This window comes from Glandiceps talaboti, chromosome 18 (genome assembly GCF_964340395.1).
Source record: "Glandiceps talaboti chromosome 18, keGlaTala1.1, whole genome shotgun sequence".
Lineage (NCBI taxonomy): Eukaryota > Metazoa > Hemichordata > Enteropneusta > Spengelidae > Glandiceps > Glandiceps talaboti.
Genome location: NC_135566.1, coordinates 15,320,760 through 15,372,994, shown reverse-complemented (window position 1 = coordinate 15,372,994; position 52,235 = coordinate 15,320,760). Strand labels below are relative to the sequence as shown.

General features: G+C 35.0%; 4 protein-coding genes across 5 annotated transcripts; 2 read left to right on the top strand and 2 right to left on the bottom strand.

Moving 5' to 3' along the window:
• Positions 1-325: 325 nt before the first annotated feature.
• LOC144449736 (beta-glucuronidase-like) lies at positions 326-7,386 on the bottom strand. Its single transcript, XM_078140313.1, has 12 exons — positions 7,159-7,386; positions 6,439-6,621; positions 5,818-5,993; positions 5,421-5,563; positions 5,048-5,244; positions 4,459-4,599; positions 3,698-3,873; positions 3,100-3,249; positions 2,587-2,683; positions 1,965-2,141; positions 1,322-1,457; positions 326-453 (listed from the first exon to the last, which is right to left on the bottom strand). The coding sequence occupies exons 1-12, from the start codon at positions 7,384-7,386 to the stop codon at positions 326-328; spliced, it is 1,932 nt and encodes a 643-aa protein (XP_077996439.1).
• Positions 7,387-7,697: 311 nt separating this feature from the next.
• Positions 7,698-21,167, top strand: LOC144449052 (pescadillo homolog). The gene is made up of 14 exons (XM_078139464.1): positions 7,698-7,758; positions 8,556-8,635; positions 9,165-9,318; positions 10,029-10,138; positions 10,973-11,141; positions 12,055-12,144; positions 12,633-12,749; positions 13,737-13,901; positions 14,573-14,706; positions 15,197-15,322; positions 15,827-16,011; positions 16,388-16,575; positions 17,070-17,246; positions 20,574-21,167. Exons 1-14 carry the CDS (start codon positions 7,738-7,740, stop codon positions 20,649-20,651), a joined length of 1,794 nt encoding a protein of 597 aa, XP_077995590.1. The 5' UTR covers positions 7,698-7,737; the 3' UTR covers positions 20,652-21,167.
• Positions 21,168-23,296: 2,129 nt separating this feature from the next.
• Positions 23,297-40,512, bottom strand: LOC144448797 (phosphatidylserine decarboxylase proenzyme, mitochondrial-like). Of its 2 annotated transcripts, none has more exons than XM_078139092.1 (6): positions 40,232-40,512; positions 33,454-33,690; positions 27,519-27,680; positions 26,931-27,075; positions 26,441-26,601; positions 23,297-25,795 (listed from the first exon to the last, which is right to left on the bottom strand). In XM_078139092.1, exons 1-6 carry the CDS (start codon positions 40,358-40,360, stop codon positions 25,568-25,570), a joined length of 1,062 nt encoding a protein of 353 aa, XP_077995218.1. In that variant the 5' UTR covers positions 40,361-40,512; the 3' UTR covers positions 23,297-25,567. The 2 variants fall into 2 exon arrangements, with proteins under 2 accessions (XP_077995218.1, XP_077995217.1); XM_078139091.1 differs by lacking the exon at positions 40,232-40,512 and adding an exon at positions 33,860-34,155.
• Positions 40,513-48,328: 7,816 nt separating this feature from the next.
• LOC144449384 (D-dopachrome decarboxylase-like) lies at positions 48,329-50,712 on the top strand. Its single transcript, XM_078139913.1, has 3 exons — positions 48,329-48,531; positions 48,771-48,946; positions 49,601-50,712. The coding sequence occupies exons 1-3, from the start codon at positions 48,424-48,426 to the stop codon at positions 49,659-49,661; spliced, it is 345 nt and encodes a 114-aa protein (XP_077996039.1). The 5' UTR covers positions 48,329-48,423; the 3' UTR covers positions 49,662-50,712.
• The last annotated feature ends 1,523 nt before the right edge of the window (positions 50,713-52,235 follow it).

Below are 52,235 nucleotides of genomic sequence, written 5' to 3'. Positions count from 1 at the left end.
AATAATTTTGAAGAATGTTCATCATGTGGGTGCCAGGATCAATCATACAGTTGAAATTCATAAAAATCAAGCTAAGGAGTTCAGGTATTGATTAAACATAGGACGAATATATGGTTGGACCCACTAACATAACCAAATTTTTATTACTGACTTTGAAGTTAGAATCATCTACTGACTATGTCCTACAGATATTGCCTTTATCTGATTTTTAATTTACATTATAAAACTTTTTATGAAAATATTTCTGCATCTTTTTTCACGACCAGAAATTTCACTAAAAAAGTCTGTCATCTTGTTGATTCTCATCATCGACAATGTGACCTTATCATGGATAATATTTGGTTGTTGAGTTGATGATAGTTTGGTAGTGATCTCGGAGTCTGTAGGCGGCCATCTTGGGTTGTCGTTGTCGGGTGAAAACTCCTTTTCTGTTGCCAACCACTCTATCAGTTGCTGAAATGTACATTCAATTAAAAAATTAACAAATATATATTGACATGCTGTTGTAAGAAGAGTTGCAAGATTGTAAACAAAGTGTTTTTTTCAAAAGACCTTCACTTGTTTTAGGTATTGTATTAGGGTGACCCTATTTTTTTCTTATGTTTCTCATTAAACAAATGATCCAAATTTTCAGCTCCGACATTAAAATAATTTTTTTTTTGTATATTCTACCCTACCACCCTACTATTTTGCTAGAGAGTGCCCTCTCTGGCAAGGTTAAGCAAGTGTCTGGCCTGTCAACATCATCTGCAGGCATGGTGGTGATGAGGACACTTGTTCAAAAACAAAGCATTCTTTCACAGTGGAAGTTATTAAAGTGGAGGTGGGGGGGGGGGGGGGGCTGAGAACATGCCAATTGTGTAGAGAAGCTGGGAAAGGGTTTGTTACCAGGAATCCAATAAAAAGAAGATAGAGAGGAGGAAAAGGAAAGGCAGAGAAACATGAAGAAGGTGATTTTACATTTTTACTTTTTTTTTTTTTTTAAATCAACCGACCGACCCATAATTGCTATGAAAAAGTAATGAGAAACATAAAAAATAGGGTCACACTTAGATATAGCAAATTTCATTGATGCTGTTTAGAAGAAGTTGCACCTGCTAGAGAATGTTTATTTGGTAAAAGCTGAGTATGTATCCCATGAAATGTGGTAAAGTCCTACCTTGGTTGTCAGGGAGCACCATAGGAGTTATCATTACATTAAAATACAGACATATCTATTGCCATGGCAATCAGTACTTCAGAAAATTTGTTTGGAGACATGTTGGTATCACAAAATGCTAATCATATATTACAGTTATTATTTTTTTGTATTAAAACTTACATGGTGCAGTCATAAAGTCTGCAAAGTTCCAAATCATTTCTCCAACCAGGAATTCTTTCCTCAGCTTATCAAAGACTTTAAAATGTTGTTCAAGAACTTCAACTTGGTAGTCTTCAGAGAAAGCCACAGAAGGATCCTGGGAAGAGAATGAGAAACAGCCCCTTTAATAGTTATACACAAATACAAATTTATCATCAAGTGAATGAAGTCAAGAACATGAAAAGTAAATACTAGACATAACTACTATTAAAGAGGGCACAAGCTGAGTTCATACATGTTTACGTGTAGTTTTTACTGCATAGTTAAAAGGCATTCACATTATTGTACCTCCTGAAGCACACTTAACCACCACTTGCAATTCACTGAACTCAAACCTGGTATTAAGATATAACTCATAAACGATACGGTGATGTAAATTATGTTACCAAAGTAATAGCGACAAAGTAACAGTGATATACAAAAAATGACTTGAATTTGACAATTGACCTTGGAGGTCAAAGGTCACGATCAAGCTTACACCTCATGATATATAATTAGTAATATCAGCTTGATGGAGGATGGTGGTATCAATTGCTCTTTCAATAAGAAATATAAGAATTGTAAGAAGGGAAAAGTTTTCGGTGTCTGTTTTTAAAATCTTTACCTCATGTACTCCAATAACACTACCAGCACCATACTCTGTCTGCATGATTGGTTTATTTCTGGTTTTAAACCACTCTCTTAGGTTGTGTTCTAACTGGAGTTCAATGACCTCTGGGTGACCTGTGTCAGTATACCATCCATAGTAACTGTTGATGCAGACTACATCACAAAACTGGGTCTGAAAGATCAAAGAGACAAGATTTCACCCTAGTGCGCAGAACATGTCTAGATCATTTTTTGTTCACAAAAAGTGGTGATTCACAGTTTCATATTTGGTCCTTGGGGAAAAGTAATGTCTTTAATTAAAGTGGCCATATGAATGGGAAATGAGTATTTATTTTGGATTTTTAATCAACGAAATAACTTTAGTATGTTGTTCTACTTGATAAACCTGTGTGAAATAACCAGTACCAGATTTAAACTGAATGCCTCCTGTACAGGTAAAACTGTAAATTTTTGGTCTTACACACATTGTTGGAAAGCAAAATTCTGAGCTATAGGTATTATACATGATGTACCCCTTAATTATAAATGACAATAAGATTATATGATTTCGAGTGATAACATAAATTTTCTCAAAAAAAAACAAAACAAAAAAACAAATGTAGCAAAAAAATACTTACTGCTTCATCAAAGATTCGTTCCAAGTCCATACCACCATTGAATACAAATGTCACTGGTCTGGTAGGATCTAGTTCTTTGGTGTGACCAATAACACTCCTGGTTTGTAGAAGAAATTATGGAAACTTAATTACTTATGTATTTACATACATACATACATACATACATACATACATACATACATACATACATACATACATACATCCATCCATCCATCCATCCATCCATCCATCCATACATACATACATACATACATACATACATACATACATACATACATACATACCTACATCCATCCATCCATCCATCCATCCATCCATCCATCCATCCATACATACATACATACATACATACATACATACATACATACATACATACATACATACATACATACATACATACATACATACGTAAATACGTACTTAATAGTGACTGACTTACTTATATTTACTTACTTATACTTACTATTTACTTACTTACTATTTACTTACTTACATACTTACATACTTACTTACTTGAAATAATCTCTGGCCTGTGGAAACTCTGAAGATGGTTCATTGGCCACAGACCACATGATAACCGCTGGTCTGTTTTTATCTCTTCTAACTAACTCTTCCATAACTTCCAGATGGTGAACAAGTGACTTGTTAGCAAAATTTATTGGACTATCAAGAAGAAACAAGAATGGAAAATTTTGTAGTTTACAAAAACAATTGTTTTTTCAAGCCATTTTTATTCTGTAATACTACTGGTAGTTTAAAAAAGAAACACAGAAGAGTAAGTGTAGCTTATCTGGCCTTCTAAAACTGATGGAAACAGTTCATGATCAACATCAACATAGTTTTATATACCACCATAGACCCTCCACCCTGGGTGGAGGGTCTATGATACCACAGTCAAAGTACTGGCAACAAAAAAATATCTCTGTGGCCTCCAGAGGGCGCACATCAAATTTCTTCAAAGACCATTCAGTCGCTACCGAGTGACACAGGCTACCAAAGTTGTCATGGTCCTTTTCTGACTATGAAAAGTAATCTTGGAAGTTTACTATAATTTCGCTGAACACATAAACCTAAAAAAAGAGTGAGTGAAAATATCTGAGGAGATACTTACTTTTGAATTCCAACACCTGGACATTCATCAATGACAACTATTCCCTGTCTGTCAGCCATATCCAGGATTTCATCAGCATACGGATAATGACTGGTGCGGAAACAGTTAGCACCCAACCATTTCATCAAACTAAAATCTTTAGTTATCAATGGCAAGTCTACTCCTTTACCACGGATCTACTGACACAAAGAAAAATTCAATGTTTTTCAGTCTTTCAAAGGTGTCTAATTTTTACAAATTTGTGAAACTTCTTTTTTAGACTTACACAAAAATCTTCACATATTAGGCACTTCTCTTATAATCTTTCCTGTCTTTGAGCTTAGTTTTAATACAAATTATCCTTCTTGGTGTTTTCATTTTAAAACTGAACTTGCTGCAATGGGAACATTTTTTGGAAAATGTTTTGTTAGGTACACTGAGTGCGTAACTTACTCATAATATTGTATGACGTGCATCACTGCCTGTGGATAAACATATTTTTGTAGCTGTATACACAATAAATAAAATCAAAATTGATGTTTGGGTCTGCAACCAAGAATCAACATCCCCAAAGACGATCATGATGTCTTTTTCGAAGTAACTGACTAATTCTTACTCAATATATCTTCGGCGAAATCATGCAGCTAGTGCAGTTGCAGCTAGCGCAGGTTTAAAACATTTGCACTTTGAACATGTGGAACAATTGTGTTTGATGTCCAGTATCTGTAGTGATTTTGACTCTGAAATAATGAAACTAAATCTTTTTGTTATTTTGTACTTACATCAGCATCTTCATGTTTGGCCACTCCATGACAGTAGAATGGTTTGTCATTAATTAACAGTTGAGTGTTGGTAGTTTTCACAGTTCTGATACCAATAGGTAAACGATAGATATCACTTCCACTACCAGATGTGATGGAAACCTGCAAAGCATACACAAAACATTTAGATGTAAGTAACAAAAAACCATTATCGTAATTATGGGCATTGTAAGTCACATCGTTGTTGACTTTGAATATCATCATCATTGTCATAACCATCAACATTATCACTGACGCTGTCATCATCATCGCCAATGTTGTCGGTGCCATCATGATAGTCAACACAGTCATTGTCATCATCCTCATCGTCACCACTGCAGCTGCCGCTGCCACCATCGCCGTCATCGTCATCGTTGTCATCGGTGTCATTGTCGTCGTCGTTGTCGTCGTCGTCATCATCGTTGTCGTCGTCGTCATCATCATCATCATCACCATCATCATCACCACCACCACCACCACCACCACCATCATCATCATCATCACCACACCACACCATTACCACCAGAGAAAAGAAATAAATATAGGTCCCTCCATAAAAAGTTCAACTTACCTTAAGTGTATATAGATATGCAGAATCATTACTCATAGTGTAAGGCCACCAGAAATGTGCATTAGACACTGACAGTAGACCTTGAAGTTTGTCTTTCTGACTGGACACATTGTTACCATCTTTATCATAGAGATCAACCTGTGATGAAACATTGGTTTGCCCACCACCACCAACCACAACCTGGTAGTTCACAAGGCCTGAAGCAAAGTCAGAAATAATTCAGAATCAACAGAAATCTAAGTATTCATTCAAAATATTGAAAAAATAAATTTAAAAAACTTATTACATTATCCTTGTATGTTTACTCTGAAGCATGTGTACACTCTGTCTTCATTGACTGATAAGTATCAGTTTGTAATCAAGTACATTGTACCTGTTGTTGTTGAGATGTCTGTTACCATGGTGATATCATCAATGTATACCGATGGTGTAGTGTATAGTTTTACTGGTCGGTGTATTCCAGCATAGTTAAAGAAATCCATTTGAAGATTCTGTACAAAATAACCAGGTGGATATCTAGAAAACAAAATTAGAATATTAACACAATAACCAGGTGGATATTTGGAGATAAAATTACAATATTAACAACATAACCAGGTGGATGTTATCTAGAAGACAACATTTGAATATTAACAAAGTAACCAGGTGGATGTCGCCACCACAAAATTATTATTTTATTAACAAAACAAGCTCTTTGTTGTACTAAATTTGTTAGTTTGGACGTTAAAAGACGAGGAACTGCACTATAGACTATAAATTTGCACGCTTACTTGTTTTTATCTGTTTTATATTCAATAGTACCAGGTGGTAGTGTATGTGGTGATAAGGTGTTATTGACAGCTGCTGTGATTCTATTACTTTCACCATACAATAGTTTAGCACTGATTTCAACCTCAAATGGTAAATGACCTCCATCATGGATCATGACCTCTTCACCATTCAACCACTGTCGGCAAATAAATATATTATATGTTGACAGTAACAATTTCTTCTCATAATCAAACTGTTGAGGATCAAGATTTATTCTGAATGTCCATTGACATCTTGTTAGTATTTCCATTGGTACTAGTAGTCTAAATGGTTTCATGTTACTGATACTTGTACTACTGAACAAATGAACAAGCTAGATCATCACGGCTTGGATGTGGGAAATGTCTCTCTGATCATTGGGATGAGAATAGCTTCAAAATTTGTTGTTGTCTAAATGATCCCCCAAACAGAAATTCTCTTTTGTTTGGACACATCCTAGGACACATCTAATCTCCCTATATATAAGTTTATCAGTGTTCCCCCACCCCACCTTGCACAATTTATTTTCTGAAATTTAAAGGGTTAAAAAAGATGCTTCAAATACACTCACGTATTTGACAAACAAAATTCTACCAACTTACCACCGTAGTATAGTAATGAGCACTTTCAAATCTCAGTACAACTCTCTGCTTTAGATTCTGCCAGGAAAATGGAGGATAAAACTGTCTGTCGTACCAAACCCAACCAACAAAATCACGTAATGATTTATCTTGTGTGACATCATTGTAGCTGGAAGGTACTGGCATGTCAATCACAGCACCAGACTGATGGAAAACAAAAAAATATAATTTCAATGCATTTTGTATGCAAAGTTTTAATTTGAAAATATGAATGTACAAAAGAAATTTATTTTTTTTCAGATATATTTGTCAAAGCCTTTAGAAAGTTGGCAATAAACTTATTTACTGGGTAAAAAATATTCCTATCTGTTTGTTAAAAAGTTACATACTGCTCTTGAACTGTTAATGAACTAGCTAGATTTTGCATTTGCTCTCTCTTTCTCTCTTTTCAATAATAATACTGTCTACACAGTCCCAGCTTAATATGCCTTTGAGAAGGAAAACGGACAACAAACAAACAAACAAACAAACAAACAAACAAACAAACAAACATACAAACATACATACATACATACATACATACATACATACATACATACATACATACATACATACATACATACATACATACATACATACATACATACATACATACATACATACGTACGTACGTACGTACGTACGTACGTACGTACGTACATACATACATACATACAACTCAATTAAATAGCTATATTTTACCTGTGCTAATGGTCGTTTGTACCACTGCTGCTCAAATCCAGCATTTCGATTGGGTGATTTATCTGCTCTGAAATTCCAAATTCCGCTTAAATCTTTGGTCTCTCTTGATTCTGTGTCTCTTGGGAACAGCATTCCACCTTTAATGACACCATTGCACAATTGTAGAAGGCACAAACTGAGTAAAATCACACATTTGGGAGAAATTAAACTTTTTGAGGACACCGCCATGGTTCTTATTGGCCTTTGAGCTGAAAGTTTTAAAGGTCATTGTTCACTTTTGGAGTATACCATTTAGGAAAATAATGCGAGCGCGTAGTTAATTGGCGAGGGAATATTAAATTGTGATATCTGCTTTGGAATATTACTAGACAAATGTGACCATTTAAATGAATGTAATACGGATTTCAAACTCTGTGGTATACTTTCCCATTACGATTGCCCTCATAACTTTCGGTAGTGAATAACCTTAGCACCCCTTCTTTTAGCGTTTACAAATAATAGTTTCTTCCGAAGTGACGACACCCTTCATGTACTGAAAACGAGGCCACGTCCACATGTGTTTGTCGCAGATGTGAAAGCATGGGTAAAGAGAAGAAAAAGGTAAAATAAGATATTTAGTAATGTGTCAGTCGGTAAATACTAATCTTTAGATGAAATGTATAGGCTAGAACGCAGTCAATTCATACGTATGTGCAGTGAGACATTAATCTCCGAGCTTTCTTCGTGATCGAGATCGCACCATGCCATTCTTCATTGAGTGCCAACCGGTAACCCAACCGTAAATGTAACACGGGCTATCATAGCCATACCTAGAATAACAGATAGACGTTTATTAATCTTGAACAACTAGACAAATGTGAACAATCTATAACTGTTAAATGCTAGAAACACCCATTGACAATAGCATTTTAATGAATGAATGTATGTATGTATGTATGTATGTATGTATGGATGTATGTATGTATGTATGTATGTATGTATGTATGTATGTGTGTGTATGTATGTATGTATGTATGTATGTATGTATGTATGTATGTATGTATGTATGTATGTATGTATGTGTACTGTATGTATGTGTGCACTGTATGTATCATTGTATGAATGAATGTATGTATGTATGTATGTATGTATGTATGTATGTATGTATGTATGCATGTATGTATGTAGGTATGTATGTATGTATGTATGTATGTATGTATGTATGTGTGTATGTATGTATGTATGTAGGTATGTATGTATGTATGTGTGTATGTATGTATGTAGGTATGTATGTATGTATGTATGTAGGTATGTATGTATGTATGTATGTAGGTATGTATGTATGTATGTATGAATGCATGTATGAATGTACTATATGTACTGTATGTGATGTATTTTCCTCTCTCTTGTCTCAACAGTTTACAAGTGGTGCGGCCACTTCATTTATAACCAGGAACCAATCTATCAGAAAACTTCAACTTTCCTTAGCTGACTTCAGGTAAGTTTTTACAGTGTATCTAGATTGGCAGTTTGAATCTAGAGTTATTATGAGTAGTCTTAAAGTTATCATGCCTGGAGTCAATACTGTCCTTTTATAGAATAGCTGAGCATGAACTCCACTCTAGGCATTTTGTTTTACTTTAATATATACATCTGCATCATTGATTCTTGATGAAACTTCCCTTGTATACACACACACACACACACACACACACACACACACACACACATTTGAGATCCAGTTGGTATAGACATAACTCTTGAAGTGCAGTTAATATTATGAATATGTGGATATCACTACATTTTGTTTATATCACTTTGTCTGAATACATTTACGGAACACTGCATCTGAGAAAAAACAATACTTACCTAAGGCTATATGTGTAATGTATTTTATTATTTGTGTATCCAACATAATTATTGATTATTTGTGTATCCAGCATAATTAGTGAGGTTGGGTAATGGTTATAACTTTTATATAAATGTACATCACCCTAACTCAGACTTTTCTTACAAATTAATTGCAGGAGATTATGTATTCTAAAAGGTATCTATCCAGTTGAACCAAGACATCGTAAAAAGGCCAACAAGGGCAGTACAGCTAGTCGTACATTCTACAGAGTCAAAGACATACAATTCTTGGCACATGAACCTATCATACAGAAATTCAGAGATTTTAAGGTAAGTACATAACACTGGTAACATTGGATATGTACTTAGGGACGATCACACCATATCTCATAAGCTCAATGACCAATGGGGGGGGGGGGGGCAGGTTCTGACATCAATGCGATTGCTGAACTTCATTTTTTGCACTTCTTACCTTACCAACACAAATTTAGAAAACATTCACACCTTCAAGTTATCAACTGTGACGATGAGTTACTATTGAGATGTTGATAAGTTGATTAATTACTGCTAATTTCATAGATCATACTGGGTGACCACTACGATTTTCATGATTTACATCATATATAAAGTGTCAATGTACACTAATAAATGTTCATTTAATGGGGTGGGGGTTGGGGGGGAGAGTTTTGGCCTAAACAAACTATGAAGTTCTTTTATTGAGCTTGTGTGACATTGTGCGTTCCTCCCTTTAGTTTAAGCAGTTGATACAAGCAGCACACCTTATATGAATCTTGTTGTATGTGATGTCAATAGAAAGAGTAAGAACTGGATGATGTTTCCGTGCCACTACATGGGATATAAGATAAAACCTTTACAACCAGATATGGGTTTTGCAGACTTCAGTAGTACTGCTTACCTCCTAAACTCAGGCCCTTCCACTGTACAACCTCAGTCCATAAAACCCATATCTGGCTGTAAAAATATTACTCCTTGTAGTTCTTACCAGTAAACTTGAGTCATATGTGATTGTGCTTTTACAGGTTTTTATTCGGAAACTTTCAAAAGCTTTTGGAAAAGAAGAATATGGGGCTGCAGACAGACTGAGAAGAAACAAACCAGTGTACAGACTAGATCATATTGTGAAAGAGAGGTAAGGATTACAGTCAACTGAGTAAATGTACAACCAGTGACATGCAAGCATTAACAAGAGAAAGTGGTGACAAAGAGGGAACGTATTTGATTAATGACATTTGGAAGTATAGAGACTTGTATAACACTTCTGGTATGATACAAACAGTTTTATGGCCTCTTTACGTGAAATGCCAAGAGAACTGAACTTTGTTTGTGAATGTGAACTATTATGTAAAAAGGCCATGTTCTAAAATGATGTAATGCAAGTGTACTTCCACCATACTATATCAAGTGTTATTAACTCCAATTCAGTTGTTTACATTCCCAGTTTGTAACAAGTTCTGGTTGTTACTGCTTGCCTGTTGTTGGTTATAGCTATTCATCTCATTCCATATCTTCAATAAGGTAGAAGACCAGCTGTACATCTATCCCAAAGTAACATGCAGAGTTTGATTTGATGTTCTTTGTTGTTCCTTATATATACCGTCTCTGAAAATTGAATTTTTTGTGGTAGGGGTGGGGGGTGAGGGGTGGATTACGGTATAGTAAAAATGTGGGGAGGAGAGGGGAGCTGTGACAGAGTCACTTTTGATAGGTGAACTTTATTTTTACATTTATATTCAAAGTATGACACACTGTTTTTGTCTAGTAGTACCTCTCAGTAACAGAAGGGGAAAAACATTAAGATTATCATAGATTTCCATACCTTTGACTATAATTTTATTGACAACCTAGAATTCCCCTACTTACAACAAAATACTGGTACCTGAAAAAGAACAGGGTTGAAACTACTGGAGTGTAACATTTGGAAAGACTGTAAACTTGATCTCCATGTTTGATTGTTTTTTAACAGGTATCCAACGTTTATAGATGCTTTACGAGACTTGGACGATCCATTGACAATGTGTTTCCTGTTTTCAACATTTCCATCAGGAAGAGTTGATGTAGAGTTGATAGACAGATGCCGAAGACTTACTGTAGAATTTATGCATTATATCATTGCAGCAAAGGCTCTCAGAAAGGTGGGTGTATGATTTACCAAGTGGACGTTGAACCTAGTTTTACTGTGCTGCCAATGGTATACGTGCCCTCTAATGATAGCCAAATGTTATTGTTGTGAGTCAAAATGAGAAAAAACTGTCATTTCTTACGGTCACCACACAGAAAGAGATAGGGAAACACCAAAATTTTGAGTCGTTGCTAAAAATTGTGGGCATCAGTGGCACATCAAATTGGTTTAGAGTGCACACTGCAAAAGGCAGTGCTGCACTAGCCTATAATTCAGTCGTGTGGGAATTTTGAGCCTTCGCTTTTCCCCTGCCATGCCTGACATTTCGCAAGCGGCTGTTTATTGAAACCTAAAATTAGATTATGATTTCCTGCAGTGATGATTAAATATGGTAATTATGTTTACATCATATAGCTCAACCCTCTAAGTTGGTTCTAATCACATGGTGATGCTAATCACGTCATGTCACAGTGGCGAAAATTTAAAACCCAATAAGAATTGGCACTTGACTTCTGGCCGAAGCTACACTGAAGTAAACATCCACTAGTGAAATGACACACGATTGGATTCTGGGATAGTGTTGCACTCAGAATATTTAATTGTGAAAAACAAAATGTCTGACAGAGCTAAAGACATATTTTGTCCTGAAATAAAAAGAATGATTTGTATGTAATCCTGTAGCTTCACTGATGAAATAACACTAATCCTAGTTTGTGTGATTGCAATATTTTGAGATTTTAACTCTATAAAGCTCAATATGGTCTATTCAGGCTATGATTATGGAGACTTTCTAGACTTATGAGCTTATCTGGAGTACCGTATTAGTTTCGTCATTGAGTAGCCATACGTGTAAAGTGTATGTTTTATTGACCGTTTGGATACATGGGTATGTTGTCATTGACTGTTATCATATTTGTTGTCATCAGGTGTTTATATCAATTAAAGGCATATACTACCAAGCTGAGGTACAGGGCCAAACACTGACATGGATAACACCACATCGGTTTGGTTATGAAGTAAGTTTTTTGTGTGTGTCTTCTAGAGATTTGTCTGTGATTATATACACATGTACATGAGCACATGTACAGTATAACAGCTATTTCAAAACTTTATCATTGCAATGATGACTCCTATTGCTAGCTATAGTATCGGTTGTGATAATAATATAATAATAAAATCATTTATATATAACACCATATATCCATGACAATGCTCATAGTCACTTCACAGAAGAAGAAAAAATGAAAAATAAATATTGTAATCATGTTTGTCTGCCAGAGAATCATTGTTGCTTGCCTGTGGCTGGCTATGACTATTACTGCAGTGACAGGTTGTCCACCAGGAAGGCAGTTTTGCCCTTCTGCAACTGGTACTGGTCACTCATGTATGGCACTTTTCTGCTCTGTTACCTTGTCTAGGAAGATCACTGAAAATATATGTTGAATTACAACTGTAGAACACACTCTTAGCTCTTAACTATTGACATTGTTGTTTCCATTCACAGAATCCAGGCGATGTTGACTTCAAGGTCATGGGTACATTTGTTAGATTTTATGTCACATTATTGGGATTCATAAATTTTAGATTATATCATACTCTGAATCTCCACTACCCTCCAAAGGTGAGTATTAAACACAGCATTGTACAACAATATGAACCTGTTGCTAGTTTGAGTCTACATATGCACTGTCACCACCTGTATATTGGTACAACAACTGACAGGCAAGCATTGACAAACAGAACTTGCTACACACAGGGATTAATAACACTTGACACAGCATGTTGAAAGTACAGAGACTTGTATTCAAGTTCATTTCATGGTTTGATAAGAACAGTTGTATGACTTCGATGCATGTACATGAATTGCCAGGGGAACTGGAAATTTGTTTGTAACTGAAATTGAACTTATATGGAAAGTGGGCATAAAACATTGACAGAGTCTTGTGTTTGTAACTCAATACATTGCAAAAAAGTTTAAAAATTTGTAAAAAGTTTGTTATTGTACAATTTTAAGATTGTACACATCTATTTAATCTTTTACCATTACTGGGACAAGCCATTAGCCAAGCAAGTGGACTTGTTATCAAAGAGTACCAATATTTACACATGTGATGATGGGCTCTTATATAACACAAGTAAACAGCTGTAAAACCTCTATTCGGCCATCTGCATGGACTGCAATTGAGGCAAACCTTATCTCCGTCTTATATCAGTTGTTATCAATTTATTAGGCTATTATAAGTAACACTACAAACAGCTTTAGAGATGCAAACAACTTTTATGACACCCGTTTTCATCAGGCAAGCCCGTGGGTTTGTTGCACTTGGACCGCTAATGGTTTGTGACTGTCATGCAATTTATTGAGTTACAAACAAGGACTTGGCATAGTTTCACATTGATATTTCAAGTAGGAAGCCATGATAAAATTGTTTTATAAATTAAAAATCCAAAATAAATGCCCAGTCCTCATCAATATGGCACTTTAAAATTAAAATTTAAAATACTCATTTCTATTTTAAAGATAAAAGTCTTGAAATAGAATGCCAATCTCTCACATAGACCAGTTAGTTTTATTAGCGTTAGTGATGTCATATATCTGTTGTTATAGTTGGCATTAGCAGAAGGTGCAGGGAGGACAGATGAAGACAAGTCATATTGCCTAGAAACAGAAGATACGGAAGAGAGATTATCTGCTTTGTCACAGTCCTTGGCAACAGTTGCTAAGGATGCTGGAGATGAAGAAGTGATAGGAGATGAATTTCCAGCTGGAGGGGTAAGTTTGAAAGTAGTATCCATTTATAACAGGGGAGGGGAAAAGTCAGTCGTGAGATTTTATATTTGATGTATGTAGAGGCAACACCAGATATATTTTTTTGGTTAAATGGCAATGCCACCCAATATTTGAACGTTCTGAATTTCAGATACATAGGTTTGCTTTTTCATTGAGGTGTTGGATAGTAGTTTCAAGTTTGAGGTTTGTGAATTTATTTTTCATCAAAGTATTTTTATGTCACCATTTTAGTTTTTTGTATTTTTTATGAGTGTTTGATACGGCTCTGATCACTGTCTCTGTGGATATAAGCCGCTATATAAATTTCTATTATTATTATCATTATTATATCGAACATACTGTTAGTATGTTGAATATTGCTGTGAAAAAAACCATAATCCACATAGTGATCAAATTTACAGGTTAAGGGATGATTGCACAATATCACACAACCTCAAATAAACAACTTTGTATAGGCTAAGTTATCAATATTTGGTTAGAAAATGAAGTTCAGCAATCGCATTGACACTAGACCCCTTTACCCGAAATGAAAGAAGTTCGTTCATTGAGCTTGTGTGATATCGTGTGACTGTCCCTAATATTATGTAAGTAAATGTTGCTGCCCATGTGATGTATGGATGAGGTCAAAGGTCATGGAATTGATTCCCTTTCAGTCTGAAGATCCAGAGATGATAGAGAAGGCCAAACAAGAAGAAGAGAGATTGAAGAAACTTGAGGTTTTGTTTTCAAATTGTAAAGTCTTTATATCAAGAGAAGTTCCCAGAGAATCTGTTTCATTTGTCATAAGGCAAGTTAGATACTTCAATTCTAATTTTGAATAGTGTGGAATAATGTGCCTTTGAATGTTCAGTGCTTGAAGCTGAACAGAAGATGATAACGGAATTCATCTTTGGGCGCCAGAGAAAGTGCGCCCTCACAAGTCCATATATCAAGTGATTATAGAGGGAGCACTTCCAAATTAAGTACTTGGTTCAGCTGCAAGTTCAGGAAAGCCCCTTTTATATACTTGTGTTGCCTTCTTTTAAAGTTTCAGCAAGATAACCTATCAATGATAGAAGAATAAAGATGATAAGAAGGAATGTACATGTAGAGTTGACTAGTTTTATTAATGCACTTTGTTGACTGCCATGCAAACATCACAAAGTACAGTAGTCAAATTTTCATACACAAGTCTTTTTTTAATTTCTGGAAGATATTACAAGAGAAGAATGCAGTATACATTGTGATGATCTTTTGTGCTGAGTGATATTTTCATTTTGTGCATTTTTTATATCCAGGTGTTTGGGCGGGAAAGTTTCATGGAATAAATCACTGTACATGGGTGCTACATTTGATGAATCTGATGAGAGCATAACACATCAACTTGTTGATAGACCTAAACAAGATAAACAGTTCCTTTCAAGGTTTGTAAACTCATAAATCTACAAAATTCAATATTTTAGAACTACTCAAGATCTTTTTCTCCGTGTTTGGAACTGTTAAATGTATATTTGATGCCTTGATAGTTTCAAAACTGTTTGCCAGTACATAGCATCAAAAAATTCTTAGTAGAGGTGTGAACTAAAACTTAAAGATAATATCACATTTAGAACCAAGGTACCTAGTAAGTGTTTTTGCTATGGTTGGGGAACCCCAGTAACAGAAAGGGAGAAAGGGATAAAAATTGCAGTGTTTCCCTATAGAGTTTATGGAAATATTGTTTGGGAACCCAGGTAAAATGACATTGGAACTCTGGTATATTTTACCTACTTACCACCCTTAACAAAAACACTGATTAGTATTGGACACATTTTTTACTAAAATATTCATCGGCAAAAGGAAAAACATATCAGAAGTCACTCATTGCAAATAATTTTATGATCAGTACAATACTGAGTAGATATTCTACCATATTTTACTTGTATCAGATACTACATCCAACCACAGTGGATCTATGACAGTGTTAATGCTGGAATGTTACTACCAGTGGAAGACTACTTTCCTGGTGTCGTTCTCCCTCCTCATCTGTCACCATTTGTAGAGGAACAAGAAGGTGACTACATACCACCAGAAAAACAAGCACTGCTGGACAGACAGAGAGGACTTCAACCAGGTGAAAATATAAACTTTGTGTTTGTGTCTCAAAATTTTGACACTGTCTCCTGTAAATAAGTTTACTACAGTTGTGATTTTTTGATGTTCAGTCATTTGTGTTTCATATACCATTGAATTATTGCAATTTGAGGAATTTAATATCATTTTCAAATACTGGATACAGAGCCTGGTATTAGTGTAGCCATTCACTTTCAAGTTTTGTGGAATATGAAATTATAACACATGCTATGATCCATACGAAGAAGAAACATTTCTGATCGTGAATAAAAATGTCAAAGTTGTTGATTATTTATTTGTAGAATTTGAGAAATTTCTCCAGATGTTGCCCCCCCCAAAAAAAATTGAAGTTGTTGACCATCTTTTAATATTTGTAGAAATTGAGAAAGAAGATTCTTCAGATGAAGAAGAGGAGGAAGATGAAGAAGAAGAAGAAGAAGATGATGAGGAAGATGAAGATGAAGATGAAGAAGACATGGAGGAAGATGAGAAGGAAGAAAAAGAAGAAGAGAAAGTTGAAGTGACGAAGAAATCCAAAAATGAGAAAAGGAAGAGGAAACTGGAGGTAAAAGTTTGTCATGTTTGTTTGCCAAATGTTGTAAATTTGCTTGAAGTAACACTGAAGTAAAGTGCTTTCTCTTTGTGCTACACTCTTTTATAGCATTCATATCAAATGTAAAAGTATTTCAATTGGTTTATTCACAAGCCTAGCATGTGGCCTTTCTAATATGGTCAATTAGCAAATGAAACAGTATACTTTTATGCTTGATATGGATGCTATAAATGATTGTGGTATATACAGAAAGCACTTTACTTTGGTGTTATGGGTTGTAAAAGAATGCTAAATATCTACCCAAAAATGAACTCTCTCTTGAGTAAACAGGAATTATCATCGCTGACAAAAATGAAAAATTTTGACCAAGGGCAACTGTATATTTCAGTCATTCTTACTGCTGTGTTTAATAACAAAAAGTATCAACAGTGTTCATACATGCCAAATTCAGTTGTAGAGTTTGAAAAATTAAATTTTGAAATGTGATAATTTTTTTTTCATCGTAGGCTACAGACAGTAGTAGTTTGTCAGTGAAAGCTGGTGAAGTGGAGATTGGTAATCCAACCATGGAAAGTATCCGACTACAACAAGAGGAGAAACGGCTAGCTGTCATGATGATTCCGAAGAAAAAGAAACGTCTTTACGACAAAATCATGTTTAAAAGGAAACTTAAGTCTAAACAGGTAAGTTTGATGTCATAATATGTTTTGTGGAGTTGTGTTGGTCGAATTGTTAGAGTGGCTAACTTGAAATGTACAAGTTACATGTTCAGGTCAAACCGCTGCCATTTATTTCTGAATGGCTAAAGTCCTAGGGCAAAATTTGAACCACCATTCTGCTGTAGTCAACCTAGCTGTATAATTTGGGGATCTGGTAGGATAGAGGTTACTATGTAAAGGATGTAATTATATGCACTCCAGAGGCTGCAATTAATAAAGTATATTCTCCATGGAGTTGAAGAACAAGATATCAAGGGCTGTTGTGCTTTTATAGATCAATACCAGGGGTAATAATTGTAAAGCACTTGATTATAGTTTTGGAAAGTGCTTTACAAAAATTTAAAATCACAAAAAAATGGCATTAAAATAGGGGAACAATTATTGGTGATGGAAAGGAAATGAGGGTGAAAGGATTATGTGCCATATGGTTGCAGTGCAGGCTGGGAAATAAATTTCAATGACTTTGCCATTCATTCTGTATTCCAATATCCATTGTTTAGACTTTACAGTTGACCTTGGAAAGGTTACATTGTATCAAATGTATTTGTTTGTTTGTTGACCTAGAAAGGATGATAACATCTAGACTTTGACCAAAGGCTAAAATTTCAAGTTCAACATAGATGACTGATAGTACATGAACAGACAATATGCACATCAGGAGAAATTTTGTGTTTCTTTTTAAGTGTCTAATTGTAGCACCTTCAAAATGACACCTCTCTCAGTTAAAATAGATAATATCAGTTCTTTACTTATCTCACTTTTTGGTATAAAGCCGTTCAACATTAACAAAAAAAATTGTGACCACTATGGTCACAATTTTTTTGTTAATGTTTAAAATCTTTTTAAAAACTTTTTTTGTGTGCTTCATTCGATTGTTAATCATTGAAAATATGCAAAATTCATGGTGATATAATGTGATAAAATGACGTAACAAGTCTGTGATCAATTAGTAATGCTCGCTGGCAGTTTACAAATATTTGTTTCCTCGGTAACACCATGATTTGTTTTTTTCTAAACTACTGATTTCATGTGGTTTGTATTGTTAGTGTGTACTATGTTTGTGGTACAGGCAAACTAGGCATTGTAAGTTATAAAGTTACAATAAGTCATTTCAATTTCATAATTAGATACTGTTGATGCTGTGTGGGTACACTCAGCTGTGTGTGTTAAACATGTGATGTGATAAGTGGATGCTTAAAGTAGAAGTTATGACATGTATGCACTGTATCAAGATAGAACTTAACCTTTCGAAGCACTACACGCAATTGATAATTAGTGAAATTAAAACTGAAGTGTTCGTCCACACCTGTTGACTTGTTCACCAGTCTGGTGTTCTGGGTTGGTCACATGACTCATCACTGGAATCAGTTTTACTGTCACTAATTATCAAATGTGTGTAGTGTTTCAAAAGTTTAAGTTTTATCTTGATACAGTAACTTCCACAGATGAGCTTGCATCAATATGTATATACAGTGTAGGAGATTTTACTTAATTCAAACTGATTACCGTACATTTAGACTGGTTTTTGTAAAATTGTGCTGTTCTGACAGTGAGTGAACCTAAAACTGATATGATATGATGGAACAGAATTTATGCAAGTTTGAAGACTAATATTGAAAACTGTCTGTCTACAGCTCTGGTCAGTGACTCTGATAGCTCTATATGCTTCTCACTACAGAAGCTTGTAAGCTATCAGTCACACACATCAGCACTGTAGACAGGCTACTGTCTTCACATCCAGCCTTGCCTTGTACTGTCGTGGCAACCAGCCTTGTATGAATGTCGTCAGCCATGATAGAATTTGTACAGCTATGATAGGAGACTCAGATCCTGTTTTCACTGATTTTAAAATCAGCACTTTCTGAGTCACCTGTGTTTTCGGGAGATCACTATGTTGATACATATCATTGACTGGAAGATGTCTTTTCTGGCAGCTGTCTATCAAAAACAAAAACAACGAGTTTTGATGTATGCGTACAAAAGTTTGTTGACCTTTGAACTCTGAACTATCATGAGGCCAAAATATTCACACTTTGAACTATTATCTGTTCAAAATATTTACAAATGTATGACAACATAATGTACTTCGACACCTAAAAAAATTGAAGAGAAAAACAGAAAAAATGAGATAGTGGCAACAGTGGTTTCATTTTTGAGGTTCTCCATTTCAATCAAGTCTGGAATAGGAAGAATGTAGATGAGAAAATTGAAAAATACCGCCAATGGCGTTGTAGCACAACTGTACAGTTTTTTAAAATGTTTATCCATATGGTAGTCCATGCTAACAAGAAGTGTTCATTTGTTGAATGACTATCCAGTAGCCTATCCAACCATGTTGCTATCTTTATGATATATGCTATCATTTGGCTGTTGCTTTGGGCGTGGTCATGTTGTTAGATATATTTGCATACATTTTTTGAATGTTTATTCAATTGTCTATTAATCCCTGTTGTTATCTTTGCAATATATGTGATCATTTGGCTGTTGCTATGGGCGTGGTCTTGTTGCTAGGCACATTTGCATACATTTTTTGAATGTTTATTCATTTGTCTTTCTATTCCTGTTGTTATCTTTGCAATATACGTTATTATTTGGCTGTTGCTAGGGACGTGGTCTTGTTGCTAGGCAAATTTACATACATTTTTTGATTGTTTATTCAATTGTCTACTAATCCCTGTTGTTATCTTTGTGAAATACACGACCGTTTGGCTGTTACTATGGGCGTGGTCATGGTTGCTAGGGTATTTGCATACATTTTTTGAATGTTTACTCATTTGCCTACCAGATGATGCTTTTATTTGACCAAAATATACTGCCATTTGGTTGTTGCTAAGGGTGTGGTCATGGTCGCTAGGGCCAATTTTCTCAATGTTTTGAAGAAAATCTGCAGAATAACACTTTCAGAAACATCTCACCAAGTTTCAGACTCAGTGACAACGTACTTTTTGAGATATAAGTTTTTGACCAAAAATCACATTTTTGGACCCAAATCACACACCTGTGATGCGATCATTTTGATTTGAACAATTTCCCAACTAGACACCCAAGGTAATGGACCCACCAAATATCATGGCAATAGGTTCAGCGGTTTTTGACTTTAAGTTGTTTACACACACACACACACATCCACACACACACACACACACACACAGACAGACAGACAGACACCGGGCGATCCCTATAGCACTACTGAACAAGTTCAGTTGTGCTAAAAACAAGGTATCAAGTCAGCAGATACACCATGCTTTATAGAAGAAATCTGAATAATTTTGTGTTTCAATGTATTTGCAGGCAAGAAAGCTGACAGAGAAGAGGAAACAATATGACAAGGAGATGAAGAAAAAAACAAAGACAAAAGCTTCTGATTAAACAACTCCAAGGAGTTTCCATTCTACCTGCATCATTCTACATATACACCTAAACATAGCCCAAAGACTTGGATATCTGACTTGACATACTGGCTTGACAGTATATAGCCCAGAGACTTGGCTATCTGACTTGACATACTGGCTTGACAGTATAGCCTAGAGACTTGGCTATCTGACATGACATACTGACTTCATGACAGTATAGCCTAGAGACTTGGCTATCTGACTTGACATACTGGTTTGACAGTATAGCCCACAGACTTGGCCAGCTAACTTGACATACTGGCTTGACATTATAGCCCATAGCTATCTGACTTGACATACTGGCTTGACAGTATATGTTCTGGTGGCCAACATTTTCAAACCAGATAGTGTCTTGACTGACAGACACCTATAACAGTAGCTAACATTTTTCAACATAGGGCTCATCAAAATGTATTTTCACTTTTAGTGATCATGTGAAAGTTTTTGGCCAAGTCGTCACCATCTTATGGATTCTAGAATTTTTACCGGGCAACTGAGATTCTGTGTTATCTTTTGATTGTAAAGTAACAGATACAATATATTAAATACCATTATCTCATACAAAGACATGTGTCCTCATTTTTTTTTCGTGTGACCTGACAAAAATAAACAATTTTTTTCCTTCACTCCAGTTGAGTATTTGAACAAGTGAAGGAAGACCTTGTATAAGATAAGGTTCTATCACATCACCTTGGTGTCTATTTGGTGTACTTGCTTTAACAGGGTCTTATCAAATTTCCTGCCAAAAAGTTAATATAACAGGTCATTTCTATAAATTAGATCCCTATATTAAATTAAAATGAAAAAACATGTTGAAAAAATGTGTTTTGCTGGTCAGTGCTACCACAAGGACCCCAGGAACTGTTACATATTAATAAATAAACACAAAATATGTATGGGTAAAGAAATATTTTAAACTAATGGCTATCTATATGTATATATATATGTCTATAAGGGCCTGTATACTATTGAAATAATATACTTTGTTTCTATATATACTATCTATACAAACAACAGGTATATTAACCCATGCACAAGTCAAGTTGAACAAAAAATATGGAATATATACTCTGGTGGTCGTTCTATGTCACAACAACACATGTCTAAGTCACTGGTTCTGCTGTGTTTGAAATATGAGTTAAAATGTTCAAAATATGATCTAGGGGTATCAACTATTGAGAATTTCCTATCATTCTGGTTTAAAACTTTTATATGACAAAAAAAATGTACCCAAAAAATAAATGTTATTTGAAGTGTTTGTTGGCAAAATTGTGCAGTATGCTTTGAATGGATGGATTAGTAACAACTAACATGTTGGACATGGGTAGAACTACAGTAGTAGCATATACCAACAGTGTTTAATGGTTACAAGCTTGGTACCAAACAAGACCTTTGACCTTTGTCAACAACTTTTGAACTCTGAAGAGGGACTGCCAAACTCTTGTTTTCTGGAATGGAAACCCTCCATATTAGCTGTTGATTTAGCTGACCAGCAGGAAGTGTAATTTGCATTTCACATTCAAATAAGTTTGTGAAGAGTATAGCATTTTCAAAATCCACAAGCATTTGACTGGTACATAGGACAGTTTGAGAAGATGAATGCTTCGGATTGAAAACTGTCAGTCTTGTTCACTCTTGTTATAATGTGGCATGGTTGATTCACTTCGTAAGTAATAAATATCACTCACCTAGTAATACTATGGAGATGTTCTCTTTGTGGAAACCTTTGAAGAAAGTTGTTACTACATCCCTTCATACTTCAAATGAACTTAGCCAACAAACATAGTAACTACAAAGAATCTGGAGTACTTGAAGTCAGTGAACATTTGCCATTTCTGAGGAAGGGTTTCATCGGCTGACCAAGTTACAGTGTTTCCAATCAAAGTCTGACAAACTACTGCAACATATTGATACATTAACAAAGTAGGTCTGTGTCTTTGTACAGAATTTAGTAGCGTCAGATCAAAGATGTCATCACTGATAACTTCAATCATAACAAATTTCAAATTTGGTGCCTCTTACTGTTACCAAGGTTTGTTGTCTAATACATCACTCTGTAATCTAGCCATGATATCTACCAATACACCAGGTTTATTTGCAACAGTGAACATTGTGTGCCCGTTCGGCAGCACTGTCAAAGTAAACTGTAATTCAACTCTGCTGCTGAGTAGACAATGTTGTTACTATTACAGCTAAATCTACATCAATGCATCCAGGCAAGTATCAAAAAGTAGTACTTCATCGTTCATACTTCGATTGGAAGCACTGTAATAGAAATTATGATAACGTTAGGAAGTCATGATGAATGCACTGCTCAGCAATCAACATGGTATTTTGGGCTATGTGACACCCTTGCGAAACACAGTATTGACAGATAAAGCTATGCAATAAGTGGCCAAAAAAGTGTAATGTAAGTGATGTGGGTGTGCATTGTACATGCTTGTAAGTTGTATACAAGTAAATGAAACTTCTACAGAGAAATCAAAACTCTTACACTACTTTGGGAATCTTTTTCAACTTTAAAATATTTGACTTGGTAAAGCCTTCATGTATTCTCCCCATCAACAAGTTTGGATTCTCGGAAAGGAAAGGCCACACACATGATAAATAAAGAACACGCTGTTGCAATGATTATTAATTTTATTTTTTAAAAATTATAATCCAAAAATTGAAGGTTCAATTTCAAGCAAATGTTTTAAATCAAACTGATCATTATTCAACATTCTTTCTACAAAATTGAAAAATGTTCCTGGATATTTTCTTTTTGATATCTCCCTGGCTATTTATTTTTGTTCACATATATATGAATATTTTTTTTCTGTAGGCACCCAAAATGACATGTCTGCATGCCAATCTGTTTTGACAGAGCAAGTTTTCTGGCCAGGTTTCAAGAGTATTACATATATTGCTGGTCTGAATGGCACCAAAGGTTATTCCACTGCTACTGCTGTATATGACCAGATTCAGAAACTTCCTATCAAATTAACCCTGTTAAGACAAGCCTTCACTGAAGACATACCCCCCAACATTTAAACTTGCAAATATTACTAAATAAAATTGACATCTGTTAAGCAGCAAAGGGACAATCCCACACAAGCTCAATACACTACTTTCGTTCCTTTAGGAGAATCACCCCTCCCCCTCCCCCTAAACAACCATTCACAAGTGCAACATCAGCACATTTACATATGATGTAAGCCATGATTAAAATTGTAGCGGTCACACCACTATGATCGATGCAATGTAAAAACATGATGGTAAACACATTAAAATACTACTGGAAACCCAGCACTGTATCTCACATTAGAAGTAAATTTAAATCAACTTCTCAACATCTTGGTGGTAAATACAGAACCTGTTATCATTGAAGGCATGAAAAGTTTCGAAATTTGATTAGAAGTGTGAAAATGAAGTTCAGCAATCGTACTGATGCCAGACCCCCCCCCCCCCCAAAATGAATGAAGTTTGTTTATTGAGCTTGTGTGACATTGTGCCATCATCACTAAATAAGCTGTTCTTTTTATCACTTTGCTTGCCAAACCAGACGTTATTACAAGCAAAATTTAAAATACATAAGACAAGGTACCGATCAACTGAAAGTTGCACAATCTAGCCCGTACAGAAAAGTGGTTGTTTAGCTTTCGAAATTAGGAACTTAACAATAGAGAATTGATTTATGCCGTTTACCATTAAAAATGATTTCAAAGAAATACTACTCTGGCAGTCAAGGTTTAGTGTACTAGGATTATACTCAACTAAAACTACTGGTGTGACATATTGGCACCACAGTTACCCACTTGTCAAATCCACCATACTGACAACAATAATTTTAGTTTGTATCTCGGCGTACCAAGCCCTTGATTGCCAGAGTACATGTAGTATCAATGCATGAGTTGAGGTCTGAAGAGAACATAAATTGACACATTTGTCAAATCGTGAATCATTCAACAATACTTCCTCATAATTTTAACCGAATATCTTTATTCAGGTACAGAATATTTCAGTAAGAATTTGGTTTCACTAATCTCTTCATGTCTGGGACATTTCAATATTTATTCAATTGGTTTGACCAAATTTACCAGGATCTTGTCCCGTATGGAATACACAAGTTATTACTCAGTACTTTAACATTTTGGAAAGAAAGTGATATCTGAAACCTCAACTTTGAAGGTAATGAGTTCAGATGTTGGAATATAATATAATATTTTGCACTTTACAATTTTTGAAGGTCAACATTCTACATTATTAATTTCATTTCGATATAATTTATGTGAAAATTTTTCATGATTAATACACTGCTTAGCTGTGTGGTCTGTTTACAGGACCTTTTTGCACTCAACTTTTCATAATATTATGTCATGGAATCGTCTCTGCCCACTTTTTTTCAGCCATCTTGGATTTACCCAGGATTCATAGTAAGGTCATGGGTCACAACCTTCACAAGTACCTATATTTGTCTTGAGATTAATTTGGAAATTAAATACAAAATTAGAGTACGACTTCGCATGGGTATTTGATATTCAAATTAAGCAGAAACCCAAGATGGCCGAAATAGATTTAATTTTAAATTAACACTATGTATCTGTTATTCTTACTCTCTTGTTGAGTAACTTTGGATTGCAGGAGGCAAGTAGTCTAAAGTTAAAAAGAAGTCATAGAGTATGCAAGGACGTCGGAGAAAGATGCAGGTTACAAAATAAACAGCTGGTGGCAATTTACATATAGCCGTTACTGTTGAGTTGGGTATTTTCTTTGGTACACTAGAGTTGCAGCATTATCAACATAACCCACTACTCCAATGCCAATCTCAAATCCCATCAAACAAAGCTCAATCTTCTTCCGCCAATATTGCTTTTTTGTGTGTAAGTATAGTTCTGAGTTCTCTTGGTTGTTTCACAGATTGCCGAGTTTTTCTCCAAAGCGTATTTTCTGTCCTGATTCAATAGTGAAGTCAAAATCTTTTGGTGCTTCAAATATCAACACAATTGTAGAACCAAGATTGAATTCACCTAGATTTTCTCCTTTCTTCATCGGGATACCTTCTTCTCGGTGTTGACAAGTTAGGTTTTTATCATGGAATGTATTCTTGTCAAATTTACCTACCATATTGGTTGACAGATCCTACAAGATAACCAAACAGAACATCAGATCACAACAACCAATCAGAGCCTGTCAATGATGTATATGCAAATGTAATATGCAAATTCAGTGTTATGACCATTTTAGCTAGCTCACCCTGTATTGTAAACTAGATTATGTGTCAGTGCTACCATTATAATTAATCAATGATGGTACGTATTCTTGTACTTGTAGGTGAAATTTACCTGCATTCCTGCAAATAACATGACTTTGACTGTTATGGACAAAAAGTACCTTCATTCCCATAAACTGCAGCCATTTTCACAAAGATTTGGCTGAGCAGATCATTTGTTTACCTTTATTTCATAATATGATGCATATGTACATGACATGTGATGGTACCTGGGGTACTGGTCATTCTTGATTATGTTCAAGTGTTTACCTTTGTTTCATAAGATATTGATTTGGTTGTGCAGTCTGTGTGATGTGTGGAAAATTTTCAATCAGCATTACAGGTCAATAACCTCATCTTTCAAAGGTCAAAGGTTACACAATGTTACTGTCTTCATAAAGTTTCACACACACGCATGCACACACAGCTTCATTCAACAACAGATTTTCAAGGGAACACTGGATTTCGATGCTTTCACTTTTGAAAATGTTGATGACCATAATTCATATACTAACCTTATCACAGTATATTTTAATGGAGCCTACATTGGTTGCACCTACTGCTGCCATTGAAAAGAAGCCATGCTTCCATTGACCATAGAGAACAACTCTCTCATTGTAATTAAATAGCCCTTTGATCCATCTAGCAATGCCTGGAGACACTGAAAACAGTTCACCTATAGAATGAAACAAGTAACGAGTAGTGTAATTAGTAGATATGCAATTAAAACTACCTTGTTATCCTGCTGGTTTATACAAATTCTTACAACTGCAATATGCTATACACACCAAGTATCATCATGTGACTTAGCAGACACAGGTATGTATTATTTGAGCAATGAATATTCAATGACTCCTTAGTACTTACTACCTTCAAATAAATAGTCATGAATATTACGCCATCTTGGAACTGACTGATGCCTACTTCATTATTTACCAGGGAAGTGTCTTCTATATGCTATAGTGTATACTATACAATGATATAAGCTATTGTTTTATTACTTACCAGGGAAGTGTCTCCTATAAGCTACAGTCCAATCAACAGGAGAATGAAATCTATGGTAGTCACCAGGTGCTAAGTACACTATACAATGATATAAGCTATTGCCTGGTTGAACAGTGACTGACTCCTGGTAAGCTTCATCTGACACCTATGAAGAAAACAAAAACATATATATATGTAAGAAACTTAACTGAGGTCTTGGATCTTGTTTCCAGTCTTAATAAAACAACCACAAGTTTACTGATTAGAGAAATTGCAATTGATGCAAATTCAGAGTTTACCACCATAGGGTTTTCTCAAAGCATATCGGCTGATTTGAATATGAACATAACCTATTGTTATGCTGATTAGTTTCTATTGTTTGGAGACATCCAAGTACACACTGGGGGGTTTGAATATGACGTATACTGATGAGGCAAATTAATGGCTACCGACATACTCTTTGTGCATACAAAGAATATGAATTTGTGGTACCAGGTGAAGTATGGAGGTTGAAAATGTACCAGACAGAAAAATGGCAGACTTATATGTACATTGCATATCTTGAAAAATTAGTCTTATGAATACATGTTAAGATTGATTGGTACTTACTTCCATGTCTGACATATAGTTAGATGCTGCCTTGTCATTATTGTTTGTCCAGGTATTTGGTCCTAGGAATACTTTCAATGAATAAGTTACACCTTTTACTTGTTCCACATGACTTCGTACTACTTTACCAAAATGTAGTACTTTACCATCTGCAGGACTGACCTGGAAGAAAACCAATATACAACTGTTCAGTTTCTGGAGCTGGTTAATCCTGTTTTTATCCCAACTTGTAGTTTTTGGTGTACAAACAAATACCCCCTTAGTTAAAAAGGCTGTACATCTTACTGACTGACAACTACATTCACAATTAGACATACATATACCCCTATTCAAGAATCACATAATATTTTCTAGCGGTTCGCAGAAAAGTGTGAAAATATTGTTTTTGTGGGCATGGTTAATGTAGTGCAGGGGGCATATGGGTTTTCGTGTGAAATGCATGTTAATTTTATGAAACATATATGGTTACGTTCATTATAGGACCACATATAAAAAAATACATGTTGGCAATTTTTATCTTCAAAATTAGTCTTAGGGGGCTAAAAATAAAATGAGGCCCCAAGACCCTATTCTTAACCATTGGTTAGGCAATGAAAACCCATGAATCCATGTGATTATAGTCAACTTCCATTGATCCAAACTCAAATTTTACAGAAGAGGATATGAACAATAAGCTCCAAAGCTTCGTTTTATTTATTGATGTAGTAACTAATGGATATGCAATATCATGTCTGGTAGCACAGAATTTTTCTTTCGACAAGGCGTGAAGGAACAGCAATCTAAAGTTTTGCCTTTATTCAAGGCATTCGGTTTACATCTGATATAAACATATTTTTGATCAATAGCATAGCATCAATTGAATCGTTACTATACAAAGTTATGTATTCGAGTGAATAGACCCAATGATTTTTATTCAAAACTACTGTCTAGTCTCTCACTCACGCCATTATGTCGTATGCATTGTCTACGTTTCTACTAGTATAGCTATTTGGTTGGAGTTACATGTCAATTCAAGAGAACAACATGAATAGACGTGTTCTCCGCTGTTACATTTGATTACGTTATTTCATCGAAATTCTAAAATAAAACAGGATAAAGGACAATGTAGCATAAAATAAAGATGATAAATTCAGTATCTGAAGAATATCTTTTCTAATATTTCAAAGGAACAATATGAATATTATACATATTTAGTTTAGTTATTCAGCGTGAAGGCACTCTTACATTCGATTACGCAACGAACTTCCTCTTGGTCAGTCATGAATAAAGGTTGAAAGTAACAGCAGAGACACATCTGTTGTAAGTATTCATTGCAGATTTGAATGTCGTGTACTAGTATATGTTTTGTTGTATTGTCATGTGTGTTGGCGATTTTTCGCCCAAAACTCAACATATAATCTATACACTGAAAGTTTATTTTTAGGACCAGACAGACTATTACGTTGCATTATATAAGGTTACACTCAAATGTTATGTTACAACATGACAAACTTTCACAGACACAGACAAACTGATAAAAGAGTCGCGTGAACCACAGACAAGTACATGTATGTGCATGAACCTACAACAGAGGGGCGCGCCCAGTGTTGTTTTTGTACCAATATTTGTCAGTTTGATAGTGATAAGAAGTAGACTTTTTTCGTTCTGATCACAGGCGTTTCTATATAACTCCTGCAATGGTAGTATATGTACAAATATACAGCGTCAAAATGATTTAATGTGTATGTATACATATAATGGGAATATTGATTAACGTTCAGTATATGCAGTTGTCATGGGGAGGGTCATGTTTTACAAAATGGGACAAAGGGGAGGGTCACTTTTTACGAATGGAGAATGGGGGAGGGTCATGTTTTTCAGACCATGTGTGATTTCCTCCGCCCCCTGTAAATACTGAAGGCTCCCTAAACCAACCAGAGTATTCATAGTAACTGAAATAATTCATGGTTGGCATACATTTTTGAAAGAATAGCAATCAGCAACATCAAACAATACAGGAAATCAAATAAACCTGAAGCATCATACATAATATGCAAATAAATAAGCCAGAATTTATAATATTGTGATTAAAATACAAAATTATACAACCGTCTACAAGTTTATCGTCTACAGGATGCCCATAAGTACATTTATACAGATATAAAGCAATCGTACAGTTCACATATTTTAATTTGCCATCAATATACAGAAAAACCATGATTTTACATCATTTATGAAATTGCTGCAAAAATTACCCTTAATATTGAAATAAAAATTGCCAACATATATTTTTTAATTGCTCAAATGATGGGGAACACAATGAGATATGTTGGCAAAAATTAACATGAATTTCACACGAAACCCAAAAATCTGCCATATGCCCCCGCACTAATGTAGCTATGTTGAGCCTTAGAGAGGCTTTTGAAGTTTTGTTCTTTTGGATACAAATGAAGTAAAATAAGTGGCAAGGTGATGCCACAGTGATGTTGATGTAATCTCGTGTGGTGGGGTTTTCATGACCAGTGATTGGTTACAAGTTTGGGAGTCATTTGATTGGCTACAGCATTAGACGGTTAGCGTGACTTCGAGAAGTGGTGCCATTCCAGGCTCATGCACGTAGGTAGGAGGCAGACATGGCAAGGGGCCAACCACCCCCCCCCCACCCCCACCCCCCTCCCACTACCACCACCTCTTTTGTAATATTCCAGAATTTTCTCTTTCTTGAGAAACACATGATATATCAATAACAATCAATGTCTTGTGGTACACTTGGTAACACTTGTGCTTTTCTGATTCTTTCCAATGCAATGTAAGGTTTTTTCTCTGTTTTTTTTAGTGCCAAGTGATAAACCATGTGAGGTTATTGACATATAAAATGTTCAAGCATCTACATACTATAACATACATATCTTGTACTGATTTGATATTGTGCTTCCTAACCCAAGAATAAAACATGAGAGCTTCCTCCTCCAGAATAAAACATGAGAGCTTCCTCCAGAATAAAACATGAGAGCTTCCTCCAGAATAATACATGTGAGCTTCCTCCTCCAGAATAAAACATGTGAGCTTCCTCCTCCAGAATAAAACATGAGAGCTTCCTCCTCTATGTATTGTACTCCGAGGTTAAATTCTGCAAGTTACATGCTTTGTTTATATGTTACTTGTACGCCAACACCTTTATTTTGAACACAACTTGAGTATTTATTTATAGTATTATATCCAGCATGATTTCAATTAGATCGCATGGCCTGAGAATGGAATGTTGCACAGTAAATGAATAAACAACTACTTGAATGCTACAAAAACCTTATTTTATGGATTCATAAATCTTTTCATAAGTCTTTTTGGTGATCACAAATTTCTGAAATCGATAGACTTCTTTCCCATTTGGTGGTTGTTGTCACAACCAGAAATGATCGTACATTTTAATGATTTGACGAACTCGCATTGATTAAGTTTACGACATGGGAAAAAGGTGCGGTGGGGAGGAGTTATGAAATATTTGTTTTAGTGAAGCATATTATACTCTATGGGATATACAACCCATACCACCAAAGTAAAGCGTTTTCTGTATGTACCACACTTGTTTATAGCATCCATATCAAGTGTTTCATTTGCTAATTGACCATATTAGAAAGGCCACATGCTAGGCTTGTAAATATACAAATTGAAAGAGTATACTTTTACACTTGATATGAATGCTATATAAATGAGTGTAGCACATAGAGAAAGTGCTTTACTTCAGTGTTACTGGTTGTAAAAGTTTAGGGTATCTGAAAACATGTTTGTTGTAATGGAATGATCACTATAAGAGGGGTCATAGTACTGAGGTTTACGTTTCAGAGTATATACTATATGGTAGGTCAATGTTTTTTTATCGACTAAGATATGTTGTGTTGTTCAGCCCTCTCAGGTTTATTAACTTAGTGAGTGCACGCAACGTCTATATCTTACAGACCATGGTTTTAGTGAATGGTAAACTTTCACAAGGTTATACAAGTTATTTTTAGGTAATGAAATCAACCTTTGGTATGCTACAATCATAATTCAATTCCTTGATGATTACGCCACTTAGTACAGTCAATATTATTGCAATAGGTCTTATGATAGATCATGAGGTGTCTGAAACTGATGATACATTGTGTTTACAAAACAAAATGTCCGACAATTCTCAAATATAATTACAGTCCTGCTTGTAGATGAACAGTCTGCATGGTACACCTGTGACAGAGAGATGGCGGAATGGCACGATGCATCTTACAGTCTAGCAGACGGAGTACAGTACATAATTCTGACGTTGTCACTAAAGATTTGCGGACATCATGGCATGGATAGCCTAGAATCTGGACAATTAGGGATTTTGAATTTTGGTTTCCCCAACTTATAGTTGTAATAGGGAAATAACAGATTCAAAACTTTCATTTGTATGGATTTCAGGCTATAGCTGGGACTATTGTAGTTGTGGCAATTAGACAGTTGATTTATCACTTAATTTTTTGCTGCTGGACCAGTAAATTCTTTAGTTACTTGCATTGCTAGCAAGTCCAGGTTTAGTGCCTATTTATTTGCAGTCAGAGAAAGGACAAGGGGATTGTCAGAATCAAGTCCTAACTCACTCTGTCTGCTACAGTGCTAGTCTAGTTTCTGACAGACTGTATTCCATACAGTTATCATCATACTATACTGTCTAGTCAATCCCATTACTCAAGGCGTTAATTGTGGTTCAACCCCACGGTGGGCGAAGGGTGAACGGCACACGTCAGTAGTAATCCATCACAAATTAACAGGCTGTCGTCATCTTTCTTATGTCTCTAGGATCTAGGACTGATATGATATGAAAATGTCTAACCACCTCCTGTCTGTTTAAACTAAAATCATGTGGGGACGAGACAACATCATCATGTTTATATGAATGCTGTTGGGGGGAGCACAGAATTCTGTGCGAGAGTAACGGGATTGACTAGATGGTATAGTATGCAGATAACATAGTACGGAATACAGTCCATCAGGAACTAGACTATCTGTATGCAAGCATGGCTAAGATTATTTCACACATACTTTTATTACTTTATAAGTACTTGATATGTCCAAATGACAAATGAAAAGCTTCAACATTCACAAAACTATATTAATATTAATATTAAAAATTTAATCAGTAAAATTCATCCTTACAAATTTGTGATGTCAAATGCCAAACCTAAAAGTCCATTTTTATAAAAAAAACAATTCTCTATATTTATATACCATGTAGTTTATGTTTTCAAAATAAATATGATACAAATATCGTTATCTGTAATCAATAAACTTCTTATCAGTTATATTTAAGGACTGTATTTAGGTAGTTCTTGACCTTTGACCTATCTGACAGCTATAGAACTAAATCTGTACTGGGTTCAAAGATCTAATGACGGACAATATCCTGTTCAATATATTGTGAGTCACACAATAACAATATACTCCCTTCTAAAAACTTGTCCACCATCATATTTTCATATCATTCAAAATTTATTATTTTTTTACTTTTAGAGTCAAGCAATTACCACAAGGTCCTATTTTGATATGACACATCATGGTCAATATCTAAATTTTTAAATACGTACTTGACCACTCAAAATACACATTTTACTTTTTTGAGTCAAGAAATTAACAATCCCATTTTTTTCTTTCAATAACACTCTCGGCTCCACACCAATCCAAGATACTAAACTATATTCAATAGTAAGATTCAAAGCCACGGATAGCATCTAGCCTACCCAAAATTATGAACAGGGACACCCCTGGACCATATTTCATTTTAAGACACTTGTCATGTACAGGAGAATCTAGTCTAGTGCTATCTGGGGCATCAACTCTCATGATCTCTCTTTATAGAGATGATTTGATATCATATTAGCACATGGAGTAAGAGGAGTCTGGCAACCAAATTAATACACAGAATAAAAATTATGGTACTTACAACACTGTGTTCTTTGTCTAATGGTCGAACACTTGGCTTCAGTTGTCTGCGAAAAAATTCTTGTAAATTTTTATAATACTGTAGATCTTCTATTGCAGCTTCAGAGATATTACAATTAAATAACCAGACATAAAGTTGATAGATTGGTGTCCTCAACCACTGTGGTACTTCTACATTGTTCACTTGGCCCCAAAGGCGTGATGTAAAACGAAGAGGAATTTTTCTGTACAAGTTGATCTGTCGATGAAAAAAAAGATAAACAAAATATACAAGTGAAACATAGAAAGAAATAAGCAAAGCAAAATTTGCATATTTACTACATAATAATACAACTTGCTGTAATTTCCCAAAACAAAGTTACAAATAAACACAAAAAAATTTACACTGAAAATTTTTGCCATCTTACCCTCTGGCGACTAGGTGCTGTCCTTAACAGCAACAACAACTGTAACTGTGCTGTTGTGAGAGGCAGACGTTTGCCAATTTTAGATCTCCACTTTGTCAACCGTTTCATTGGAAATTTCAGCACCGAAGAACTAAATTTAAACTTTTTGGGCAATTTCAATCTTTTGGGAGTCATCCTACCGCAGAGTCTGACAGCAGACGACAACTGCTTCTTTAGAATTTTCATATTGTATGATAATTCCACACTACAAAATAGTCCACAGGATATAAACTGTCAACAACAACTACTGAGAAATATGAATTCTGTGTACAATTATATAATAACTTCACAACTAAAAATAATCCTCAATGACGCATGATTAAATGACGGTGGTTCAGTCGAGGTTGACGCTTGAATAACGTAAATACTGATATATATAGAAAAGAGATGTATATGCCTGTACTGTACTCCCGATATGTTTTGCTACAGCTCATTAGCATACAATTGTATTCCCCTACACATCATTTTACAAACAAACAACATTTCATAACCTGTGATGACCTTTATACTTTAATATATTCTTTCCCTACAACAACTAGTTTGACCCTGCATCGAAATCAAAAGCATCAAAAAGCATCAAAATCATTCATTCCTAGCGTGTTCAATTCCAAAGTCCATTATGTCCCTCACTGATCTATGCTTCCTCGGCCATACTAAAATGGAACAGCCCGACGTGCTCGGTTCCTGTTTCTATGCATTGTGGGTAAATCTGAAACATCAGGAGATGTGTGATGTCACAACTCACCCCATGTTTCGCAACATGCTGACTGCATACTTAATGAGATACACACAACAGGCAACAGTTGTAACATGCCATAATGCCTGATACTTCACTACAAAGTCAGAGAATAAATCTCAGTTTCAAACAAACTGAATTCCCTTCTTCCCTGGGATTTTAGAAAATATATGTATAAAAATTATTGGTGTTTTTAAAAAAAAAAATTGTTTAAACCTCAGATAAAGACACCATCATTTTTTTAAATAACTTGTATGTCGTATGGTTCATTGGTTGCCTGTCAGTCTGCTGGGTTAACTTGAAAGACCACATATATAGTTCTAAAATAATTATACATAATCTAATTTTTTTAGTAGGAAAGACATCAGGCCCAAAAAACATTTACAACAAGCTGCCTCAAAAGCAGAAGAGATACTATGTATATTTTCAACAGATAAGAATTAATAGTTCAATGCCCTTTCCAAGGTTACAAATTTCCTAAAACATGAACAAGTTTCTACATTGCCCTTTGTGGAAGGTGACCTATCTTAATCAGTTACTGCTCAGTGCTGGATTATCTTGAACAAGTATTCTCTGTGGGGGCAAGATGACAGTCCAGATCATCAAAAAGCCAAGTATAAAACTGAACACAATCTTTGACCTCGAGATATATAGACTCAACCCTCAGTGTATCAAGCTCCTAGCTGTACTATTTGATAGGTTGACTTCACTTTAGAATAATGCATAAAATTTTTTTTTTGAAATATAAGAGCAACAACATGCATGATTCATTAACAGAAAACATGTCAAATTTTATTTGTGAATACTGAGAGTGAGACATTGAAATTTAGGTAGTTTGAAAAAAAAAATCAAATAGTCTATATTATAATTATTGAATTGAACTGACTTCTTTATTCACCTGTTTTGTGGTGATAACAGTGAACTTGAGGATTGAATGTAAAGTGTATTATGCCTACAGTTATTTTGTTTTGTTTGATCATAGATAGTAGTGCGGGGGCATATGGCAGATTTTTGGGTTTCGTGTGAAATTCATGTTAATTTTTGCCAACATATCTCATTGTGTTCCCCATCATCTGAGCAATTAAAAAATATATGTTGGCAATTTTTATTTCAATATTAAGGGTAATTTTTGCAGCAATTTCATAAATGATGTAAAATCATGATTTGTCTGTATATTGATGGCAAATTAAAATATGTGAACTGTACAATTGCTTTATATCTGTATAAATGTACTTATGGGCATTCTGTAGACGATAAACTTGTAGACTGTTGTATAATTTTGCATTTTAATCACAATATTATAAATTCTGGCTTATTTATTTGCATATCATTTGCATATTATGTATGATGCTTCAGGTTTATTTGATTTCCTGTATTGTTTGATGTTGCTGATTGCTATTCTTTCAAAAATGTATGCCAACCATGAATTATTTCAGTTACTATGAATACTCTGGTTGGTTTAGGGAGCCTTCAATATTTACAGGGGGCGGAGGAAATCACACATGGTCTGTTAAGAAAAACATGACCCTCCCCCATTCTCCATTCGTAAAAAGTGACCCTCCCCTTTGTCCCATTTTGTAAAACATGACCCTCCCCATGACAACTGCATATACTGAACGTTAATCAATATTCCCATTATATGTACACATACACATTAAATCATTTTGACGCTGTATATTCGTACATATACTACCATTGCAGGAGTTATATAGAAACGCCTGTGATCAGAACGAAAAAAAGTCTACTTCTTATCACTATCAAACTGACAAATATTGGTACAAAAACAACACCGGGCGCGCCCCTCTGTTCATGCACACACATGTACTTGTCTGTGGTTCACGCGACTCTTTTATCGGTTTGTCTGTGTCTGTGAAAGTTTGTCATGTTGTAACATAACATTTGAGTGTAAGCTTATATAATGCAACGTAATAGTCTGTCTGGTCCTAAAAATAAACTTTCAGTGTATAGATTATATGTTGAGTTTTGGGCAAAAAATCGCCATCACACATGACAATACAACAAAACATGTCCTAGTACACGACATTCAAATCTGCAATGAATACTTACAATAGATGTGATCGTGGAGTTTGTAGTTTAGCAACTCCGCTTGCGTACGGTCCTTTTCGAATTCTCTTGAACTGATTTTGAAATCTAAACGACAGAAGTCGCTTGTTATCAAGTGTACATACACACATTAAAAATATTCCTTTTCAGATCTGGCATCTGGTTTTAATATGTATCTACACATGTAGTATTGAATGCTGGACAGGTACATTCTACACAGGATATAGAGTCCAAGTTTAGGTCTACACAAAATTAGAAATTTTACCTCAATATTAGCATACAAGTTACATAAATTGGATCTCCTGCAAATATTAGATAGAAAAGAAACATCACTCAGTAAAACACATTTTAGAAACCTTCAGAATGTTTCACCCCCACTTTTGACCAATTGAGATACATTCTAGAGCAATGGAAAAAGTCAATATGGCAGCTACTTTAGAATGTTTTTGTTATTTGTTCTGTATTCAGTTCTCCCTCTATGTTCTGTAGAAATATCATGTTAAAAAGTAAATGAATCGTTGTTAAAGGCATTTCATGAGTGCTCATTAATTTCCCACTTTGCAATGGTGTCAAAATGAGATAGACTTAGTCATCAAGTTGGCATGTGACTACTTATTCCCAGCAATAAAGGTTATTTGTGTATGAGAATTACCAAAAGATGTAGAAGGGTACATTCCATGTTGTTTATGTTGAGGATTTGAATGTCAGATTTTATTTGAGTAATAAAAAACTTGGAATGATGGCTAACAATGCAATAAAATTTGATTTAAGATACTATTTTCTGGTGAGTTGGTGGTTGGGGTTGGGTGGTACATTAGAATGCATCTCTGCTGTTACTTTCAACCTTTATTCATGACTGACCAAGAGGAAGTTCGTTGCGTAATCGAATGTAAGAGTGCCTCCACGCTGAATAACTAAACTAAATATGTATATATTCATATTGTTCCTTTGAAATATTAGAAAAGATATTCTTCAGATACTGAATCTATCATCTTTATTTTATGCTACATTGTCCTTTATCCTGTTTTATTTTAGAATTTCGATGAAATAACGTAATCAAATGTAACAGCGGAGAACACATCTATTCATGTTGTTCCCTTGAATTGACATGTAACTCCAACCAAATAGCTATACTAGTAGAAACGTAGACAATTATTTAAATATGAAGTAAGGTGATTTAGCATACAAAATCAAAAGCCCACAATGGTGGACTAGTTAAATCTAGTCACTGGAATGAATTACATGTATACAAGGTCAATAATAGTATTTTTTCACAACAAAGTATAAAACCATAAATTTTTACATAAACATTCAAGAATGGAAATTTCAATAAAAAACATTTATTTTACAGCTGATAATGATTTCTCAAAGTACAAAGTCTAAAGATTAATGTGTTGAGAACATCAGATGTGTTTTAACCTCTACTAAAAGGACATAAGAACAAAGGTTAACAGCACAATTGTTAATATCCACTCATACACATTGTTAATTTTCACCTCTTTGATATCTTTACATGGACCTTTAAGTAGTTTATTGAAGTAATTCAATATTTCATACTGTTATTAACATCTTATGATTATGACAGTTTGAATTATTATTAGGAGAGAACACTTGAAATATTTTCATTTTTCCCACTAAATGAGTACGGCTTTGAAGGTATTTCCTAATTCAAAAAACAAAAAGACAAACTGGACAGTGGAAGCCTTGAATGAGTATTTGTATTGTGATTTCATTGTAGGAATGGAGCACCAGCAGAAATGGTATAAAAGTAAAGTTTTCATGGTATGTATAGGCTAGTAAATCTTGTATAGTTCCAGATCAGCCAACCGTTATAATGAATGGTACCACTGCTGACAGGTATGCTGTTTCCCTTAAAATGAGCCCAGACGCTTTCCCCAAAACAGTACATAGTAGTCTGGATTTTTCACTTGGTTGACTTTGGCTATATATCCTCTCAATAGTCATTTAGACTTTTGAATTTAATAGTTTTCTTTAATGAAGAGTTGGGAGGGGGGGGGGCATAAACTCTAGCTGACTTTTTAAATCTAACTTGTTGAGTGTTGAAAATAACCAAGGGAAGGATTTAGGCTATGTAAATAGTGGAGCTGACAAGAGGATTCTATTGTTCCACATATTTGTACAGTATATGATGTCTTAGAAATGTTATGTGGGACTGGTCATTTGGGGAGAGGTTATACATGTAGTAGGGAAAAATTGGGGTTTTCTTTACCTTTGTAAGATGGCAGTCAGTCAGTGAAACCCAATGTCTCAGTGACTAGACCTGGTGTTACTATCTCAAGAAGCTCTTTCTTAAGTGTTGAGTTTCTTGAGATAGTAACACCAAGAAAAGTAATACAAAGTTAAATCTAGACAATCACAAAAAAGAAAATCCTCTTTTCCCAAAAAATAAATTTACCCTATTCACATGATTTGACCAAACAATATTTCTCACATTTCGAAATGTGTGACACTGTTAAAATCACACGAGTAAAAAAGTAAAAAAGGCATTTTTTTTCACAAATATTATTGTGAAAAGTACAACATTCTAAATGCTGTTTATCACAAAAATAATTCAGACCATGTGAGCAAGTCCGTGAAACAAAACTGTTCAAGAAGCCATACAACCACCCTTTCAGACAGGACTTTGTTCCCTTGACATCAAGAAGTCAACAAACTTCAAAAATGCGTCAAAATAACCACGCGTTATGCTAAGCCAACCCTGATTGTTGGCTACAAGTACAACACTACACCCAGGATATTACTTAGAATTCTGCTTTCATCATCGTGGTATTGGCGCCGTAGAAAATAAGAGTAGAGCGTAATAACGCAGAAATGGATTCCACGCTACAAATAACATAAAATTAACAAATGACAAAATATTGAGCGAAATATCCCCCTGTACTCCTGAAGACCGGGTGACATGCTACGAGTTGTCGGATCGTGGACTGACAACACTACACTGACGTGTGTCTGTGTCTCGTAGTAATTACATTTTTGAGGATAATACTATGTCTGCACCAGAACATAAATTAGAATAATACCAAGGCCAAGTATAATGACATTGTCTGCTCAAGCGCGTACATCTAACCGGTGAAAATTTTCGAGACATCTCATTGACAATGTCATAATTTTCAAGAACATGACCGCGCCCCATAATCTTACGATAGTAGTTTCATTTCTTTGCTCTTACCCATTTACACATAGAAATTTCAACAGTCTTCTCTCTCAATAATGCATGGTGTGTTTCTTACACGCCGAACAAACGAAACTGGTATTTCCGAGTAAAATATACGTGAATCTAGTCGGTGATAGTAACTGTGAATAATCCATTCACACACACAACATAATAAATTATTCAGGTGTCGAAAATACATTATCCAAGTTGACATTTAATACGATGCAAAACTACATTATATCACGTTTAACAGCCGCATGTAAAACGTCGATTTCATTTACACTAACATTCAAATATTGTGCGCCAATTAATAGGTGTGCTGAACGGAGGACTATGAAGAAAGGGTGTACTAACGAACCTGGAGACGAGACCATTCCCAAAAATTCCATAGCTTTAGCACCAGAAAGGTTGGTAGTAGGCTTGTTAGCGTTGCCGTCACCGTCCACAGATCAGGGAAAATGTACTCAATTGGTAACCACTCTTCCATTTTGACGGTTATTTATTTCATAGGATTTTTGGACAATTTAGACGGAGAATTCCGTATATATTTAACCTAAAACATCCATAACAGAGAGCGGTTGGTACAGACAGTCACGCCTTTGAGGTGAAGCGGCGAAATACGATGATAAAAGCTCTCACGGGCCAGTCACTCAATAATAAACCTGTTGAAATGTCATCAACAGAGGGCGCAATACAAGTGACATGCATAGTGACTTGGAGCATTGGAGAATGACAAATTAATATCCAACAAGATACACCAGTGTAAAAGTACGGCACTAAAATTAACTTCTGCATTCAAATTTCAATACTTTAAATTGTTCGAGTTTGGGTAGGTACAGTGCACATCACATTTTTTACAGCTCCTCTTACTAATTCTGACTTGAAGGAAGAGATTGTAAGAAATCGAGAATATAACCAAAATCTTGCTTTTTCCTTTTTTCCTACTGCAGTACTGTCACCTTCATGCCATTTTCAGGGAAAGTTCTGTCAGGCTTAACACTTCTATCTAAGTTAGCAGAATGCTTTCACTGGTTGACGATGTCACCAACTTTTGCAGTGAAATACTGATACTGGGGAAGTGATGATTTTTTCAAAGGAGTGAGTGTATACCAGGACTCATCGATCATGGTCCTCAAGGCCTCATGCGGGGGCATATGGCAGATTTTGGGGTTTCGTGTGAAATTCAGGTTAATTTTTGCCAACGTATCTCATTGTGTTCCCCATCATCTGAGCAATTAAAAAATATATGTTGGCAATTTTTATTTCAATATTAAGGGTAATTTTTGCAGCAATTTCATAAATGATGTAAAATCATGATTTGTCTGTATATTTTGATGGCAAATTAAAATATGTGAACTGTACGATTGCTTTATATCTGTATAAATGTACTAATGGGCATCCTGTAGACTATAATCTTGTAGACAGTTGTATAATTTTGCATTTTAATCACAATATTATAAATTATGGTTTCTTTATTTGCATATCATTTGCATATTATGTATGATGCTACCTGTGTATTTGATTTCCTGTATTCTTTGATGTTGCTGATTGCTATTCTTTCAAAAATGTACGCCAACCATGAATTATTTCAGTTACTATGAATACTCTGGTTGGTTTTTATCTTTTAAAGCACTAGTAAGTCTACACCTTGACTATGCTTCCCCAGTGTCTTCCCCACATATATACGAATAGGAATATTACATTTTTGGAAAAAGTGCAGCGTCGGTTCACCAGGATGATTCCGCAGCTTGGTGGCTCGAATTATGAGGACAGTTACGCATATTGAAACTGACAACTTTAGAAACTAGATGAATTAGAGCTGATTTGCTTGAAGTGTATAAACTTTTCCATTTACATATTCGCCATGATCCAGTTGTATTTTTCAAAGTATCTACTTCGACAACAAGAGGATATAGATTGAAATGATTTAAAGACAGATCCAGATTGGATATACCAAAATATTTTTTCAGTCGACATGTTGTAAACATTTGGAAGTTTACCAGAAAGGGTTATTGTTATTACTACACCAATTAAATCATTGTAATTACTTAGTAATTATTTTAATCCAGATTGGATATACGTAAATATTTTTTCCAGTCAATATGTCATAGACATTTGGAACAGTTTGCCAGAAAGGGTTATTGTGACTACAATAAAGGCATTCATTTATTGTATAGAACTACCCTTGCCAAATGATATGTCCTTTTGACCAATTTCGGCGTATTGATGTGACTTGTTATCAAGTGTACATACACACGTTAAAAATATTCCTTTTCAGATCTGGCATCTGGTTTTAATACGTATCTACACATGTAGTATTGAATCCTGGACAGGTACATTCTACACAGGATATAGAGTCCAAGTTTAGGTCTACGCAAAATTTGAAATTTTACCTCTCAATATTAGCATACAAGTTACATAAATTGGACGTCTTGCAAATATTAGATAGAAAAGAAACATCACTCAGTAAAACACCTTTAGAAACCTTTAGAATGTTTTACCCCCACTTTTGACCAATTGAGATACTGTCTAGAGCAATGAAAAAAGTCAATATAGCAGCTACTTTAGAACGTTTTTGTTATTTGTTCTGTATGCAGTTCTCCCTCTACGTTCTGTAGAAATATAATATTAAAAAGTAAATGAATCGTTGTTAAAGGCATGAGTGCTTATTAATTTCCACTTTGCAATGGTGTCAAAATGAGATAGACTTAGTCATCAAGTTGGCATGTGACTACTTATTCCCAGCAATAAAGGTTATTTGTGTATGAGAATTACCAAAAGATGTAGAAGGGTATTTTCCATGTTGTTTACGTTGAGGATTTGAATGTCAGATTTTCTTTGAGTACTAAAACACGTGGAATGATAGCTAACAATGCAATAAAATTTGATTAAAGATGCTATTTTCTGGTGGGTTGGTGGTTGGGGTTGGGTGGTACATTGGAATGCGTCTCTGCTGTTACTTTCAACCTTTATTCATGACTGACCAAGAGGAATTTCGTTGCGTAATCGAATGTAAGAGTACCTTCACGATGAATAACTAAACTAAATATGCATATATTCATATTGTTCCTTTGAAATATTAGAAAAGATATTCTTCAGATACTGAATTTATCATCTTTATTTTGTACTACATTGTCCTTTATTCTGTTTTATTTTAGAATTTCGATGAAATAACGTAATCAAATGTAACAGCGGAGAACACGTCTATTCACGTTGTTCCTTTCACTTGACATGTAACGCCAACCAAATAGCTATACTAGTAGAAACGTAGACAATGCATACAACATAATGCCGTGAGAGACTAGACGATAGTTTTGAATACAAATGATTGGGTCTATTCAGTCGAATACATAACTTTGTATAGTAACGATTCAATTGATGCTACGCTATTGATCAAAAATATGTTTATACCAGGTGTAAACTGAATGCCTTCAGTAAAGGCCAAACTTTATATTGCTGCTCCTTCACGCCTTGTCGAAAGAAAAATTCTGTGCTCCCACAAATGATATTGCATATCCATTAGTTACTACATCAATAAACAAAACGTAGCTTTGGAAAACATTGTCCATTTTTGCATGTTTATCCACATACTGCCCTTAATTCTATGTTTGCCATTGTAAAACCTTTAAAATGATTGGTCTGTGAGTCTGTTAACAATTAAAAATAATTGTTTTTAAAAATAGTAAGTTTATGAGTACTTGTTGGTGATACTTTCAATTCATAATCATATTTTAATATTCTGAATGACAAGTAAAGTCAGAAGGAACATTTGAACTGTTTCTTTTATTGAATTTCAGCGATAAACAATAATTTTCATTCAGATACGCACTCATGGGTTTCCTAACCCTGCCATAGAGGGCGTCAATTTAAATTTTTTTCATCTCATTGAAGACATTTAGGGTCGTTTGGGTCATGAGAAACAGAATTCAGGCTGCCCTTACATATACCTACCAATTACTGTTATCTTTACAATATACATAATGTTCTGACTGTTGCTATGGACATGGTCTTGTTCATAGGCATATTTGCATACATGTTTTGATATTTTTTTTTGCCTGACTAACCAAAAATGTTGTTATCTTTGCAAAATATACTGGCATTGTTGGCTGTTGCTAAGGCCATATCAATGGAAGTTGACTATAATCATGGATTCATGGGTTTTCATTGCCTAACCAATTGTTAAGAATAGGGTCTTGGGGCCAAATTTTATTTTAGCCCCCTCAAACTAATTTTGAAGATAAAAATTGCAAACATGTATTTTTTTATATGTGGTCCTATAATGAACATAACCATATATGTTTCATAAAATTAACATGCATTTCACACGAAAACCAGAAAACCCATATGCCCACATGTATGCTTAGTCAGCCTCGAAACAGCACTCCTAGTGGCCAAACTGTACGATCTTGTGTTTTTCTGATATCTGGCGTATTGAATAGTTATCATGATGGCCCAGTGTTGAAATGTCAATCAAGATACTTTTGTCAGACAGTGTCAGTCAGCCTAGAAGTGTGGGGTAGTAAGACTGAGGAGATGAAAGTTGTTGGTCTGCACTACTCTCTAACAATGTACCAATTTCTAAGATGTTACCACTTTGTGACATTTTCCCCCATGCCCAATCAAAGGCATTATAACAAACCTTGGGTCTGAGTAGTTTGATGAGTTTCTCCAACCCTACCAACAATGAAATGGAGCAGATGAGAAATACTGAAGGAGAGAAAACGAAGACATCCCAATAAGGGATTTTACATCTCCTTGCAGATCGCATGAGATATGCAAATATGCCTAACAACAACGGTTGTCAAACATGTGATCATAGTCAAGCTTTCACCTTGGCCATGTGCAATGATGTTGAGAACAATAATGTTGCTAAGCATTTGACACTTTCAGCTTGACCACCCTCAAGTTGTTGGTATGAATGCAAAGGCTCACGCGGGATTTTGTGAGGTCTGCTGTGAGACGAAAAACGGCTTATTGACCTTCAAGGAGATAGATATTGGTGAGAGCCACCATATATCATGAAGAACCATAACATAGACTGACATAGCTTGAAGTATATCAGTAACCTTGGTAACTGTGTTCAAAGTAAAGATGTGTGTATTGTGTATAATTTCAGTATTTTCATTGTGAAAGGCATGCAAGAAAGCATGGAAACTGGTTGCGGTTTTCATCCTTGAGGGTCATTGACCTTACACATGTACAGATTCAAAATAGACATCAACATCACCAGCAGTATGGCTTATATTGTATTGTACACAAATTGTAAAGATTTGCTGACATTTCCAAAACCACTTTCTATTCATAAACATCTTCCATGTAATTCATTCCTTCATTCATTCATTCAAAGAAGTGTTTTGTATAATATTGTTTTGTATCTTTTGTATTTGTATTTGTCAACTATTTGAAATGTGTCATATTACCTTTGTGTGCATGAATAATGTGGTAAAAATTTATTTCTTAGTGACTACTTTATGGTTGAGAAAATACTCAAAAATACTGCCAATGGCAATGTGCACAAAACTGAAATCCAATGTCTGACATACACATACAGTGAGAGAAACACACTTCAAACATGAAAACACCCCTACGGGATGATGGAACATCCCATAAACTTTGGCCAAATGTTTAGGAAACATTATATAACCATATCTCATAGACTTCCACTGTAAAAGAAGGGCTGTTTTGATACAAAATCACTCTTTTGGTTGCATCGCCAACGTTTAGTAACTTATATTATCTTGATTTCAACCACTGAAATTGCTTGTGTACAAACAGATTGCGATTCACTTTGTCCCAATTTCAACTCGTCCCAGTGTCACCTACAAGTAATCCCAATTTCAACTTGGGACCCTTGTGTCTATGTTCAAGTGAATTACATAATTATTACACGATCTTACCTGAAAATCTGAGGCCAACAGTTCTTCCGGATGTTGTATTCCTTGGATCTTTCTCCTTTCTCTTTCTTTGATATGTCCAAACTGTTGATAACAGATGTAAGCAAAGCCTACACCCAACGGAATAGGCACCCATTTCAGGGAAGACAAATAATTCCTGACACTGGAATAGGATCGAAATGTCCAACTTGAAGAATTTCTTGAATCTAGATGGATTTGAAAGATAGTAAGAGTCTGATTTGAAACAATGAAAAGTCTTCCTTCACAACAATTCTTTTTTCATTTTTGAACGGTTCAAATAATATTGGCTCTCCAATACTTGTCATGTCACTCTTGTATTCATGATATGTCTGAAAGTTCCCACACAACAATACTGTACATATCGCAACCAGCCGACCTCATCTAATTTCTGATTTGTTGACTGCGATACAAATTAAACTTGTAATTAAGATGGTGATATGCACTCAACTACTACTACAGTGTAAACACACATCATTTTTTTCTCATAAACTTGGACTCTTCTGTGATAAGAGACCACCATAAATATAGTGCTAAATCAATGTTATTTTATTCCTTCCCAAATATTATAAGCATAATTTAGATTATGCAAAAAGAAACTATGTTTCTGATAAGCTGCCGACCCTAAACATTTTTATAAACATTCAAAACAAAAAGATAAGAAATTCTCAGTCTTCTTGACCTTCATGTACATCTGTTTTCTTTCCCCATCAGTGATGTCTGTACATAGTTCATCAAACTATCACAGAAGGGGTATTCTGACAAACATTTTGTTTGTTTTTGGACTGAAGCAATCTTTTTCAAAAATAACAACAATTAAAAATAAAATATCATCCTGACCTACCTACTCTATTTTCTGAGGCCACCGTATCGGAAACACACAATTTATTATTTTTTTCTTTGCCTTATCAGATGATTAGAAAATGGCGAAAGTAAAGGTAATTTTGAACATTTTGACTCATATTTCAAACACAGCAGAACTAATGATGTAGACATGCATTGTTGTGACATAGATGAGTGTTGTTGTGACACAGAATGACCGGAGTATATATTCCATATTTTTTTGTTGAACCTTGCTCGTGCATGGTATGACAGCAAACACACATGTTTATGTTTTGATATTACAAATGCAGTGACACAGCCAATATGGCTCCTACTGATAGCAGCGTTACTTTTGACTGGAAGCAGAAACTGATGAAGAAGTAGCACTGTGTTAGACCTTGGATATATGCAATGTTATCAGACTAGACTCTGTCCGATATCTGAATGGCAATAAACAATTTTTACATGACAACTTTACAAAGTAAGAAACATTCATAATGTACTCACCTCTGCTGCTGAACCGGACAGAATTATGTGTATTAAGATATATTTTGTTATTACAATTCTTCCTGATGACATGACCCAGGATATTTGGAGGTCTTAAAATATGAAAAGCTTCACAGCAATATCCTTGATACACGGCATTCCTATTAAAGAACATCAGTAATGTCACAAAGAATGTTACAACTTAAATACAAATTATCAATCAAAACTATCAAATACTGAAAAGTTTCCACACTCCACAGCTACTACTACTATAGTTGTCAGGAGCATGTGCACAACCTTGGTGAAAAATTTCAAAACTTTTTTCTTTTAATTTTGAAATTGTATGCATTCTGTTGACAATAAAGTAATCGTATTGTAACTATCCTGGGAGATCCTGGCCACGATTACAGGAATAGTTTTCCCTTTTATTTTTTTTAAAGTTTTATTATATAAACATAACTTAGGATTTGTAGTCAAATGTGTTGAACTTTGATCATAGATCTATGCGTTGAATGACCGCCCTCAACACAGACAACAGGAAAATTGCATATCGTTTCCCTTCAGAGACTTATTTCTGAACTGATAAAATCCGACGTAGATCACACGTAGTACCGATTTGAGGTCTTCCGATCTATCGTTGCCAGTTCAAGTTTATCAGAGCAGTTACGAAACATCGAACGATAATATATCAAAAGTTTCACAAGTTTAATACAGTATTAGTAGTATTATACGAACGAACAGTCCAGCTATGATCTAGTGTGCATTGTTAGTCACACAGGTAACGTCACCAACTTCTTTTCAAAGAATTTCAAATGTTTTTGCCTTTGTTTATTTTATTCGCGAAGTTTGCGAAGGAGTCAACTGTTACTGGAAGTGAGGACACGTTATGTGTAATGAAACGAAACTCTTACCTTGTAATACCACGCGTGATTACAGAGGACAGCGCCATCTTGAATTTGTGAACGCAAAGTGACCTCTCCGGCTTAATCCATTTTTTATGGATGGGCTCAAAATAAAACGAAGAGTTACATGCATTTCTATATCAAATCGCAATTATAGTAACACATTCTTTTGTTAATTTCTTTCATATTAATATAAATTTGAATTTTTTTGTGAAAAAATAATAAATGTTATAAAAATAATCGCCCATGCAATGTTATGCTTCGTCCACTATTATCGTGATTATAAGGAATGATCCAGTGGCCTTTAAACTCAACGTTGTCAGCTGACACACACATGGTGACAGCTGCAGCACAGACACGACCCCAGCATCTGCAAGAAGCCCGGTCACGTTCACAGTACCGTTTGATTGTCTGACAACCCGTGAAAGATGCCACTGTGTACAATTACCACAAGTTTGCCAGATGAGAAGTTCTCCGATGAGTTTTTAAAGGAAACTTCGGCGTTGATTGCTAAAATACTAGATAAACCTGAAGAGGTAATTGTCCAGGCTTGAACAGGTCGCTTGTTGCATGTCGTAATTTGACAGTGTACATACTGCACTGGTGTACATTGTGAATTATTTGTCAGAAAAGGGGGCAGATTCGTCAAAAGTGTTCAGAATACAACTCAGTGCAATGGATAGGAAAAGCTAAAATATTGCCATATTTACTGTATTGTTAAACCAGATTTTCATGTATTCATTAAAAAGAAAATATTTATATATTTTTTCAACAGAGAGTCCAAGTGACACTTCTCAGCAATAAACGAATTATTTTGAGTGGAAGTTTTGAGCCATCTCTAACATTTTATCTGAGTTCTTTTGAAAAGTTCAGACCTGCTGATAAAAACCAGGAGTACTCGAAGGAGATATTTCAATTTCTTTCTGAGAAAACGGGACTTGCATGTGGCAGGTAAGGGTTAGTGGTGAATTGGATGATGGTGATGGTTATAGAATTAAAGTGTTCATGAAGGTAGGAATGGTGGCTATGATTCTTACTATTTCTCATCCACGAACACCCCAAAAACTAGTAATAACCTTCTTATCATGTGTTTATCCTTACTTAAAATCTCCACTGATATGAATGGAGTGCTTTTCCAAAGTATAAATGTAATTAACCCTTTAATGACTTGGTTTCTGTAACTCTCTGTAATTACACCCTAAATCCTCTTCAGTGTCAGGCTGTAGAGGTTTAATACATGAGATCATATTTTTCATCATAAAATTCCAATTACATTCCAAGGAGAAATATATGTTTTCAAATCCTTGGTCAAAAATGTACATATATTTGCTAAGTGCAAGTACATGTATATACATCTTTGTATTTAAGAAAAAGGTAGGAGTAATAACCAGTTTAACCATGGAAGTATCACATGATTTTAAAAGTTGATACAAATCTGAAAGATGTCTAGTCAGCTTTAGTCTTAGGTCAAATGTTAACCAAATGTCAAATGTCAACTAGTGTACTGAGCTGACTAACAGTTATACATTGTATGTCAATATTTTCTCAGGACAGTGTCGCCATGTATGACCTTTATCATACCTTTTTTTTTTATCTTATCAACAGAATGAGAGTCATATTTCATGATTTACCAAAGGTTGATGTTGGATTTCCACCTACCCAGTAAAAAACACAGAAGCAGTCAACCATGAGATGTGTATGCAGAAACTCTATTGCTATTACCATGTTTAAATTTCCATAGTGAAGTGTTCATTCAACCTTGACAGTGGCTGATTGGATAATTAAATATTTGTAATTCTTACCAAGGGCATATCATGTGGTAGTCACATGGTAGTCATGTGATCTTCATGTGTGTTCACATACTTTATCAATTTCCAGTCACAAATTTCAATCTTGTTTTTGTAAACATTTAGATAGTTCAAAAGAATTTGGAAGCTTGGCTTGAAAGTAATGTCCTTTACCAGAATATACTGTCAAGTTATATAGTCAAGCAGCTTCTGTGCTATATATACTAGAACTGTCAAACCAGCATGTCAAGTCACATAGCCAAGTCTCTAGGCTAGTAAACCCTGTGTTTTCTTAAGCTGTAAGAATATAAAGAGTAGATTGAGAAGTGAAGTTCTACTGCAGATATATCAGTAGTAATATTGAGTACAAGAAGAATTGAAATATCTGACTAGATCCATACCTAAGGCCAAATTAAAAAATATAGTGTGTTTCAGATAACCCGACCGACCCTAGTTGAAGCCCCCAACCCTCAACTTAAAAATCGTATCTCAGAGAAAAACAAGGTTTTGGTCTAGAACAGTACAATCTGCATAATGTGTTCGTCTACTATAATTTGTCTTCATTTACTTATTTTACACATCAAAATTCTGTCTGAAGTATTGTGACCGACAAGTATTTTAACTCGGGGTCGAAGTAATTTTTAAAAATTTGAAGTAAAATGAAGTAAAATTCTGACCTACCTACCCTATTTTCTGAAGTCATGCTATCGGAAACAAACTTATTTTTTTATTTTGCCTAAGCAGGTTTCATTTTAAGAATACTTTAAATTCAAAGTTTTTACTTCAGATGACATTCACTTGTAAGTAAATGCATAATAATCAATTTTACCTTTTGCTAAAGTGTGATGGGTGTATAGTTTTCAAATTTTGTGTTGGAAAGGAAAACAGGGTAAGCCTGGAGGAATATATTAAATAAATCTTAAATATTAACCAAAGGAATAAACTGTTTCATTTTTTGTTGATGGGTAACTCTTATTACATTTAATCTGCATCCTTACTCTGCATAGTCTAGAGGCTATCTCCATGGTTTGGTTCTCTTCAATCTCTCCCTCACATCTAGTCAAATGAATGAATGTATGTAGAACAACATTCCATGCTAAATTTTAAGTTACCACCAGTAGCTGTATTTAAATCATGCAGTGTGATGACATTATCACATCGACATGTGACTTACATTCAAACTTTAAGGTGGCGTTATGATGTAAACATAATTTGTATATCAGGATCATGTTTTTCTTGAATTAATTATCCATTTCATACCTGTCGGTGTATAATGAAATGTATGATGGATTACTACTTTTGTTACCGTGTGGTCAAGCTAGATTTTCTCTTGATTATAGCCATTTGGCTAGATGAGAGATGACACAGAGAGAGAGAGAGAGAGAGAGAGAGAGAGAGAGAGAGAGAGAGAGAGAGAGAGAGAGAGAGAGAGAGAGAGAGAGAGAGAGAGAGAGAGAGAGAGAGAGAGAGAGAGAGAGAGAGAGAGAGAGAGAGGGAGGGGGGGGGGCGATCAAAGAGGTTCGAAGCCATAGAAAGCTTCAAGACTATACTATGCCATGTGTATGGTTATTGGAAAGATGTTATAGTCCTGCTGTTTGAATACTCTTCTTGCCAAAAGTGAGAACCAAATGGTTCAATATTACAATATAGCATATTTTGTTACACACTTTTACTTTACAGGGGTGTCCAAATGATATCATTGGTATCAATTACTGTATATGTCATAGTTTCTGAGAATCTGCGAACACTATCCGCACTACATGTGATGGATATACTTACAAATTAATCATTTACATATAGTGAATGTTTTGTCATGGTTTGTGTTTTTATCAACATTTGTAAAATATAATTGTAGGATTTACTAGTCCTACCTCTGTCACTTCCTGTCCGATCACTCAAGCTACTTCAGAGACACATTGTTATAAAGTTCAAAGTCTTTAATCACAGGGAGCTCAGGCTCAGTTAGTTTTGTTTACAAGTACAAATACAAACAAACAAGTAAACACAGACAAACGAATAAACAAGTAAACAGACAAACAAACAAACAAACACAAACAAAATAAACCGTACAAATGAGTAGATACATATATGAGTAAACGACAACAAACCAACGAACAAACAAACACTACCCCCCCTCTCCCGCAAATTTCCAAATGTGACTAATGCGGGGTGGGTGGGGGGTGGTAGTATGTGTGTTTGTACGTTGGTTTGTTGTCGTTTACTCATGTATGTATCTACTCATTTGTCGGTTTATTTTGTTTGTTTTTGTTTGTTTACCTGTTTATTTGTTTTTGTTTGTTTGTTTGTTTGTTTGTTTGTTTGTTTGTTTGTTTACTTATTTATTCGTTTGTTTGTGTGTTTACTTGTTTGTGTTGAGCCTGAGCTCCCTGTGTGTAACTGCTGTTCATTGTAGCGTCCTATAAGAACGCTGTATAACCGACAAATGAATAACG

Coding starts and splice junctions, on each gene's coding strand:
- LOC144449736 (XM_078140313.1), bottom strand. CDS start 7,386: ATGGCGGTGTCCTCAAAAAGTTTAATTTCTCCCAAATGTGTGATTTTA. Junction 2,142..2,586: donor AACGAATCTTTGATGAAGCA/GTAAGTATTTTT, acceptor TTGATCTTTCAG/ACCCAGTTTTGTGATGTAGT. Junction 1,458..1,964: donor GTGTTATTGGAGTACATGAG/GTAAAGATTTTA, acceptor TTCTCTTCCCAG/GATCCTTCTGTGGCTTTCTC.
- LOC144449052 (XM_078139464.1), top strand. CDS start 7,738: ATGGGTAAAGAGAAGAAAAAG. Junction 11,142..12,054: donor CAGCAAAGGCTCTCAGAAAG/GTGGGTGTATGA, acceptor TGTTGTCATCAG/GTGTTTATATCAATTAAAGG. Junction 16,576..17,069: donor AAAGGAAGAGGAAACTGGAG/GTAAAAGTTTGT, acceptor TTTTCATCGTAG/GCTACAGACAGTAGTAGTTT.
- LOC144448797 (XM_078139091.1), bottom strand. CDS start 34,084: ATGAAAATTCTAAAGAAGCAGTTGTCGTCTGCTGTCAGACTCTGCGGT. Junction 26,602..26,930: donor TTATAGGAGACACTTCCCTG/GTAAGTAATAAA, acceptor TTCATTCTATAG/GTGAACTGTTTTCAGTGTCT. Junction 25,796..26,440: donor TTAAAATATACTGTGATAAG/GTTAGTATATGA, acceptor GTTATCTTGTAG/GATCTGTCAACCAATATGGT.
- LOC144449384 (XM_078139913.1), top strand. CDS start 48,424: ATGCCACTGTGTACAATTACCACAAGTTTGCCAGATGAGAAGTTCTCC. Junction 48,532..48,770: donor TACTAGATAAACCTGAAGAG/GTAATTGTCCAG, acceptor TTTTTTCAACAG/AGAGTCCAAGTGACACTTCT. Junction 48,947..49,600: donor ACGGGACTTGCATGTGGCAG/GTAAGGGTTAGT, acceptor TCTTATCAACAG/AATGAGAGTCATATTTCATG.